We start from the raw sequence: 72,089 nt of genomic DNA, 5'->3' as shown, positions 1-72,089 counted from the left end.
AGCATACGTATTCATCTCGTTAAACTAATGAGAAGAGCTTGACTAAAAATTCGACAAATCCCTGTCTGTTTAGAAAAGGATGTAACACTGACCAAACCTGAAGAATTTCTTCACAAGGGTGGATGGGGTGTATGTATGTCTGTGGGTGGGGTGTATGTATGTCTGTGGGTGGGGTACCGTATGTATGTATGTGGGTGGGGAGTGTAGTGGGCAACCACCAGATTGTCTTCCAATGGAATTCAGATTGAGACTGCTTCATATTCTAATTAAAATTGATTTGCTGCACCTTTTGCACCAGTAAACTCATCATTTTCACCATTTTCTTATTTTAGATGACCATTTCCGGTTAACGAACACATATTTTTCATAAAACCTTCGTACCCAAAGCTATGTAAAGTCGGCGAACACCAGTTTTCGACTCGACCTTTTCGAGGAGATCGGTGAAGACATTTTTCTCGTGCAATTTAGCATCGATGCTTTCTTTCCAGGTTTTAACATTTTGCTGCATTGCGTTCGCCATTTTGCTGAAAGATGTGTGAAGCGTGACTAACGTGCGGAAACCCAAATATTTAGTGTAAACGCAAGCAGGTTAAAACGTCTCCAAGCAAACCGTTCCCCCAAAAAATCTCCTCTTTTGCAATAAGTTTCTTTTTAAATACTAGATGACGCCTACTTGTTAAACAACATCAACAGTCTTTCAACATCAAGCACAAAATTGTTTGACCTCTGGTCGCACAAAACTTGATTATGTCACTTAAATTTACTACCCTCTGTATCCAGAACTCACTCATTCTCCCTTGATTGCTTGACCGTGTATACATTATCACCAGTTTATTGTTTGTGCTTTATTGCTCTAAATTCAACTGTCAGCTTTCAGCGGTTGTCAGTGATGTAGATACATCAAATCAAGTCAAGTCAATTTTATTTACAAAGTCGGATTGTGTAACAGGACAACATAAACTCTAAAGAGCTTTTAGCACCGACTTAGTATACTAGTTTTCAAAGAGAGTGGACTATCTAGTATCATACAAATTAAGTCAATAACATTCAGATTGAGAAGTTATCCGTATTTATATAATACACCACAATTTATGTAACGTGTTATACCTAAATAAGCCAAACCTGTTCCAACCAATATTATGTTTAGAGTCTTTAAATGATATGTTTTCGGTTCCGTGTGAGTAAGGGGTACCAATTAAGTCTCATACGAACCAGACTTCAAATCCTTGGTTCGCCCCTCTGGTTAAATATTCAATAAATTATATTATTTAGGTATAAACAGCCATAGCAAAATAGATTGATGCGGGTTTTATGGTAAAGAAATTGTCATTTCATTAGTAAGTTTCATTCACTGTGTTGAAAATGTGCATTTGCAGACTAATTTGTCCACGTGAACTTTAACATGTTGTATGTCAATATCACAGAAACAGTATTGATAGAATACACCAAAACCGGTATTGGACGAAACAGGAATACATTTCTTAGTGAAATTCGTAAACTTAAATTGAATCAGTGAAATTCAATTGAAAAATTAAAAATCTTGGATGAACATAATTATTACCATTCTACAAAATGAGATCCAAACGCCAAATTCATGAACAACGCCTATGTATTTACCGCTCTTTAGTAATACATAGTAGTGGTTTTCTGCTCATATTTTCAACAGTGTCGATTGGACAGCGTGTCGAGAACCAACCTCCACGATCACACGAAATCTTAAAATAGATTCTATTTTTAGAAACCAATTAAGAATGCTAAGGTACATATATTTACAAATTCATAGCTAAGGAATTTAGAGAATCAAAATGGAGTAGTTTGGGTGAAGAATATATTGATATTGGTTTAAAGTCATGAATAATACGCCAAAAGTGTCCACTTCGTCTGCATCGGGTGGTAGAAGACCAAGAAATTACAAAGTTGTGATATTAGGAGAGGGAGGGGTGGGAAAAAGTGGTATGCAATTTTATCAGTTGGTTGTTTATAAAAATAATTTATACTTGGAATGGTTTGATGCGATATTTTAATTTTTTGTTCATACTTTGACTAGTTTCACACACTGATTTAAAACAAATTAAATGCGCTGGATGTGCAAAAAAGTAATGGTATGTTTCTAATTATATTTTAAATTTGTTTAAATAAATAACCATTTAAAAAGTTTAGTCTTTTTATAAAAGTTATAAAATCATGTTGTTGTTTTCAGCCTTGGTCATCCAGTTTGTGAGCCACAAATTTACTGATTACCATGACCCTACAATAGGTATAATATGATTGTTACTTTCTTAGGGTTCAAAATCTGGGAGTGGGATAAACAGATTTGATTTAGGTCCCAGTCAAAATTAGATGACTGGTAATCAATCTACAATTTTAGTAATTTATTTAACAGTGATACAATAATAGAATCTGACAAATGGATTAAGCCTTCTAATGTATGGGTTGTTTTTAAGTTAAAGCATTGATGTAAAGACTGCACTACTACTGCTCTGGTGCATCTGGTTGGTGATCGTGCCCACAGCCACAATCACAAGGGTCAATCACATAGCTTTGACACTAAAATATGGCCCTTCCGTCCTTTGATATTGTTTGAAAAGTAAAAACATGACATTTCAATAAAATTTTATGAATATTACATGAAAAAATATAAAATATTATATTTATAGAAGTATTTTTTTTTAATAAAACTTGAGAATAATTTTTTTTTTTCATAATTATTTCTATCTTAACAATATCAATAGAGGACTAAAGGAGTTGGTATGAAATGCAGCTCTTGTACGCAGCCAGTAAAGACATATAAAGAAAACACAGCAAATGTGTGACAAAGAGTTTCATATAACATAATAACATAACATTTATTTAGCATTAAACGTTTACAACATTCATAGCCAACATAAATTAAATCACTTTGTCGTAAAAATCAAAGACATGGTCAATAGAGAGATGTTGCATAATTTCTATCATATTTGTAACAATGGTTTTAGTTATCAAATCATGTTAATTTCGTGATCGTAATATAAATGCAAAGTACATAAATTTACTAATATTTCGTAAAGTTTTTTTTGAATCTGATGACATCAAAGTTATAAACTTTTGTTTTGTAGGCCAATGGCAAAAATAAGGTTTAAAGTATTCTTTCCTTAAATTATTATAATATGGACAAATTAGCAGAAAATGATATTCGTTTTCAATGACATTCATGTTGCAATAAGTACAAATTCTATCTGCCCTCGGTATATTATGATGTCTACCCGTTTCAATCAATAAATTGTTTGAGGAAACTCGTAATTTTGTAAGTGCTATTCTAAATTTGTTTGTTTGTATTGCATCTAGGTAATTTTCTTGCTTAAGTTCATTTTTAAATACCAACAGTATGTTTCTAATCTGTTTGATTTGTTAATATCTGTATTCCACAATTGTTTATATATATATATATATATATATATATATATATATATATATATATATATATATATATCAATGATTCTTATACAACGTAGCCAATTTAGATACCAGGGGTATATATAGGGAGAAGGTGTTAATGGCCCTATTGTGTGGTGTCAACTGTTGCAAGATAATCATCAATTAAATAACCAAACCAACTTTAGATTCATTTATTTATTAAATGTCATTGATAATAAATAAAAATCATAATGACAGAGATATTAAGAAATGTATAATGCAGCTTGTGCAAAAGACTGGACTGAAGGGTCATATTTAAGTGTCTAAGCTATGTGATGGACACCTTTGGGCACAAGTTATCAACCTATTGCTTAGTAAGCCAACAATATGGCATCAGTATAGAAGCTTGCTAGGTGTGATATATTTGTATATAATGTCACTTTACATAAATAGAACTGCTTGTATTACTCGTTAATTATTAGCTATTCAAGTTTTAAATTCATCATTTCAATAATTTAAGAAACTAAGGTTAGCCTACATTGACCAATATGCTTATTGTATACCAGGAGTCATTTGCAATGTACTTTGGAAGCCATATAACATCATTTGGCTCAATATTATAAACTTTCATTATTATTTTATCCAATTGCTGTTTTCACAGAGGACTCCTACCAACAGCAGGCAAGGATCGACGATGAGCCGGCGCAGCTTGATATACTCGATACAGCAGGCCAGGTCAGTTTCTCTAATCAAAAAGAGGGCAATGGTGAAACAGACTTCTGGCAGTTTCTGAAATTTAAAAGTTTATATGTTTTATTGTGATGTGTGGCTATTGTTGTGTGTCTTGTTGCATGTCTATTGCTGTGTGTCTGTTGTGTGGCTATTGTTGCTTGGCTATTGTTGCTTGGCTTTTGTTGTGTGGCTATTGTTGTGTGGCTATTGTTGTATGGCTATTGTTGCATGTCTATTGTTGTGTGGCTATTGTTGTATGTCTATTGTTGTGTGGCTATTGTTGTATTGGTATTGTTGTGTGGCTATTGTTTGGTGTATGTTTGGTGTTGAGTTTTTAAATGTTTATTTTTTGGCTACTTGTCCCTGTAGTTTCCATTATGTTAATTGTTTGATGGTTGTTATAGATCTGTGATGCCACAATCAACAGTTTACTGCATTTCATATTTCATATGACTTGTTACAACCTAGAGACGTAATATTTAGTCTGACAGAGCTTATAGTACATTCATTTTCACATTGTATATTACCCACTCTGATACTGCAACTACATGTATGTAAAACATGTGTATTTCAGATGGAGTTCACCACCGTGCGAGAGCAGTACATGCGGCACGGGGAAGGGTTTATCCTGAGTTACTCAATAACAGATAGACGGAGTTTCGAGGAAGTTCTCGCACACAAAACCTTGATTGATAGGGTGCGGTGTAACGAGAACATACCCATCATCATCACCGGTAACAAGTGTGACCTGGAACAAAAAAGAAAGGTCAGTTTACAATGTTTGAGGGGTTAAGCTTAACTGATTTAAGTGATTTTTTATTAACAAGAGACCTTCATTGCAGATTCCACCACATAAAATCATAATTATAGAAAGCATCCTATTCATTTGCAGGTCTGTAAAGATAGAAACTTGTACTTCTCATAGTTAATGGCATAGTTCTTGATATGGATCAGTGCTATTTTAATATAATTAAGCATTCTCTTTACTTAATTTAGATTTTGGAAATGTTTCACTATAATTACTGATAACCTACCCACACGATGATGCTAAAGATAAAATTTATTTGGCTAGGCCTTTCTAAGAACAGTTTGCTGTCTGTAATATCATTTATTAGTGAATACTAATACAATGAGGCTGCTTAAAAGTTCACACAGTGTGATTTAGGTTCTAGGAACTACGATATTGTACAAAATCTGTAGGGATATTCCTTTAATTTGTAATTGTCTAAATTTAGTAAATGAAACTTTGAGTGTATTATAGCTTTAATTAGAGCGAATACTTTCATTATCATAATGAAAAGATTTCCATTCTCTATTAGTAGATATTATGTTAATGCTAGATACATTGGATGCATATTGTGTCAAATGAATCAAAATGACTATATGTTTTTCTGGTATACATGATAACCAGTTGCTGCAATATGATTTCAAACTTAGTATTTAAAGTTAACATTTACCGGTATTTTGTTATTGATTGAAGGTATCAACAGAAGAAGGGAGAAGACTAGCGCACCAGCTGGGGGCGCCGTTCTTTGAGACGTCTGCTGTCCTTAGACAATGTGTTGATGATGTGTTTCATGGCATAGTTCGTGAAATACGAAACAAAGAACATGCTGAACTAATTGCTGCTGAAAAACTGGCCAAAAAAAGACTAAAGAAAAAGCGTGTGCATAATTTCTTAAACAGACTGAACTTGTTTCGACGGCGGTCACCTAGTTTAGATGCCTTGGATACTTGAAGTGTTTATGTGCATGCATGCTTCTTTACCTTTGTAATAGAGTGTAGAAACCAGTAGGTCGGTTATCTAAATCGGTTGTGAAGATCTAGCGTTACAACTGTGCTAGAATTTACTCTAGATCAATATACATGTAGTCATAAATTATCTGTTTGTGCGTAAGTCAGTGTAAATGGAAAATAGTATTTCTAATATTTTCAAAACAATCAGATTTACATTGATAAAGACCTGAATGAGAAATATTTATTTTGCCTTGTAGAACAATATAGGAAAAAGAACAAAATTGTGTTTTTTTTAATCAGATTTCTATCAGTGTTTAGTATTTCAAAGGGCCTGCATTAATTATGCATAATAAAAGAAACATTGAATCCAAACATGGTTTCATAATATATTTCTTTTAAGAATTGCTCCAATGAATAATAACCATAATGATTTTGTGCAAGAAAAAACCTTGTGTATTTTTTATAATGATGCATTATATGTTGAATCCAAATAGAAATTGCTTAATAAATGTACGTTGTTAGTTATACATGTATATTGTACATGGTTTTGGTCATAACATCATGACCATTATGTGTGACATATGACAACTACAGTTTTCCATTTTCACTTTTGAAACATATTTAAGTTATTGGCCAGTTTACATAGTACACTTTGTTTATTGAATTCAACTACATTTACTATGAGTCTGTAGATTGACATTATGTGTTCGCCAGCATGGGTTGCGGAATACAAAACAAGGAACATGCTTAACTTTATGCTGCAAAAATAGGTAAAAAAATACTAAAGATGTAAGCGAGTGCATGCATTCTTAAACAGACTAAACTATTCAAGTTATTTATATAAGTTTAAAATTACTAAAGTCACAAATTTTTATTGTGAACAGTACTTGACCCCAAAGGTTAGTTGTAATTAAACATGACAGATCACAACTTGATATGGCATTCTGAGACATACAATACTAAAGTGTTCATGTTAAACCATTGAACACATGTATTATAAATGGATATCATTTATATTAATCATACCTCATCATCTTTAAAATGCTGTTGATTTGTTGCCAGTACTCACCTCTTATTAATAACATGAATATTAGTATACCACAATAGATATAACATGCATACAGCGGCCATCTTATCAACAATTATTTCCTACAATCTATTTTTGTACCTTTTATTTTTGGATTGTAATAAGATTTATTTGGAAGCAAATAGTAAGTCTTGTAATGTTGCATCAAGTTTATTTAAATTTGTACTTAAATTTATTTCTGACTCACGTTAAGTACCCAACTGTAATTCTTCATCCTACCATTTAATTTTTGTTGTACGACTTTTGATAAAATTTTGTCATGAAAGTAGAACAATAGTTCATGACGTAATAATTTGTTTATTTAAAATGGCATACTTGCAATATTGTTTTCTATCTTGAAGTGCTCTATTCTAGTCGGTTCACTGTTCTCAGCAGTGTGTTCATATTTATGTATCTGTTATAATATCGTTTCTTGTTATCACTAATTAGAGATTACATTTTAATAAACTTCATTTTTGAAGTAATTGTAGTGTTTTGTTATCTTCCATCAAACAAAATGTATAATATAAATTGGACTGAATATTCCAGGCCCCAATATCACGAAAATACACAAGTTCAACTCAATCTCAAATCAATTTACCTCATAAAAGCATAGTATTATTCAAAATCTTGTATGCTTTCATACTTTTTGAAAATGTGTTTTCTCATAGAGTATGTTATTGAAAAATATTGACAATATTGCAAAGAAAACTAATTCTAGAGAATTATATAGTTGAGTAATTGTAAAAATGCAATGAATTGTACTCAAGTACATTTTTGGCTGTAGAATATTTTTCCCTTGGAATCTAGACCAGAGTATATTCAACATATTCAATGAAAGAATGCAGTTTTAAAATGTGTAAAATCATTTATATTTTTTCAATTAATTTTGTTGTTTTGTGGTAAAATGAGTTGAGATTGAGTTTGAGAGTGGACTTAAGTATTTTCGTGATATTGGGGCCAGGAATATCCAGAACACTAAGGAAACAATGTTGCACTCCCATCAGTCACATTGATTTGTCTCAACATGCAACTATAAAAAATAAGCAAAAGCTGTTATTATTCAAAAAGGCATTACCATATATCTGTGCACTTTTCCAATGAATACATTTTTTACTGCCTTAACAGCTTCGTGGAGTCAAAAATGTATACTCTAGAGCCTTAAAAATGTGTTTGACTTGACAGTTGTTTTCACAAGTTACCTATAGTGACTCAAAAATATTAAGCTCAGTCTTGCAGTCAACACTAGATAACGCTGGAGCAGATTCATACCCTCAGCCAGAACAGATTCATGCCATACCCCCCCCCCCCCCTGAACAGATTCATACCCCCACCTGAACAGATTCATACCCTCACCAGAGCTGATTCATACCCCCACCAGAGCGGATTCAAAACCCCACCTGAACAGAGTCATACCCCCAACAGAACAGATTCATACCCCCACCAGAACAGATTCATACCCCCATCAGAGCAGATTCATACCCCCATCAGAACAGATTCATATCCCCACTATGACAGATTCATACATCCACCAGATTAGTACCAGAACAGATTCATACCCCCACCAGAACAGTTTCATTCCCCCCACCAGAAGTGAGAACAGATTCTTACCCCACCAGAACAGTTTCATACCCCCACCAGAACTGATTCATACCCCCACCTGAACAGATTCGTACCTCCACCATGACAGATTCTTATCTCCACCAGAACAGATTCATACCTCCACCAGAACAGATTCATTCCCCCATCAGAACAGTTTCATACCCCACCAGAACAGATTCATACCCCCACCTAATCAGATTCATACCCCCCACCATGACAGATTCATACCCCCCACCAGAAAAGATTCATATCCCCACCAGAACAGATTCATACCCCCATCAGAAAAGATTCATATCCCCACCAGAACAGATTTATACCCCCATCAGAGCAGATTCATACCCCATCAGAACAGATTCATACCCCCCACTACAACAGATTCATACATCCACCAGATTAGTACCAGAACAGATTCATACCCCCACCAGAACAGTTTCATTCCCCCCACCAGAAGTGAGAACAGATTCTTACCCCACCAGAACAGTTTCATACCCCCACCAGAACTGATTCATACCCCCACCTGAACAGATTCGTACCCCCACCATGACAGATTCTTATCTCCACCAGAACAGATTCATACCTCCACCAGAACAGATTCATTCCCCCATCAGAACAGTTTCATACCCCACCAGAACAGATTCATACCCCCACCTAATCAGATTCATACCCCCACCATGACAGATTCATACCCCCCCACCAGAAAAGATTCATACCCCCACCAGAACAGATTCATACCCCCATCAGAAAAGATTCATATCCCCACCAGAACAGATTCATACCCCCATCAGAGCAGATTCATACACCATCAGAACAGATTCATACCCCCCACTACAACAGATTCATACATCCACCAGATTAGTACCAGAACAGATTCATACCCCCACCAGAACAGTTTCATACCTCCACCAGAACAGATATATTCCCACACCAGAACAGTTTCATTCCCCCCACCAGAAGTGAGAACAGATTCTTACCCCACCAGAACAGTTTCATACCCCCACCAGAACTGATTCATACCCACACCTGAACAGATTCGTACCTCCACCATGACAGATTCTTATCTCCACCAGAACAGATTCATAACTCCACCAGAACAGATTCATTCCCCCATCAGAACAGTTTCATACCCCACCAGAACAGATTCATACCCCCACCTAATCAGATTCATACCCCCACCATGACAGATTCTTACCCCCCACCAAAACAGATTCATATCCCCACCAGAACAGATTCATTCCCCCATCTGAAAAGATTCATATCCCCACCAGAACAGAGTCATACCCCCATCAGAGCAGATTCATACCCCATCAGAACAGATTCATACCCCCACTACAACAGATTCATACATCCACCAGATTAGTACCAGAACAGATTCATACCCCCACCAGAACAGTTTCATACCTCCACCAGAACAGATATATTCCCACTCCAGAACAGTTTCATTCCCCCCACCAGAAGTGAGAACAGATTCTTACCCCACCAGAACAGTTTCATACCCCCACCAGTACTGATTCATACCCACACCTGAACAGATTCGTACCTCCACCATGACAGATTCTTATCTCCACCAGAACAGATTCATACCTCTACCAGAACAGATTCATTCCCCCATCAGAACAGTTTCATACCCCACCAGAACAGATTCATACCCCCACCTAATCAGATTTATACCCCCACCATGACAGATTCATACCCCCCACCAAAACAGATTCATATCCCCACCAGAACATATTCATACTCCAACCAGAAAAGATTCATTCCCCACCAGAACAGATTCATACCCCACCACAACAGATTCAAAACCCCACCAGAACAGATTCCTACCCCACCAGAACAGTTTCATACCCAACCAGAACAGTTTCGTACCCAACCAGAACAGTTTCGTACCCCACCTGAACAGATCCATACTCCCTCCACCATGCAATGTTTGAGATTATGGCATTGTCCTAAAGTAATTGAGTGGACAAAGTTATTATACATTATAACAACAATTCAAATTTTTTTTTTTGTGGAAACAGTTATATAGCCGAAAGAAGTCAAAACATATTTCCAGTTAACAATGTGAAGTTAAATATATAAATGATTATTGCTAGCAATATTATTAGTAATAATAAAAATAGACACCAAATGGTGAGCCTTTTGAAAGAGACATAATGCTCTTTTATGCAATTGCATTAAGGAATAACATGGAGTTAAACAATATGTGGAACATGCGATACTATGCCTCATTATGGTGAACCACTATGAAAAGTTTTTTGAAAGTGTTATGGTTCAGTCCAGACCAGTCCTATCAACAGTACTCTTTTTTACCTTTATTCTTAGTGTGACACCTATCATTTCAACCTTTGACCAGTAAGTAAGACCTCAACCTTTAAGGTACCGTCTTAGGTCTTGTGCATGTCACACCAGTTCATCATGGTGAATCTTTATGGCAAATTATTTGAAAATCGTATAATGCATGGTCAAGATACAGGTTTTGGTACATTCTGCCATTGAATCCCATGTGTTATCACAACGATATCTTATGCTTAGTACTCTGAACAAGTTATAGTTTCTTTAAGTGTATACTCCCCGACAAGCATTATTTCAACCTTTGACCTGTAAGCACGACCTCAACCCTTGAGATTTAGACCTCGGTCTTGTGCCCAACACGCCACCTTAGGTCAAAGGTTGAAATGATCCTTGTCTGGGCTCTATCTCGACCATGCATTAAATAATTTTATATAAATAAAATATTTAATGCATGGTCGAGATAGAGCCCAGACAAGGATCATTTCAACCTTTGACCTCTAACCTTGACCAATAAGTGTGTCCTTGACCTTTGTCAGGTTATGGTGCCAAGACGCCGCCTCATCATGGTGAACCTTCATAGCAAGTTTTTTTTTGAAAATCCTATAATGCATATAAAGATACAGCCCGGACAAGAATCAATTCAACCTTTGATCTTGGCTGTGCAGACCATGGTCTTGTCCGGGACAAGCCATCTCATGGTGAATCTTCATGGCAAGTTTATTTAAAATCCTATAATGCATAGTCAAACTCGATCAAATTCAGTCCGGACGGTCTGATGCAGGGAACCACCATTGTGACTCACTCGCCGCAAGTGGGCTTGACAACGGTCAATAACCTATAGTCTTTGTGAAACAATATTCTCTGTCTGAGTCTAGACTAGTCTGGACTTGAGACTGTTTGTAACCATTGTCCCACGAGTTTACTAGCATCTACTAGATTGACAGTGAAGTGGTAACAAGCTGACCAAGATTTATATCACTTATAAAAATAAATAAACACATATTTGTTCAAACTTTAGTTGTTGTTTTTTATTACAAAAGCAAATAAAAAATGTTAGCACATTTTTCAGAGACATCTTTATGCAAATAAATAAAGTCCAAAGCACATCCACAGTACAAAATCAACAGCAAGTTCCAATGAACTCCTGAACACTGCAGTGGGAAATAATGAGTGTAGAATGAGGTGATAAAACATCTTCACTTTCAGCTTAAGTAATGTTTGTGTCTGTCTTTCACCAAACTTCTGGCAATGTAAATGTTGTACACTGATGTTTTATATAGTACCGTACATTCTAATTCCTGTATGAAAAGAATTGATATTTTTTTACGAGGAATTCTTTATCAAACCAGTTCCTGTATTTAATACTGATTTTCAAACTTCTTACATAATACATTGCAACTTTTTTCATTAAAAAAAACAAACAGTTTAAAGTTCTTTAAATAAATTCTTTAACCTATACATTTATGTAGTGATAACACAATTTGTTCAAACGTTTCCAAGGTAGGGAAATGTGTAAGTCTATAATTAGAAGACAGCTAACAGATTTCAGTGTTAGGCTTCTGGGCCCTCAGAGGCCTGTGGGGGTGGGGCCCCTCCTCCAGACTGGGGGTTGAGTGCATCCATCTGCTTCTTGGTACCAGACACAATGTCATCTATACGCAGCAGCAGAATGGCCGTCTGAAATTATAAAGAGGAGTATTTATAATCAAAAATCTAACTTAAAACACTTCTAGTATATGGAAACAAATGTAAATACCTGAACATCTTTATAAGCACACTAAACTATATGATTGTCTTACATTATTTTAATAGATAATTAAACATGTGTCAGGGTTTGTATTTTACCAGATCAAGGCAATTATTCCAATGCTTAAACATATTCTTTTCTCAATTTCCGTAATCAAAGTCTGCGATTGTTCGAAAAAAGAAAGTTTTGATATGGTAGAGTTGGAAAAATTTTAAGATTGTTTTTATCACATTCGTATATATTATATGTATATTTTTCAAGGGACTCGCTCATGCTTTTTGTACCAAAAATTACTATTTCATAACACAATTTTTTTTTCGTAAATAGTGCATTTTGCAAACCATGAGCGAGTCCCTTACAAGCATTCTTGATCATTTTCTAGGCAAAAGTAAAATGATAATTTTATCAATACCGACTCCGACACCCTTCCAAATATAGTGTTGTACAACACTGTGTGTATATAATTAAAATGAAAGCCGAGTACTTTAGTGCTTTCTTGCAATAACTAAATTATATATTATAAATTATAAGGGGAAGTTTTGATGAAATAACTATAGCAGCCAAAACTGGAGGGCAATTGGATGTGAATGCCTAAACACCAAACAATCAAAAAAAAAATATTTGCAAAATATCTGTTGTCACTGTATCTTGTCAGTGTTAGGATACAAAGAAAATTTGTCCAACATACAATACCTCAATTGCGGTTTTGTATGTCTGTGCCTTCACCATGTACGGCTCCCATACTCCGTATTCCTTCATGTCCACGATGTTCCCGGTCTCACCATCCACGCCCCATGTCTTACAGTCAGGCTGTGCATGCTTCGCCTACAACCAATCACATGCAATTTAATACAAAGAAAGTATCAAATGGGCTCTTAACCAATGATGACAATCAAAAGACTTATTTTATAGGTGGACTATAGAAAGAAAGTTCTAAATTTTAGGGGATTAATTTTTGTTCGAAAAAGCTACAATTATGCCTAAAAATAATAATGGAAACATGGAAAATGTATTAATTTGCTGTTAAATACATTCCCCCATGTCACTGAGAAGTCTTGGAAATAATATAATCCCAAAGAACTTCATGAAAAATGGTCAACATACTAAAATGTTTCACCAGCTACCCACAGTTGCAAATGAAAGAGGAAATACAAGTAGTTAACATGAGTATTGCATGTTCAACTCCATCTGTTAACTAGTGAGATTGAGAAGCCTGTTACCCTGAGAGCAGTGAGTGTTCTGATGGTTGAGGCACCACAGTTCTGGATGATGGTGCGTGGGATCACCTCCAGGGCCCTGGCCACAGCACGGTACGGCCACTGGTGAACTCCAGTGATGCTCTTTGCCTTCTCATTCAGCTCCTAATAAGCACAACATATCAAAACATAGATCAGTGTGTTTTGAACATATGGAAAATGTTGTTAATATTGTTCTTAAAAAGGCCCATTAGAAACAACATTAAATTTTTAAAGTTTCATGTACTGCATAGGGAATTATCTTGTTTTATAATCTAATAATTTCTTGACTGCTTTGTTATATACGAGTAGAAGATTTTTCATACAACCATAAGGCCATTTTGATCAGCATACAAAATTGATTTTCAATTGTTTTTTTAGATTCTCACTGGCTTGAGGTTTTGAGTTGAGTTTTGACCATCTTCACAGAGCTTTTCTACGAGAGCTTTTGCCAATCACACAAACCATATTTTGTATCTACCTGAGCGAGCGCCATCTCAGCTGCCCCACCCCCTGGCACAAGGAAGGGATCCTGCATCACGTTACGGGCGACATTCATCGCGTCCTGCAGGTTCCTCTCTACCTCACTCAGGATGTCCTTGCTGGCTCCTCGCAGTAAGATTGTACAGGCCTTGGGGTCCTTACAGTCAACCAGGTATGTGAAATACCTGCATTACAGGTGTATTTTATTAAAATGTAGGCATCATACTGTGAATAACAATCAGTAATCATCATATATATGCAAACCTACTTGTATCTTTGCTGTTGAAATGTTTGTGCAAATATCATTTTACTTAGCTATTTTAATATTTACATGGGCCAAATTTAAAAAATAGTCCAATAAATGACTGGATCAATCCTCTCTGTTTGACATGATGTATAGCTCATTTTAAGCAAATAATACTTCTAAGCTTACTATTCACTTACTCATCTCCAAACTTGCGAACCTCGAACAGCCCACACCCTGTGCCGATATCTTCCTCCCTCAGTTCATCTGTCCTATTGACCACTGTTGCTCCACAAGCTCTGAACATTTAAAGATAATTATAATTAATTCATCAAATCCATGTGTATTTTTTCAGAGACATAAATGAACAAAATGGCTTACTTTCATGCCTTTTTATGGAATACTTCAGGCATGCTTATTTATCCAAAATTGAAATATAGTGCCATTAAGCCCTGAATAAAAATTGGGTTTGTTTGCCCTTCACCAACTGACCAAAAAAAGTCCCTCTGACCCAATCAAATTTTATGCATAAATAGTAGGAAGATTTTTTGTTGCTCTGTTCTGTCCCTTTCTATGAGCAAATTAGACTTTCCATTTTGTTTTGTTTTTTACTTTAGGTTCCTTTCTATTCCTGATCACACAGGTGCTTGCAGTACATGCAAAATGATAAAAAGCAAGCTTCCTGTGAATTGGAGAGGCCTGTGTCGAAATGTCAGACATTTACAATTTTTTTAATGTTTTCATCAACAAGAATGATGGTAAAACACACATTGTTTGCAACAACATCAACAGCTTTAACCCAGAAGACAATTGGAGTGAATTGCTATATGATTTACTGTACGATTCAATTGAAATAAGGAACAAAGCTGACAATGTATCTGTCTCTGCAGTCAAGAATATTCCTCCCCTCCCAAAAAATAAAATATTTTCCTGCCTACTAGCCCACCTCTAAAATCTAGGGTCAGTTAAGGGCAAACTAACTATTTTTAAACGAAGGCCTTATACACAGTAACCATATGTAACCTAAATTTCGCAAAGTAAGCCTCAACATCATTCACCTGGCAATTCTGTTGTTATCGGACTTGCGAACACGTCTGATACACGAAATACCAGCCTTGATGAGATAGTGCTGTGCGAGGTCAGACACACCCTTCTCCGTAATTATCAGATCCGGCTTCACCTCGATAATCTCGTTACACATCTTCTCGATGAATTCTTCTTCCATACGCAATATCTTCCTGCAAGACCAAGGCTGATTTATAATAATTATAACTTGTGAAAAAATATTTATAAAATAAAATATAAAACACATTAATAACATCAAATAACAAAGTGATTAACCTTTTTCAGACATTTAAATTATATTTGTTACAATGATCACACACAAGGGTTCAATAAACTATCATAGTTGTTTATACACATTGTCAATAACAAAAAGTAAGGACAATTCATAATCACTGATCTAATTAACATGACACTCATCGTTTTCCCGAAATTCAATTTACATGACACCGACCTGAACCACTCTTGATATAAATACTCTGAACTAATGGAGAGATTTACTAGTCATGTCATTACAGATGGACTTGAGTTCAGTCTGCTCTTTTGTTAATCAAAGTAGGTAACTATCGAGGGCCTTCCTATCTGACCAAGCCTCATGTGAACTGACCAATACTGTACAGGGCTTTAAATTTGCAGGTATTTTTATTTCGTGATATCTTAGAATTGAATCAATTCCTTTGTTTTAAATTCAGGCAATATGTAAAAAGTGAAAGATTTGTGGGGAAAACAGCCCATAAATGCCAGTTTTAATCCCTTCAACTGAAGAAATTTACATTAGCACTGTACCAGGATTTCCAATCGCATCAACCTCAAACAATAGTAGATATTAATTGACAGGCATATAATAAAAAGCTAAATCGGATATCAACTTTCATGATAATTATTACTTCCATTGTTAAACCCAACTGTGTATTTGAAATTGATTGTCGAGGGTTATTACATAATGATACATGATCAGTAAATCTCTCCACTGGTTTAACAGTTATAATTATTTATATCAGACTGGTGCCGCGTCCAGTCAATTGTACACAGTGTGCAGTATTGATCAATACAAAAGGGCAGGGACACTTACGAGAAATCTTCTTCTTTGGAAATTTCAATGTTTGTCTGAAAAATAATCAACAGATATCAGAGTACAATTCATAAAGTATGAACTTCACAGTTTCTTAAATATATATATCTTTATATAATAAGACAATAGCACAGAAAATTTGCCTTTATAACACTTTAAGCCTTTCAAACCCAACTATTACGACCCTTCAAATTTTAAAAAAAACTGTCTTAACCCAGCAGCCCAGTACAATAGGTGGGCTGGTATGAAGATCAGACAGTTTTACAATAGACGTACATTGTTTATTTCAAGTTTAACAGAGTAGGAAAATAATCATCATCATTGGTAGATGCAAACCTGGCTTTCTCCCTTCTTGTACTCAAGATTACAATCTAGCAGCAAGATCCTCGGGTTTTCAAGACGCCTGAAATATATAATGGACCATTAATACTGCGGTAACATTTCAATTCAATCGAAGTCTTTGAAAGGCCATGCATGCTCTTTGGTAAATCATTACTTTATACTATATGGCAACTGATTAAGTTTCATGAAACTTCAAAAATTATCATTGTAAAGAAGCGTATACATGTAGTAGTAAATATTGGTAGACAGAAAAAATCCCACGACTAATTTTTGGGATTTGTTCTCCAATCCTTATGATCATTTATAGTGCCTTACCTCTTCATTTTAGGGTGTACAACATCCTTGTTAATCATGACACCTTTCAACACCTCGGAGTCTTCTATAGTATCACCTGGGATCTGGAAGACACAATTTCAACATACTTGTATATGTTATGTAGGCACTGATATAGTTTTGCAGACAAAGCCCATTACTTATTGTATATTGTAAGTCAGGTTTACAACATCGGCAACAACGGTACATTCTTCCGTTACACTTCAGCCACAGTTAATCACAAGATTACCATATCTTCAGCATTTGCATTTCAGTCAACAGTATGTTTGTATCAAACCAATTTTAACAAAGCTTTTATTAACTGAAGACACGATCAATCTCAAACCATCATTGTTATGAAGTGAAATTGTATGTTAATACAACGGTGTTTACCTTTTCAACTTTAGCGTAACGTTTGATGTCAATTTCTTTTCTGCCTCCCTCATCTAACGCAACGCAGGATGTCGCTTCAATAGCGATCTTGCAGGCTAGATCCGACCTTTGCAGAGGACAAATGCACATTTTAAAATTTTGCATATAGCTTCACATAGTGATTCATTTTCAAAACTGCTCAAATTTGTCCCCTGGACTCTCATATAGTTCATAACAATGGGTCCGGATCTAAATTCTGAGTCCCAAACCCAGCTTGGTGGACACGTATCAGGATCCTGAACCTCTTTGCTCACCCCATCAATAAAGTATACTATCTTACTATACTTTACTTAGTCTTAGAAAATCCTTAAATTTCATTATGTTTAACTCAATAATGTGGAATTATTCTGATAAAAGGTAAATCTGACAGTAGAACTTCCATGTGTCAGGATTATTTTAGTTTTAAAGACCCACATTAGTTTAAAATCCCCCTCCCCAATCCTGTCAAAGGGCTATGACCTCTTTCCCCTTAGGTAGAGTGAGGTCCCTTTATCAGTGGTCAAAATTAGCACAAGCCCGTAAGCCCTGCACTGGTAGTGTCTTCAGGGCTTGCTCAAATTCTGAATTTTATATAGCAGGGCTTGTTCAAAAATTTGATTCTAAGCAATATTATAAGAATTCGGGCTTGTTCATTCAAAAGTCTAATTTTGATGACTGCTTTATTACTATAAAATCAATGCATCGTAGGACCTACTGATCATTAACAAGTCCGAATGAATAACAATGAGAAAAGGAGTTGGAAAAAGATATCTATGACACTACAACATTTAAACTTTGCCTTAACTAAATACTCTTTAAATCTACTGTGTAAGTCCATTTTATTAAAGTTGATTTCTTTCAAGTTCAATATGCTATAGACATGCGCTTGTTTTGTTACAAAAATAAGTCAATCATTATCAAACATTATTTTTCATGAAACATTGATGGAATCAGAACATACCATTTACTCATGAACTTTGTCCCGACACAGCTCTTGATGATCTTCATCATTTCATCTCTGTTTGTGACATCAACCGGGGTTCTAAAATACACACAACACAGCTATCACAGATGGTGGTATCATCTCCATACTTCAACATGACATAAGGCAATATTAATCCAGCTTATAGTAGGATGCATCAGCTTAGCAGTAGTTTTCAACCCAAGCTGCCCAGTGGGACATACCACATGCACATCACCGCTGCAAACAGACCTGGGTGATAGCCCACATTGACTGGCTATATTCTGGACCCCTGCACTTTCATCATACTGCACCACTTTCGACATGAACTTGTTGAGCTTATCATCAAAGATTTTGTAGACCTCAGTCTTTCAGTGGAAGAAAAATATATAATTTTGAATTATAATTTGATAAATGTTCACACACGGAAGAAATGTTCTACCATGAAACTCAATAAATGAATGTCATTAATGTTGATTATGCAGAAAACATGAATAGATAAGTCACACTCCAGAGCACACAAGTTCCTTGCCTTTCTAAATGAGATTGGTATGATTAACATGTACCTTCGAACATATATTTTCTACAATAATTCTTCGCCTTGATTCCTAAAATATTGCAAGCTGCCAAAAGATAACATCTAATATATACCTGATGGATGCTTTGAGAGTGTCTAGCAGATCTTCCAGGGCTAGTCGGAAGGCACTGATGATCACGGTGGGGTGCATCTGTTGCTCCAGAAACGGCTCAGCCACTGACAACATCTCGCCACCTGTCAGCGCAACAATACTAATTCAAGCAATAGGCTAAAATGAGGCTGAAACAAGACCCCATTCACAATAAAAAAGACTACTGTTCAGAAAAGCAATAGAATGCTCAAAAATCTGAAAAGTATTAAACTTTACATAATTTCCTTCTATCATTTATCAATGAGCTGTTGCAATAGCTTCAATACAGGTGCATTTTAGCATAAAAGTTAATAAGCCCCCATTACTAGCATTTTTTCAAGAATAGTTGTTCTAACAATTAGGCTGTTTGCACTAAAACACAAGTGAATATTAAAAAAATTATATATATTGTACAATTATCTTCAGCACTCATGAAAATATGATCCAACACTGAAATCAACAAATATCCTTCCTATATTCTTCTTGTAAATATCAAACCTGTTCAAAGAATTATTTCAAATCAATCAAGTGAGAAAAAAACACTGTGCAACAACAAAATTAGTATCAAAGATTGAATTTAAATGAACATTTTTTGAAAACAGAGTAATACATGTTTTTTTCTTGAAACAAATGCTATTTAAAGCTTTTAGTCATTCAATGAAGATGATGATTTAAACCATGTAAGCATATAGTCAAGTTTGAACTGTGCTTATTTAAAGCATAGTGCTGCTAGTATATGACCTCCACATGCCAGACACAACCCCTAAGATTGAAGCATAATGCTGCTAGTATATGACATCCACATGCTGGACACAGCCCTTAGTATATGACCTCCACATGCCAGACACAGCCCCTAAGATTGAAGCATAGTGCTGCTAGTATATGACCTCCATCTGCTGGACACAGCCCTCAGTATATGACCTCCACATGCTGGACACAGCCCTCAGTATATGACCTCCACATGCTGGACACAGTCCTTAGTATATGACCTCCACATGCTGGACACAGCCTTTAGTATATGACCTGCCTCCACATTTTGGACACAGCCTCTAAGATTGAAGCATAGTGCTGCAGTATATGACCTCCACATGCTGGACTCAGCCCTCAGTATATGACCTCCACATGCTGGACACAGCCCTTAGTATATGACCTCCACATGCTGGACACAACCTTTACAGGGTTTCCGCCAGCCCTTTATGGCTTGTCGGGCCCGACGTGCCTTCCGCTGGCAAGGCCAATTACCGACACGCGTTAATTATGCCGACATGCTTTAATCCGCGTAGCGACAATCCTTATCAAAACAATCATCAGTTTTGACACTACACGATTTTGTTGCGATTGCAACGGTTGACTGACAGCCAGAAGGCGTGTCGGGACTATTACGACATTTGTATCAGCCATTCAGGATCGACGACAGCATGAAGGCGTGTCGGTGAGGTTCAACAGTGCCAATTAACCAAACTCCTCCTATTCTTTATAAGAATGGGAATGTGTGAAAAACACCACTGTCGTAATTGCGACCTTCATCCCTATAATCATCTATGAATGCAAAGTAAACAATAAGTGTTAATTGATTTCGGTAACATAAATCATGTGTCGTTTTATTTTGTTTCTTAATCCCGAGTCCGTTTGTTAACCAATTACTAAATTATAATTGAGAACCGTGTTAAGATATCTGTGTTATTAATAAGGGTTATGCTATGTCGTCGTAATTAATTGAGTCGCGTTCCCGTCTTTAGTTTAAAAGTTATATTTTGTGTTGCTTATTATTAACCTTTGATTATTTTTTGCTCCGGGCTCTTTTGTGTTCCAGCATGCAGCGTGCTTTACACGTTTTGCTGTGACGTCAACGGTGTCAACATAAATAATACCCGCACTAAACGAAACACGAGTCGATATTTTATTGTCGGAAAACTTGAGAAAGACCAATTATCAAGGAAGAGAAACCATTAAACCTTTTTACAAATAATTTTAATGCTAATCGGACTTTAGGTGGTAATTCTAAATCATGGGAACATAACTGTAAACTTGTTTAAAATGCAGGAAATTGCACCATTTTGGATACGAAAATATAAAAAAAATCGATGTCCGGAGGGGACACCCCTCCCAAACCCTCCCCTTCCGACATGCCTTATGAAATTCCTGGCGGAAACCCTGCTTTAGTATATGACCTCCTCATTTTGGACACAGCCCTAAGATTGAAGCATAGTGCTGCTAGTATATGACCTCCACATGCTGGACACAGCCCTTAGTATATGACCTCCACATGCTGGACACAGCCCTTAGTATATGACCTCCACATGCTGGACACAGCCCTTAGTATATGACCTCCACATGCCGGACACAGCCCCTAAGATTGAAGCATAGTGCTGCTAGTATATGACCTCCATATGCTGGACACAGCCCTTATGATTGAAGCATAGTGCTGCTACTACATGTATATGACCTCTATATGCCTGACACAGTCCTTATGATTGAAGCATAGTGTACCAAGAATGATGACGGATGTAGTGCCATCCCCAACTTCCTCATCTTGTGTTCTGGCCACCTCAATCATCGACTTGGCAGCTGGATGCTGGACATTGATCTGAAGGGAAAATATTTTGCCATTATATCAAAAATACAATACTTTAAATGAGAACTTGGTCGTAAAATCAGAAGAAAAGACAGCCCTGGCATGTAAATCGCAAATCTTATTCTGATAAGTTTACTTACCTCTCTGAGAATGGCATTTCCATCATTGGTCATAACAATGCCACCCATTGGGTCCATAAGCATCTTCAGCATTGAGCGTGGACCAAGACATGTTCGGATAACATCTGCGATTGCCTACAAAAGTAAATGACATCTTATAATTAGTACCTCTTAAATAAAACAATTTTTATATATAAAGTATAAAAAATATAATTTAACATTGCTTTAAGCATGATAATTTACTTAAATTATCAAGAAATAAATATTAATCTTCAATACTGTTAGTCCAATAATGAACTAATTTGATGCCTGGTAAAAGAGCGTTTTGACATAGAAGGCAAATAAGTTTTAGAGAGCAATGAAAGTAAAACAGCATTTTAGTTATTGTATGTGTGATATTTCAGCAGTCTTAAGACATTAATCTACAAATAAAAAAAATAACAAAAAAAATATCTACAGAAAATTCTGGAATCTCCAAGATGGCGACAACCATACAAAACATGCCCTACCTTGCCCGCATTTATGTTTCCATGCTGGACCTTTCTACCCGACTCCCGCTTGGTGTTTTGGTCTGAAATAAACATTTCAACATTTTTTTGTGTTTAATAGTCATTGTCAAAGCATTTACTTTTTCTAAATAATGCAAATAACTTACTTAAAACGATAATAGGTTGGCCGTACGACATGCTGCTTGTTTACTACGGTGCACTGAGAAGTTATTAGGCATTAGAATTGCTCATACGACTAGGTTACAAAACACTAACTCACATTATTGCCTGTTGTCGGGCCGCGAGAAGTTAAAAACACACATAAACTGTTATAATGCAAGATAGAAGATACAATAACCATTCTTTAGAGTCAGGTATATGTTAACAATAAAAATAGCCCAATGAGCTATTTTCCAACATAATTAGCAAACATACATAACAACACGGGGCCTACTAGTATAATACATGATATTATAGTATGCCTGGGACCAATAAAATGTAATCCTACTCCCAGAGTATGCTTATGATTAAAACATACATGAATTTATGTTTTTATGAAGACAAATCATTGGTATATATAACCAATTATTTGTTTAGTGAAGACAATGAAATGGACTTAAGATTTCACTTTCCTAGTCTCTAAACAGGGCTTATCGCGGCGCGGTTAGTAAACGGTTAGGTGCCCGTATATATGTTTATATGCGACCCCAATCATTCTGCAGCGTAAATAGTGAGATCCCGCGAAATGACATCAACTTGTTTCGAACAGTACAGGACATGATGTCTTTCTTTAAAATAAGCCATAATTTGCAATACTTGACAATATAATATTAAGCTTCAACTGAAGATGCACGGATGCCTGGGTCACTTGCTCGGACGACGTTAAATGTATACATATATGCATCAATCGAGTGGGGTTATTTTTTAATATAAAAATCCCACAAATGCCCCTCTCAACTCGAGATCGACGAGTTTGACCGTGGCTTACTGTAGTTGAGTGCGGGAAAAGCAATATTTTAAGATATAAATTCGTCGAATACTGACCGCATGATAGGTAACTTGTAACGCGAATCTTATTAAAGTTAGAGTATGTGATAGTGACTCGTTGTACATAATCGTATTGTTTCTGGCAACATCTGTACCGTGTTTCATTTTAATATCTTGGACATTTGGCGCCAGAGCTACGACGATACCTTAAAAAACAGACGAGCTATGAAATGTTTCAGTAGTCTATTCAACAAATCACACAGGAACTGTTTCTCTATCTACTAGACTCTTCCGTTGAAATTATTTATTGGAATTTGGGTTTAAAGGTGCTGTCTCACGTATGATAAAATAGCGGGGAAAAAAGAAAAATGTCGGAAACTGACATAAACTTGGCATCGATGTGTACAATGCATTTGAACTTACTAACTGAGTAACATATAGTTTACAATTTATTTAAGTTTAGCAGTTATTTCGTATGTTTCCATTAAAAAAGATTATTGGGTATGTCTACCACGTAGAATTCATTCCTTATGCGTGGCTAGTCGATGTTATTACGTGATATTACCGAGGTAGCTGTATAGCTTAATTATGTAACCCGATTAAAATAAGCTTTGTAGCACAGTGAGTAGGACGCTGGACTACAATTTTGGCGACGCGGGTTAGAACCCGGTCTCCGACACAATTTTTTTTACATTTTGGCCCTTTTTTAAGATCGATCACTGCTGAAAAACATATTGGCATGCTTTGTGCCTAAATTGAATGGTGCCTTTCGGTTTCCACCCCCCGCCAACACGCCCTTTCGTTTTCGGACCATGTCGGATTGAGGCGGCATTTACATGATTAAGAAAATCAGTTATATTATCACGGTCGTGTAATCGGGTTGACATAATTCGATAAATTAAAAAGAAATCTATTGTCGCATAGAAATTGAAAACCAACTTCAATTTTTATACATACTTGAGAAGTTGGTAATTTGGTCACTGTTGTGTATATTACTTTTTTTATTTGTGCACGACGTATTTCGTTTACCTTGGTCAAAACACTGATGAGAAATCTGCTGAGGCACATTGTTCATATGTTTTCTATTTCAATTTATTGGAATTAGTTCATTGTTCAAGTTGACCTGTTTGGAACATAATCTCTCGTGATATTTCTGCTCACACTGGTAGGCTCAACACAATTTTAGTATACATTTTGCGGTGGTTTATAGAGATTTATCAGTGAAATAAAAATGATCTTTTACTGTTTCAAACAGTGAAGATATCAAATTGATATTTTTCTGTTTTAAAATTTTAGCCCGCTCTCAGTTCCAAATCAAACGTCCGCGCGCACAGAGCTGGGGCACAATTTCAACGACATCATTTCGGAAATGACGTTACGTGCGCATATATATGGAGGCTATTCGTTGCCAAAAGTCCAGACGTGTTATTCCCACAATGTGCTTCTTAATCGTACTAAATATCTCTTACATTTGTCAATGTAGACGTGCTATGTGTTGTTTCTATTCGTCAGTTGTTCCGTATTGATTTGTCATTTGTCATTATAGTAGTCAAAATGTATATTTGTCAGATCGACCATGTATAAACTCACTAAAACATAGATCGTACCAGTATAACTTGCCTTTAAATAACAATATGATGATGTAATTTAGAAAGCCGAATCATGCATATGTAAAACTGCAATCCTACAGTCGACATTCGTATTCGTAAAATGAACATTTGCAGTCCAACAAGTCCAGGTTTACAAAAGTCAATTGACAAGTTCAGAATTACAAGGATATACGATTTCGCCTATACCTTATATGGTAAATGTCACCGAAAGAAACGAAGGTAAATGGGCGGAGCTAACGAATCAGATTTGCTTTCGTTTATTTCCGTCGAATCAAGCAAGGGAGATAACATCTTCGCCTACCTCCTATAAATTCCCGATTGTAAGTCCGAATACTCTCTCTTATTTCACAATAAAAACTAAAATTAACTTCATCTTTTATTTAATTTTGACGATCAACGTTCCTAAATGGGTTTTAAATCACCATATTATTTAGTCAATTGCAGTTGGGTGTATCTGAGCTGGGCTCACGGACCCAGATTTATACTGCCACTGTCAGTTTTTTTTTTACTTATATACCCAAGCAGGCAAAAATTGTTCATTTATTTGTTCATTTATTTTATTTACAAGTGGACCATGGGCGGGTCGTTCAGTGGGGGGGGGGGGGGGGCTGTAGAGCCTGTGTCCCCCCCAGTTGGCCCGCAAGTAAACTTAAAGGTTATTTTTTGTCAATATTTCTCAGAAAAAAGTACTTAATTACGCCATAATGCACCAATTCAGACTAAAAATATTTGATATATTCTAGGGGGAGTACCCCTTAACCCCACTTCCCACATTTTAAACATATTAATGTCATGCCCACTCGAGGGATCATGTCCAAAAAATTGTGCCCTTAAGTAACGCCCCTCTAACGCAAGTCCCTCTTCAAAACCTGCTCCAGCAAACCCACGAAACTTTTGATGGACATCATAATGATATCCACCTAGTTTTGTCCGATGGTATACATTTACTATCTTAATAAGCATGTATGGTGTAAACGTGTAATTTCAATACATCATCGAAACAAAATATCCAAGTGGATGGAAGAACAGCCCTCCAACCCACTTGTGTCCCCCAGTTATGAATTACGGGATCTGCCACTTTGAACCATAACAATCAAGTGGGGGATTTCAAGAACATGAAAAAATAGATATCGTGAGTCTTAGATTAGAAAAACAAACGCGCGATTTTTCCCCTCCAAAAGGGCTAGGTCCGCTTCACCTAAATGTGAAAAAGCCCTGACTGTTGAGTGTGGGTGGGGTATAAAAGCTAGCAGCAAGTAATAATTGTTTATTAGCAATAAATTGACTTCATCATTAAATACTTTATTAAATACCTATAAAATAATATTCGTTACAGTGTAATGTACGAGTTATATGAAGTTGTGATCTTAGTGTATTTTATCCATACAGTTCCAGCTACCAGGTAAGAAACCTCTGGGGCATCTTAGTGAATAATTTCCACTTAATGAAAATTTAGAGTTTTTTCTTCGTTAATTTTAAATTATCTAATATTACTTGCAATCTTAAACATTGCAAAAAGGCAAGAAAGCATCCTCTAATGGTTGAATTTAAAATAGTGTTTATAGTAATTTAAAGCTGCACTCTCACAGATTGACAGTTTTGACAACCTTTTTTGTCCCAGACTCGGCTGATTTTGGCAGCAATGCTTTCTATACAAATAATAAGATTACTCACAATAAAACAGATCTAAATTGTTTGGAAAACTGCCGACATTTTTCATTTTTCTTAAAACGTTACTGTAGTATCACTTTTAGCCATAAAACATCAATTTGCGAACGCAAAACTGAAAAACTGTATCTGATCTTTTGTCAGCAGTCTTATACCACTGGTATCCAGACATTTACGCAAAAATTGGCTAATTCCAAAACAAAAAATAAAAATAGTTGTCAACACGGCCAATCTGTGAGAGTGCAGCTTTAAAAGAAAAATATGACAATGGGACTTTTCATTTTTGAAGTATAATTTAATGCTATTAAATGGCTTACATTTTGTTGTGTTTGAGTCAAGTATCATTTTGCATACATCTCATTTCATGTCATATGTGCGTATTAATTACTATTATATAGACAAAAACATGTTGTAATATCATCTTTTATTTTATTCGACATGAAATAATTTATAATCCATCCTGTTTCCAAATCATAGTCCATAGTGTCATAATATAGATGATTCGTAATGTCCATAATAAGGTTCGCAATGTCCATGGTCCAAAGTATCCATTTAAATAGTTTAAATAGAGCCGAGTGATAGCGGAAATTTCCGAAAGACGTAAGGAGGAGTTAAGACATGGTTAAGGCGGAGTTAAGACATGGTTAAGGCGGAGCTATCTATAAATAAAATTAAATTCATCTCATGTTCAACTGCGAATAAAAAGTTACCACCATACAATGTATTTTGTAGAACTACGAACTGAAATCTGTCTTCTACACACCGCAATGTAAAACCCGGCATGTGACTTTCACAGAATGACGTGTGTTTTAACATACACAACTTTATAAACACGACTGAATCGTCTGATGCATAGATGCAACGAGAATAAAACTCCAATCGGTACAATGAAAATGTGCAGTGTAAAATGTAAACATACAACCGATGAGTTGACGGTTGTAAAATGTAAATTGGAAAATCATCAATGATACAAACCTAAAATACACACATACACGTCTGGACTTTTGGCCACGAATAGCCTCCATACGCATACAAACGACTTTCACTCAATTTTTAGGCAAACAATAAAAAGAAGAAAAAATGTTTGTTTCAGTGGAAGATAGCAATGCATTTCACCTCTGGAACACCAAACGTGCTTATTTCAGTCGTGGCTGTCACTCGTGAAATATGTCTTTTGGTGCTCATTTTGGTGACATATGTAATATTGCGATCTTACACTGAAACAAACAATTATCCTCTGTCATAGCAATCATTAAAGAGCAGATATCTCGTCTGACACTTTCGAGTACTCGGAATAATTATCTTTAGTTTCAGAGTACATTGGTTGACCTCTCCAGTACTACGAGTTTACTCTTTATTTTCTGATTTTCTCTTAATCAAGAATACTATGAAATTACCTTTAGTTTCAGATCACATTGGCTAACCGCAACGTGTTTTAGTTTTTGCTTTAATGACCTGTACAGCGTCCGCATGCTACCGTAACGTGACTTAACTAATTTACAAGTTCCGTCCATGTACTTTACGCTGATAGATTCAAATTGATTACCACGGAAATGAAAACACAACACGTGACTAATTCATCATCAATGGTAAACCACATTTTATTTTCATTTAAAACAAAAATCATACGCCAGTATTTTAGTTCAAATTTGTTTCCTTGAAAATAAAATACCACATAAATTGACAAAATCATACACATACTGCACTTTCAGTTATATTAGCACCATAGGACATGCTACATTAATACTCTGAACTTTATTAATCCCTATAAAATATGGCAAATAAATTCGTTCTTTTTTGTGCTTAGTGCTTACAATTGACATTATGTTAAGATAATGCCTACATAAAATCAAGTAAAACTATAATGTACTACTATAAGTTTCAACAATGCCATTTAAGTACAAAAATTCATTCGCAAAAAAAATCAGTACAAAATATATAATATTTACCAATCAATATAGTAAAATGTATTATTAATTTAAAATTACTTAACTTATTAAAATTAGAGCCATCATATTTTACAATGTCAAGTAATAAATGCAAACCAGTTTTCCAATTAGGCTAGATGTTAATCATTTAATTAATTAAATACCCGGTAATTAATTATATATAATGTTACAAAATACCTAAAAAGGAATGAAAAAAGAACAAATACACTTCAATTATAACTACTTACAATATCACACTTGATTTTAAACTTAAAATAAGGTGTATACAATATCTTGTAGTGAGACTTTAGCCAATTACAAGTGATTTCTGAGAACAAACACCAGATTGTTTTACAATCATACAAAAATGTTACCTATATCAGAACATATTCTTTTCAACTTAAATAATCAAAACACAGAGTGAGCACAAAAATACTAGTACATGTGAAAATGAAACTACAACAATAAACAAAGTGTTATGTCTTCATCAATGGGGTCGCCCATTGGATTCGGATTTAATCATTAAGAATACTCTAAACAAAATCGGCCAAAGTTCCATTTAGCTATAAATTGGTTTTGATAAGCGAGTTCTCAAGCGGTCTTGAATGCAAAGAGGCTATATATTGAAAATTCACACTTAACATTAATTTAGTCTTTATTTTGGTCTTCTTTACAATTATGTATTTTAAAAACAAATAACATTTAAGACTCTACATTCACAAACCTTTATAACAGACGAGTTTGCACAAGAAAACTTAACAGACTCTCATTGTAAAAGTTTAATCCTACATATTAGAGAAATCTGACAAGATGTCCTGAAGACAGAAACTAAAGGTAAAAAATGAACAAAGCGTGTGCTTAAAAATAACCCTAGAATTAAGAATAAAAGTTTGTTAAACATGTTAAACAAGGTCAAAATACATAATTAGTTTGTTTGGTGTGTCCCTACCAACATTTTACACGTTTCATGGTGTTGTTGTTGTTGATGATAGAAAATATCATCACCAGAAAAGTTAAACACTTTTTTGGTCACTGGTAGTTTTGTGATTTGGGTGGGAAATGCCAAACAAAGCATTCATTTATTGTGACCAGAAGGTCTTCTACTCATTATTGACCATCTTTGATTCATGACTTGATACACTCTTCCGAAGACAGAGCACATCACAATATTGCTTACTAACATTGCTATAAATTGAAACATCACCATTCTAGCACAATACATAAAAACATTTATACTGTGTGAACTTACTCAAGAACCCATAATAATAATTACAATCTCACTAGCTATCACAATTACATTTGGGCAATATTATTTATGCATTCAACAGTATGTACATAGACAAAACATCAATATCACACGTAATATTATAATAACAAGAACATGGCAGCCTGATGATAATGCTCAGCTGTTAATTTTCCCCTGTTGAAACGGCGCATGCCTCAAGTTAGAGTTATGGGCCTTGCTACACATGTGTCCATTGTTTCTCGCAATAGGTGTACCAAGATTCTTGTAAATATCTTGAATGGTTTTTGAGTTATGACGAAGGTTCAAATTTATGCAAGCCACCACAAGGACTTCAAAGCTATCACAATTTTTAACTCATGTTTTCTCTTAAAAATAAACTAGTCAAGCTTGTCATTTGTTATCACAATATCATTAAGTATTCTGCTAGTATATACATAAGCATTGAGAGTTTCTCCTACATCTATGGATAGAATTAAGCTGCTTCAAAATGATAATGTAATGTAATAACGAAACACAAAATAATTTACTTTAGTGAAGTATTGCGCAATAATAACGGTATCAGGCAGTGTATGGGCATCTTCAATATTAGCATACATACAGTAGCAACAAATTGGTATTACAAAGGCTAATGCCAATTTTCACAGGTCAAAATCAGACAGCTTTTCATGAAGCACACTCTGTACTCACTGAAATGTTTTCCCCTCAAATAATGATTCAAAATATATAATACGTAGCAAATTCATGTGGGAAAATCTGGTGGCTGTAAACTTATCATACATACATAATTAAATCTGAGCAAAGCAAATTACCTTACAACAGTAATGTATCAATCAACACATATTTATTAGGCAAAACAATAAGGCATTTTGTAGCAAAAGGAATGAAGAATAACATGGACAAACTTTGAATATCTGATCCTAAACTATATCTATTATGTGATAGCAGGCTTCGGTAATGGACATACTGAAACATTAGTTTTTAGAGAGTTGAAGACTTAATATGTTTGAAATGTTTTTGTTTTTTAAAAACGTATTAACTTAGGTCCAAGTGCATATTTAGCACACTGTCATTAAGTTTTGCACCTTGCATTCTTCAAAGAGCCCTACAGTGTACCCTACATCCCTGTAGTGAAACTTATTCAATCTCTCTATGCAAATTACTGAACCAGAATTTGAGGAGATATTTCAAAAGTTGCAACGATTAGACAGACAGTCATCAAACAAAGCAAAGCTACATTGTATTATACTATGGTATATTCAATACAGAAAATATACAGCTCAAATCTGCTCACAAATTATGTACACTGAATTTTACGCTGTATGTACATTTTAAAAACATCAAACAGCAAAAATCAGTGTTAACCAACATATGCCATATGACAGCTTTTATATGATATACCTATACTTTAATGAACATGGTAAATAACAATTCAAACAGGCAAGACGTTACATTGACATTAAACAATTCCTAGCACATTTACAAACAGTATATTAAAAACTGATGATGCCATTGAGGTTCAACAATGCCAATTCTACATAGCTTGAATTTCAACAAATAGCATTGAGCACAGTAATTGTTACTACGTCATGAAGCAAACAAGTATGCATGCAGAACATTGAGGCTTTTCTATTACTATTATCTGTCATTATTCTTCATTATTTTATCTGTATTGTACGTCATTTTGGAATGTTGAAAAGTGGTCAAAACTAACACCCTGAACACTTGAAACTACACACACAAACATAATGACCTAATTAACCACAACAGGAAAATTCAATGAAAAAACTACAACAATCATATGATTTATAATTCACTTAAACAGGAAAAAATGTAGCATTTTTTGAATGAATTTTTGATTTATTTTTTATATTTACCCTGTGTCTAGCACATTTCCTTCCTAGTCAGTCATTTATTTAGCAGTAAAAAAACAGTTAAAAATAATTTGTGGAGCATGTACAAAATAAAATATAAAATATGAACAGGGAAAAAAATCATTTTCAAACTTGTCTCGCATAAAATAAATCTGGAAGTGTTTCTATAATGCTGAAAAGTTCATAATTATTATGAGGACAATCCTGTTCCATTATATTGTTGACTAGAGAAAACATATCAATAAAAAGCACTTGGAAAATTGTCACTTTCACTCTGCATGTTTTGTTAAAGGTCCCTATGGCCCATTGAAATGAGGATAAAACTATAGCCATATTTAAGTTGATCGATATTGCAGTCTTAGAAAAATAGCCATAATTCGGCATCAAGACAATAGTTGCTAATCATTTTAGACATTTTGGGTAACAAAATTTGTATTCATTTAAAGCTGAAATAAGGACACTCCGGAATAAGCTGGCCATCAAACACAGTCATGTTCTCCCCACACCAAACAACCACATAACTTGTTGTTTGATGTATGTACCTGTTCAGTCTTTGATGAAGTTAGTAGCACTGAAGAAGGGCAATACAAATGATCAACTTTGATGTGTTAGTGGTCTTAGCATCATGTGAATATATCAATCTTAAATCTATCATAAATGGAAAGTTATCAAATATTCTATCAAAAATAAATATAATATCAGTTAATTGACTACATGTGCTTATGTGTCTCAGTAATTATGTTTACATTGCTACAAATATTACAAAACAGAACATAAAATGAATTTCAAATTAATTGCAAAATAATTTGAAATCTTTGGAAACTAACAGAAAGGATATGCACCAATCTTTCAATCAACTTATGATATGCTAATCATTTATAACATGAATATATCTTAATATAAACAAAAGTATAAACAAACCCAAATGACAACATTTTTACAGTGAAAGCAAAAATTACGACCTTTCAGAATGACTTTCTAAATAGTCTGTACACAATTTGTCAATTTCAATAAAAGTAACATTAAGTAAGACCTGACAAAAAATGCTTGATACATGTAGTAGGGTAGGTTGGGCCAAGTCAAGATTAGTTCAGCCACCAGACTTGAATAGTAAATAAATACACAACACTCTAGAATTTGTGGACAGAACTTTGAATGGGTGTATGTCGGTATATGATCACTACTTGGAAGAAAAATGTCGTCTCGAATACAAATCAATGTCTGGCTGCAAAATTTATTTTAGAAATCAAAAAATGAAACAAAAACCTAACATCAGCGGCGTTTAGAAGATGGAGATTGGCTTTTCTAGAAACAATTTTTTGTTAGGCCTTGCTATGTATTGTTATTCAGACATAAAACCAGAAGATAAACAGTAATTTAACAAACTAGCTTAAATCCCTTATACACATTAAACATCAGTTTTTAGTATCAAACACAAAAAGAATCCATATAGTCTAAGAAATAGTGCTAGCCCGTGGTTTGCCTCTTCCAAGGTGGAATCCTTTCGTGCCATCTGGGCCTTTAGGTTGTCTTATGACACAGCCAAGATCTGCAAGCCGGTGTGCACCATCTTTAGCACGTCGCCCCAGCAAGGGGCTTCCAGCTGGACTCATTGCAAGTGGACTTTTATTCATCTCCTGAGCTGCTTTTAAACGTCTCTGAACCCAAGGACTAGATGGTGTACTATCGCCACCAGAAGAGTTCTCATAACGCTTTCTGCTGGTTTCTGGACTGCTTCTTGGACTTGGTTTCGGACTGCCACCAGGGCTGTGTTCTGCAAGAGGTGATTTTCCATGGGGTCCCAAACGCCTCCGTTGACTCCTTGGGCTTGTCATGGGACTAGAGCGTGGACTAGTTCTAGGACTTGCATTCGGACTTAACTTGCTGCCATCGAAATTATTAGGGCTTAAGGAAGTATGATTAGGAGGATCATAGTCTGAACCACTGCTGTAACAAGCATCATCTAGATGTTTGTTCTTAGTGTGCTTTTTGCCTCCTCTCTTTTTCTTCTTTTTATCATCATCACCACTGCCTTCATGAGATTCACCATTTCTGTCTCCTGATTTGTCATTTTTCTTTTTTGTTTCAGCAAGTCTGACAACTCTCATACCACGTTTCCAATCTTCTTTATCAGTCATTTTTTCTATTGCTTTCTGTGCAAACTCATGCTTTTCAAACTCGATTACTGCACAAGTACTAGTCCCAATTTCTGGATGTTTATTGCAGTGTTTCTTTACATCTTGTGGAACAGACTTGCCTTGTTTTATAATACGTATTAACGCAATATCACCACACTTGGAAAACATTTCTGCGATATTTTCAATTGAAGGATTTTCCATTGGAAGATTTATGGCTACAACAGATCTTGATGGAGTAGTTTCATCATATTCTGGCAGAGGTTTTTTACGTCGGACTTTTTTACCCTCTTCATTAACCTCCAATTCATTTGACTGCCTGAGACTGTAAGCAACCACACGGTGATCTTTAGTCAAACTTTTCATTTTCTTGAATGAGGTAATCAATTTTATGCTGACATAACCCATTTTATTGCGTCTCACATGCTTCAGCAGAAATGCATCTTTCAGAATGTTGGCATCAGAAAAGTAAAATTCAACTTGATTTATTATTTTTTCTTTCAATTCATCTGTGGGAGCCACAAATTCAGGTTCATCTTCAGACCTGTGCTCCGGATCATCCGAACCCTGACGACTGTGATCTTCCTCACCACTTGTATAGGAAAAACTGCTATTCAGATCTTCCTTCAACTTTTCAACTCTAAGAACAGGAACTGACTTTGAGCCAATGGCAGTGGTGTCCCTCTGCTCTTTCATGCTGTTTGTGTTTTCGTCAGCTGGTAGGCTGTCGCTTACTTCTTGGACGTTGATCACGATTTCTGATTCAGCCATCTTAAACAGTCGGTGGATTTGAGGGAAATTTGGTAGGCAGCAGCTGGCTGTGTTGTCTGAGATCGGGTAAAATTGCAGGAAAGTCCCACAAAACTGCCACTCTTCCCACACAACGTTCGTCAAGCCTCGCTGTCACTCGTCATGATTTTTCGATATTTTTACCCGTTTGTGAAAATTGCAAATTTAAGGTTAAGTAAAACTATTAGTTCGTTTACGGACGCAGTGGTCTCCCCTGCACAAAAGGTGCACTTTCATATATGGGTGTTTGAGTTACGTTTTTTACTCATAAGTTTTTTTTCGAAATACACTGTTATAAAATATAATTAAAGTTCTATACGTAAGAATTACATAGCATAGGAGATATCAATTATGACTTACTGAAAAATATAAATGTAAACCTCTTTATAATATTTCTGATAACTTTAGTCTGAGATATATTATCACAGAACCTACATGCTTTATGAAAAACTACATACATTTAATGATGCCTCAACAAAGTGTAAAACTGTCAATTTAATTGCGATTTAGCGATTGCCACAACCTCAAAGCAAACAGTATTAGAGAACAATGTGAGCTATTAATGAAAAACTTTTAGGCCATAAAAGAACTTTGGCACCGACACTTTTGAACATCTACCCATCATTCCGTTCCATATTTTTCAGGACATGGATGATATATATTAGGCTCACAAACAAATTTTGAAACAAATCATTGACGAGCATTCCCCAGTAAAACAGAACACCCTAAACAGGAATCCCCACCTTACACACACTCTAGCTAGGTAACATAAACTTATTTACACGACTCGCCAAACAAGATACACATATAACAGAAGGCAGAACATGGCAAACTGGCTAGACGTTTCAGATTTCTGAAAACCAAGGTCAAAAGAGTATAATTACTGATTTTTTCCAAGAACGATGTAACGATGAAGGGCCCATTATCAAAAGACTTCAGGTCGACAATTAAACCTTTTCCCTCACAGAGATATACATATAAATTGGATGACCCTTTCATACTCACAGACAACATACAAAGTTTCGTTTTTGACATGAACACATTTTACATCAATATAGTGGACTCTACTGGAATGTCTGGAACTTTAAAGATCCCTAGTATCGAACAAAATACAGTAAAATTGTCAAATGTCGGCTTATGTTCATTTTACCCGGTCAGCGATTATGGCATTTGAAAACATATTGATATGTTGAATCCAAAAAAATCAACTGGAATATATCTGAATCCTCCCAAAATCACCATTGCTTGCAAAGATACTTTAGAAGTTCCCATCCAAAACATGGCCGCGTAACAAAATCATAATCCAAGGATCGTTTCCAAATAGTCATAAGGTACCACTTAACTTTCAAGAAAGGTGACCCCTTTACCTTTATAGTAGAGAACAATAGACTCGTCAGTATGTTACCATCAATGTCCAACTTATATGAACGGGTCATAAGTGAGAAACTGATCGGTCTTGAACCTTGAACAAATGTGTAGGTGCAGTTGGATGGACTTCTCAAAGCATTAGACTTCCTGCCCATGATCTCATCTTAGAAAAGCTTAATCCATATAGTCTCTCAGTCCAAACATGTAAACTAAAATCAATGCATAGCAATCTTACAAACAGAAAACAACGGGTGAAATTAGGTCACATTACCAGCGAGTGGGACTCCATCGTGGAAGGCGTGCCACAAGGATCAATATAATCTAGTCTTCAACATCTTTCTCAATGATATCTTCTACTTCACCAACAAGGCAGCCTTGAATAATTACGCAGATTGCAATACTCCTTCAGTGTGAGATAAGGACAGTGACAGTGCAGATATTTGGATGTATACCTGAAGGTATGGATTGGCCCAATCATATGAGCAACCATGTCCTTTTACGCTTCTGTTTCTGATAATGACGGCAAAATCCAATAGTATTTAAATAACATGATAAATTCAGTACCACCTCTTAGCTCTAATATTTTTTTCTAGCAAACTAAAGTAAAACCCAACAACTCTCTATTTTACTTACTAAACATGACTGTACTATGCTGTATTTCTTATGTTTATAATGCTACTTACAACTTTGCTGAAACAAAAGGTTTTCTGGTAAACAATAATCTTTTATTGAAATTAAAATCACTTAAAGTTTCCGAGGATACGGCCGCTCTCTTCAGTTTTATTTAAATTGTTAAAAACCAACCGGGCCACAATATCACGAATATACTTAAGTCAAAACTCAAACTCAGTCTCAACTAATTTTACCGTACAGCATCAAAAGTTGTTAAATCTTATATATGTTTTAACACATTTTAAAGGCGAAATCTATAATAGAATATCTTGAATGACGCCATTGGTCAAGATTCCAAGGGGAAAATATTTGACAGCCAAGAACGCATTTGAGTTTTTTTAACAATAACTCAAGAATATTTTGCTCTATTTTTTTTCTAAAGATTGCTGAGTTGTTTTCATCAACATAATCTATAAAAAATACTATATATCTTATATCTGTATAGGGATATTTTTTCTAAAGGATTTGAACACCGTCATAACTTTGTAAATATTGTTTCATGATCTTTATTAAAGGCTTACATTTTAGCTTTTTTACATACCATAATATATCTTAAAAAAAATAAAGTTTTCGTCATGACAAATATGATATGAATATTTACTAATTAGTTGTTAGTCCAACCTCACTGTGAAGTGTAAGTGAAATGTTAGTGTAATGTAAAAGCATCTAATACAAAGTTAGTGTAATGTAAAAGTATCTAATACACAGTTATGTTAAAAATATTGATTATCAGTTCTTTTTTCATGACTGAGATTTCAAACCTATCATGTTATCGTTGTATATATATTTTATTGAATGTATTATATCTATCATGTAATGAGGAACACTTTGTGTTCAAGTTACTTAATAAAGAAGTTTAATCTTGACTCTTGATCATTAATAAGAATGGCCGAAATCAGGAGAGGGGCACGGACGTTAGATCAAATCAGACGCGGCAACATTTTTAGTTAAGTGTTATCATAAACACCTATTGTTTACAGTCACGTGACATTGCTGTTAACACTCACTTAAATAATCGCTTAAGGAGCTTCCGTTTTGTCATTTCCTGAAGCGCTAAAGAGTGTTAAGTGCAACAGTCACTATTATACAGACATGTACTAGTAATTAAATTAGTTCTCAATTATCTGGCAGGGTTATATAAAACGCGCTGAATCAAATTCCAAGTTAACAAACGATGTGATGACCTTTTGGAATAGATGATAATATGGATGTTCGATATAAGTTTTTGGTAAGAATATTTAAGTTTGTTATGTGTATACATGTAACATTGCAACGAGTTTTTTTTTAAATAGCAACAGGTCACTGAGCCTTCATTTCCGCCCTTCTGTTATTTACGAAGACTGAACTGGAAAAGAAACATACACGTGCCCCGGAAAATAATTCCAACTGTTTTCGCTTTTCAAACTTTTTGAACATTCATTCATTTGTTGTTAATCCGTAGACTAGTTTGTTTTTCCAATGGTCCCCGTTTATTACCGTGTTTATTTCATTATAACAACTTCGGTTATTTCCCACAACAAAGTTAAATACTCCATTAATAAAGTCATGATTTATTTAATTATTCATGATATGACACACCATTTAAAAAAAATAAAGAAATACAAATCGCGAAAAGCAATATAATGTTGATATTGACATACATTCATCATGTATACTTTTCGAGAAAATTCTAAAATCAGACATTTGTTGTTTGTTTTTTATTTTGATTCTTGAAACAAAAGCTTTCAATCAAGTTTCGAATTAAATGCTTATATTACTTGTATGTCTTGCAGGTGGACCAGGCTGCTCCCCACGGGCGGAAGTGGCGGAAGGATCGTCTGTCGGGGAAGGAACTCGGCCAGATTCGGTTAGGCGATAGGCTGGCAAAGGGTGGCACTTCAGTCGTCTACAGGGCGCAGTGCGGCAAAGCCATCATCACGTGTAAGGTCACCGACGGAAAGTACTCCGAGGGGCTTATGAAAGAATGTGAAATACTACGTAAGCTTGACCACACGAATATTCTTAAAGTTTACGATGGTATTGCATGCAACAGAATCGTTGCCATGGCAATGGAATTTGTGCCATGCGGTGATCTTCATGATTTTGTCACGCACCATTTTCCCGTGCACTCGGAAACTCGACAAAAATTCGGGACTGAAATTTTATCTGCCGTTAGTTACATGCATGACAATGGCATAGCTCACTGTGATCTAAAACTAGAAAATATCCTCGTTGACACACAGGGCTCCACCAAGATAATAGACTTTGGATCAGCCCTTAAGGTGGCAGATGCAACATATGAAGATTTTGCTTACATTGCTACGACACCGGAATACTTGCCGCCGGAAATATTCTGTACGACCACGCGCGATGGATACGACATCCGGGCAATTGATGAATGGAGCGTCGGTGTCGTCTTGTTCATCCTGTTAACTGGACGCTTCCCGTTCGGTGAGGTGGATGCCTCACGGATCGCCAAGTACATCCAGAAGATGCGGGCCGCTCATTCCTTTAACCTGAGGCAGAATGAGGAAATGCTGCTTTACTTTGAAAAGGAATACCTCGAGGTGGCGCGGGGGCTCCTCGCGTTTGATCCCGAGGAGCGCTTTTCGGTCAGTAAAGCGCTGCAAATGGGGTTTACGAAAAAGAAAAGTGTGTTTAGTCTTGATGACATCGAGAGTGAAATTGACAAGGAATTTGGATCAATTTTTGACGATATCTAGCTGGAGTGTTCTGGAATGCATTCTGCGTGATTTAAATAACATTTCGATGGACGCTGCAAATGTAATCGAATAACCAGTGACAATTGAAACACTCGGCAACGTCGGATGTTTAGAGTTTAGCTAGAGAACCAATGTACACGTTTTGTCATGTTTGAAAAAAAGTTCCATACTGGAGTTTGAATTTGGCAACTCTAATTTGATACATAAATGAAATTGTGATTTTTTTCACTTTTTATCTATCATTGAGTGTGGATGACACTTTAAAAATGTCCTTTAACACACTTAAAACTTTGAAACAAATGTTACAGTACATACACTTTTATTTATGGAAACAACGCTGAATCATATTGGTAACATGTTTGACCGCTACGCAATTGTACGACATGGCGATGGGTACACGTTTGATTCATGAACATTAAAGTCTGTTGATAACGAAACTTACAAGGCGACATTTAAATCAGCGATTGACAAACAGACTTTAACTGTCAGGAATGGCCATTAACATGGTAGCCATTGTCAGAATGCAACAATATTATGGAATACGTCTATTTTTGTATAAAGGTGACTTCACTTATTGATTGTGTGTTTAATGATTCTTTTAATTGTTTTGTTAATATATTCGAATTGCTATGCTACCAGTGTTTGTTTTTAAATCAATTAGATAGGAATGGAACGAACGCACGAGGCAGAGTCAAAACAAAGAGTCTACGTCCATTACCCACTCACACTTTGCCAAGCACTGAATAGTTGTTCGCATATGAACGACCACCCGACTAGTTTCAGGAAGGAATCAAAGGTCAACCAGTCGTGGTAGTCGTAGGACTGGTCTTGTGACGACACTTACTCAGGAAGACTGGTCGATGGTGTTTATCTATGTGAACGAGTCCGTATTTCGAGAGCCAAACATTTGACCAACAAGTCACACAATTTGGTTCGTCTGGGGCTTTATATAACAATTTACCTCTAGCTAATCATTTTGGTAGATAGTTTTGTCTACAGCACAAAATGTGGGCATAGGAAGTTTTTATAAGCCGGCCCAGTAGAAGTTGTGGTTGATTTAATTAATTGTGGTGGAAGTGAATCTATTTTGCTTCCATGTGAGGGAAATTCCTGTGATTCCGAGCAGTGTAATGCTGCACAATACACCGGAATCATATGCAGAAGCGTGTGTGCCAACACTGTAGAAATACATTAATAAAGCGGAGCAATCGCGCAATGACATTGTGAGCGTCATGCATGTTCGAGTTATTGGGTATAATGTGCACGGATATTTTGGTAAACTACTGAAGTATCTTTTACGTGTATGCGAGCGGATCAAAATTTCCCCCAAGAAGCGGCATGTCGAGGTTTGCCGAGGTACCGGCTACACAGCGTGGCCTATGGTGGGAGGTTTAAAACCACCCCGCGTAAACGTGAATGACATACGTCAACGTCATGTTGCGCATTAATTTGAAATAAAGTGCGCCTGTCGTGGGGCTCAAACTGACGATCATTGGTATATGGGTTAGGTGCGCTACCAACTGAGCTAACGTCTTATCGCAAACTACAATGTTTAAGTTATACCTTGTCATTTAAATCATCGTAGTATACGACGTACAAAACGATGAAAATATATAGCGATTTTTGATCAGCACATTACCTAAATCAACATACCGCTGTCTCCGTTAAATTGTTAAATGCCTTAGACTTAGTCACTACATCAATGTACCATTCGACGTATTGTTTAAGACTACTGTGAAATCATTAATGTTCGTTGGGCATTAATGTTCGTGGTTTTCGTGGGTTGGGTGATCCACGAATTCAAGATCCCACGAAATATAAACCCTTTATTCACTTTTTCAATTGCCTTGTTACGTACATACTCTAGTATATGATTTACAGAGGTCGCAGTATACAATGTTAAAACCTGTCTCACTGTATAACTTACGATCATTATTCTGTTAATATATTATAACTGCCGTTAACAAATAATGAACCAAATCAATTAAATGTGTTTTATGCAGCAAATGACAGTTATAAGCACGTGTTTAAACGTGTACTGTTAATGAAAATCTCCAAGTTTACAAGATGTGCCATTCGGAGCTCCTCGGCCATTTTTTCAAAAACAACCTCGGATGTATATGGACGGTTTACATACTTAAAAAGTGGTACGTTTAAGTCCGCTGCAAATAGATCGCGTAGTAATCTTATTTAGTAGTTAAATTTTATGACTTAACTCTTGGGAATCGTAACTATGTTTGCAATAATACACTTCACTTGCAATCAATTTAAGCTGAGAGCAATGAATACAACTCTTAAACACTACATTTAATTAATGCTTTTATTAAAAAAAATACGGACTACTTCAACAGATGTACCGGCATACATCCGAGGTTGTTTTTGAAAAAATGGCCGAGGAGTTCCGAATGCAAGATGTGCGTGATGAGTGTAGACTGGTACCCTTCGTTACTTTTTGATAAAAATCTAACGACAGGTATGCGCCAATCCGGATCAGCAGGTGCTCGTCAGTTGTCAATGTCAACAAAATGGCGGCACTTGCACCAAAGTAATTAATGAGACGACAGGATTTTCGAGAAATATCTCTTGTTGACTGATTTATTTAACAAGATAACCGCCTTGATTCATTTATCTCAGTCAAGGTCCTTGAAATGAATTCATTAGCCCAACTGAGTGGTCGTCGTGGCTCGCAACTGATATATCATAAAGATTTCTTTATTGAAGTCTAAAAACTCTCATTAAGTGATTAACGTAAACATGAAAACAAATTTTAATAAAACAAAAATAATATAGCTTGATCCAGTTGTAAGAGATTTATGAATTTTCGAGAAATTGGGGCCGGAATTTGGCTGAACTCACACCTGAAGGACCGCATATCAAGTTGGAGATGCTTTGGAATCATTTAAAAGTGTCACAATAATATCTGTGCAGATGTAGTCAATTCTATCAACCCATATCTATTAGCTGGATTATATTCCAACTATATTTATGGCATTACACCTGCACTGATAATCAAACAAAATGAGTGGATTGATGTCTGTAAGGTAAGATTATAACCAATAAGCAATTATTTAATAAGTAAATTTATCTCATATATATATATATTAATGATACAGTACTGGTATTCATTAAAATAAAGCAAAATATTTTCATTCGTCTAGCGCCCAAAAGTCACATGGTCTCAGTTTCAGATTTTGGTTCAAGCATTAAGCTAAGGTAAAGAATATTTAAAACATGTATACAGGTATATAGGGTCACGGACCATAGGGACATTATGGACCATGATATATAATTTTTCTAACAGTTTGTTTTAACTTTACCAGTATAACATACCATATTTGCAGACAATGATATATAATTTAACTCATAGTTTGTTTTTACTTTATAATGTACCATATTTCGGGACATTATGAACTATACATCACCACGGACCTATAAACCATATACATGACATTACTCACTGTTTTAGAACAAAATTTATCATAATTTGGTATTTAAAGGGGCCTTAACTGTATCGTACACACAGTATGCCACAAAATAATATATACAATTTTATAAACAGGTTGAAATTCAAAAAAATCTTCATGTAAATTCACTTACAGCTGGCTTTATACTATTTCTAGGCATAATTGTAAATGTATCTTAATGTTAATTGCTTGGCATGAAATTTTCTAACAAGTCCTGCTATATAAATTACAGAATTTAAGCAAGCCTGGAAGACATCTTACCACTGCAGGGCTTACGGGCTTGTGTTAATTTCAACTGCTGGCACATTAGCCATTTTTAGCACTGATAAAATTTAAGACATTCTTAAATTGGAATGAAACTTTAAACAAACCTCAATGTTTGTAATATTCACTGATATATATATATTAGTGTTGGGAATCGGTTCTAATTTTACTATCGATAATCGGTTCCACTCATGTAACCGATTATCGATAGTACAATCGGTTTTTTTAAATACTAGATAGAACCTAAAGTGAAGTTTTATTCAGACACAGTATTAAACTCTTAATCATCATATGCATATACATTATGTCTATGATTGAAGTTATGAAGTTACTAAGTGTTGTTGTAAAAAAACCAGTTATTTTCTTGCTCATTGTGGCTTTCATCATCAATTTTGTTAAAGATAACATCTGAACACTTATTAATATTTTTTTTCAATTTTTTGTTCGATGATCGATTATAACCAAAAACAATCGATTGTCGCCGATTTCAGGCCCAACCAATCGATTTTCGATTATAATCGATCATCGGAACATCACTAATATATAAATATATATGATCAATATTATAATAGATAATGTGTTTATGAAATTTCAAAAGATAAAATAAATTACCAGTATATCAATATAATATTGATTTGCATGTAATTCAAACTCAAGACCAGTCAGTCGAAACAATATATTTATTGTAAAAATAGAATTACAATGGGCTGTATAATATTGACAAGAATGTTCCAATTTTCGCAAAGAAAGGTTTGATACTTTTCTGGTTTGTAAAAAAATGACAAGAATTTAAAAGCCCCTGAATGCTTTTCTAGTTGGCCACCGCTGGGATTTGAACCCAGAACTCTTTCTACATGGTAAGAAGTGTTTTTCTTAAAACTACAGTGGCTGAGTAAAGAGCAGCATGGAGCATTATGTCGTAAATATATAATTTCTTACCAGAATAAGTACAAAAATCATTAATAATAGTACAGTAACGAGGGCATACAGTCATTTTATTAACCAACTTTGTAGGTAATTTCAATGTCAAGTTTATTTTGGCTAAAAAAAGGATATATGGTAATCCATCAATGTATAAGTAAGTTATGGTGCAGACACGAGCATGTGAACTCTTGTGTGACCTTGACCTTTGAGGTATGGAACCGGGTCAAGGTCACTGCACATCGTCTCAATGAGGAAAACATTTGTACAAAGTAATATGGTAATCCATCAATGCATAAGTAAGTTATAGTGTGAACACAAAATGTTACAGACAGACAGACAGATGGACAGACTGACAGACGAACGAAGTGCATTCCTATAACCCCTCCCCACTCTATTCTCGACTTTCCAATAGACCATAATCCTTTGCGGCATGGTGACTTCCGGTTTATTTCCGGGTTATGACGAAGTACAATAACAGCGATAAATACGGACAAATTATCATTCCAGGTTTGTTATAATTTATTTATTTTTATTAGATTTGTCATTTTAATGAGTTTATATTACATTATTGTGATATTATTTGAATGTCATGAGCTATAAATCGCTTGACTGTTTACTTGGACAGTTAGTTCTGGTGGGTGGGGTAGATGGTTCAGAAAAGACTGCAGTTACTATTCTTATTGGAGTATTATAAACAACAAATTCTCATCTATTCTAAAACATTTGTTTTGAAAATTAACACAAATAATACATTAGTCTGTTTTACTATCTGACAGTCATAATCTAATGAGGAATCTGTATGTACATTACCAGGTATAACTAATAGTCTTATGAATGAACATAAATAAATCATCATCAATATAAATTATGATATTTATACTGCTGTGTGTATTTTATTACTATGTAATAAACATTTTACATAGAGTAATTATGTCATGCTGTCACCTGTGTAGTCTCCTGAATGATTTGTTATTTTCAAATATTATGATGGCCACCGGACTAGTCGCATACCCCAGGCCTGGAATTAAATCGGTTTCCAGATTGTCTTAAAACCCATTCATAAATAAGTCGGAGAGTAACTTACTTTTTTATAAAAATATGCTTTTTATGTTCCATTCCTTTCTTTACAGATATGATTCAAATATGCTGATGTTACCTTCTGAGATCATTACTTTCAATGAAGAACATCACTACAATTGGTTGGGCTGCTAGATTGGTAGCAACGTGATGGACAGCTAGTACCTGACATGCTATTGTTGGTTTGGCATCTATTGCTTACTGGGCCGCTATATTGGATGGACCATACGTGTTGGTTGAACAATTATAAATGGTTGGACTGGAAGTGTTGGTTGGACCACCAGTGTTGTTTGGACTGCTTGTTGGACAGAATGTGTGATAGACAACTAGTGTTATTTGAATCACTGTTGGGTCATATTGGTTTGATTCCCATTGCTAGTACTTGTTGGATCTCTTTTGTTGGTTGAACTGTTGTTTTTTTACTGCTGTTATTGATATTCATACATGTATAATATGTTAAGTGCTTAGTATTCAACACTTATTATTATTATTGTTATCATAAGAAATAGTATTATTCAAAAATCATATAAATATATAAAATTAAATATTTTTTTATGTCCTTGTACTTTAGTTATGTTTTACATTTACAATGTGCATCATAATGTTTTATTATATGAACAACTCTTTTTATAGATATTTAAATAAACATTAATTCTGTACAACCATTTTTTGTTTCTTTTGCTACAATTTGTATGATAGTGTCAGACATTTTCTACAGAAATGATAAATTTGTCATAAAAAAAAAACACAGCAAAAAAATCAGAGCTCATGGTAACTTCTTTAAATGCTGATTTTCATCAAAATGAATAAGTTGAATTGCATCATTGAATGTATGATTCTTCATTAAATTTGATGAGATCTCCTGCCAATTGACCTTTAGGGACATGCACCTTTAAAACTGCAATCTTACAGATTAACCGATTTTGATATCATTGCCTTCAATTCAGTCAGTCATATAAGATGATTCACAAAATAACAGATCTCAGTTGTTTGAAACACTGTCAAAAGACTCCATTTTCTTAAAGCGTTAGAAACGCTTTTTAACCATAAATATATCCATTTTCAAACAAAGATACGTACAAATGTTATCTGATCTTCTATCAGCAATCTTTTATCACTGGTTTTCAGACTTTTTTTGTCAAAACGGTCAAGATAATTCTGTAAAAATGTTTTATGATCTTCCATCAGCAATCTTATATCACTGGTTTTCAGACATTTTTTGTCAAAATGGTCAGTCTGAGAATGCAGCTTTAAACTTGAGCACTGTATTTACAATGATGAACAATTTTAGTTATGAAAATTAAAATACATAGGAGCAGATGTATTGAATCATTCAAGTCTTGAAATATTATGTATGATCTTGCTGGACATGAGCCTATTGTTTCTGGAAATTTGCATGTGTACCAAGTTTCATTTAAATCTCAAGGCTGTTTGAATTTGGGCCAAGAAAATATTCGGCCTACAGTACTGCGCTAACGACACCTAGGCTTATTGACTATAACAATACTAAAGTAACATGATAGGAAAAAGCTCGAAGCAAGGGCTGCCAGAAAAAGCACGGTGTTCCTACAAACTAAGCTAACCGGGTGGCTAGTTATTGCCCACAAACGTTGACTCGATTTTATGTCTTTTTAATATTAACCATGGGAGTTTACACAGTCATTGGAATAAAAAGATCATAGACAATCATATTAATAACAACGGTATTTTTTACAATTTAATAATAACATTAAACATGATATAATTCAAAAACAATAAATTGTCCTTGGTATGCAATAATCCCTTTAAAGGTTCATTTGCCAAGGGTTCAAAAACCAAATCTTGCTTCTTTTTGAAAAATCTCTTGTTGGACTGTTATCGGCTATAGTGTTGTTTCACATCCTGTGTCATAATTTTAAGTTCTACATGTCTACTTTTTGTACCAAACATTTAAATTTATGTCACTTGTGTGCATTTCTTTAGTCCTTGCAGTCAGGGAAAGTTTTCATTCATATTGACACACTTAATTTATTTTATCTCTGTTCTTGAACCGATTCCGTCTCTTGTGTTTTGCACAAATTTTTCTTGTAAAACCACTGATATAGCAGGTGCTATCAGATCAATGGTATCAACTGCCTACTCCTGTTGAGCATCAACTTGGCGGAATCAAACATCCAGAATGGACATCTCTGAAATAAAATAAATAGTTTTATCATCATCCAACTTAGCCAGAAAAAATAAAAATACAAAAAGACTCTTAACTGTTAAAGATGCACTCTCACAGATATACCGTTTTGACAACTTTTTTTATTTGTTGTCTTGGAAAGAGGCAATTTCTGCGTAAATATCTGCAAACCAGTGATATAAGCCTGCTGACAAAAAAATCAGATCACCGATTTTCATATCTCCATTTAAAAATTATTATTTTATGGCTAATTTTAAAAGCGTTTCTAACGGTTTAAGAAAAATGCATTAAAAATTATTTTATTTACTTAAAAATGAAAATCTGCGATCCAATGTTTTGTCAGCAGTCTTATATCACTGGTTTTCTTGCACGTTTGCATAAATTGGCAGTCGAAGACAAAAAAACAACAGTTGTCAAAATGTTTAATATGTGAGAGTGCAGCTTTAATATCAGTCAGATATTTAAATAGTTACAATTTATTAGTACAATATTAATAAGCTGTTATTTTAAGACCTGCATATTTGTTTACATACAGCACAGCAGTCAGTATTTAAATGCCCTTCTTAATCACATTTAAGCTTCATTTACTTGACTGTTTTGAAGTTGCAGATTTTAACAATTTCACACTAATTGCAACATATCATTCATTTAATTTAATAACAAACTCAACAAACCACAATTGAATGCATACTTTATAACAACCAATATGTATTTGAAGTCTTTGAGAACTACTATGAAAGTCTTTACCATAATATTTGTTATTTTACCCCACCCACTTAAATGTGTATTGAAGTTGGGTATAAACGTCAAAAACTTCATTGACATTTACAAAAAGCGGTAGATATTTATAGAAGAATGTATAACCTGATGTTCCTAACATGTTTTACTCACCTATCGATCTATTTTGCCAAGTATGCTCTTCCTTTCACTCGTATCGATAACTAGGAAATTGAATGCGGAAATAAACCGGAAGTCACCTTTGTCGCAAAGCATTATGGGCTTCTGGAATAAGGCGAATGGCGGGGGATTAAAAACCCATCAATAAGAATAGGATTCAATCCAAAAAAATCCCCTTATTGTCAAAACTATTAAAAATGTCAAGAATAGTCATATATAATCAAAGAAAAAAGTATAATAAATCTAAAAAATGCTATGTGCCATGCAATGAATAGTTAAAAATAACACATTTTATCCAAAAAACGTATCAAGGTGGCATGCAAATTTTGTCCCAAAAAAGACGGTACCGACTTCTGAAGTATAATTATTCAACTAAGTTTGTCATTTTGGTAAATAAAGAAATAAGATTTCGATTATGTATATTCGTCGGAAATGGAGTGAATAACACCAATATACCAACATTTTATACAAAGGAAAACAAAAACGTTTTTTACATCGGCTCTCCTGATTGTTTACTACTTACACCGCCATTTTGATTTGGTTCCCGTATTCCTAATACTTTTCGATTGCACGACGGGCACCTGGTTTAGCTGATACCGGTCTCTTTTTGTAGAAAAGAGAAAAAGGGTACCAGTCTAGATGAGTGTCTGTACTCGATTTTTTTATTTAATGAAATAATTAATCGATTACTAGTACATTGAAGGTTACTATGCACCGAACGTGACAATATACGCACCTTTTCGGTGTTTTCACAGTTTGCAAAATTCTTGATTGGCATTCAATGGCTTCCCCTATCTGTATTTATGTTCAGGGTACATCTTCTTTTATTACCTTTATTCCCAATTAAATCAATAAGTGACATGGGTATATGCACTAATTGGCATGTCGTGCAACATTAGCGAGTGTCATAAACCAATGACGTAGAAGACGGAAATCACGGGCCAGCGCGTGGATATTATGCAGACGATCTAGGACGATCGCATCTTCGATTATTTTATTTTTTTCAAAAATGAAAATCCACGAATTCAAGTACCCACGAAATTTTTTTTTTTTTTGGCAAACCACGAAATTTCATGCCCACGAACATTAATGATTTCACAGTACTTTAATCTTCAAGGCATTTAAAACAAACTTCAATTAATCGTCACCATGTATATTTTTTTATTCCTGGTTATTAGTCCAACTTGTTTGAGTTCTTACACAAAGGTGACTTGACATATTCTTTCATGCTATGGCATAATTGTGCTGAGTCTAGCAAGAAAAGCTCACGCAATTCGGTTCTCTTTGTAACAGGGTGAGGAATCACGTGACTTCAACGGGATTCTCATATGTGTCACCACGGTTCAAAACCGATGTAAACAAGCAAGGAAGTGACAGTAATTTCTTTAACTTTAACTTTTTGAGAAAAAAAAATAGGAAACATGATCTGATTTTATGTTGCTGACGTTGACATTGAGTTTGGAAAAAAGCCTCATTATCAAAGCCTGTCTGCGGATTTATTTATTTTTAATTTCAGTTGACTTTGGTTTAATTGTTTACACACGTTTCCTTTTCCATAATATGCTTTCAATTGATGCAATTAGTACACACTTGCGAAGCATAAAGCACACACATATTGGTCGAATACCTTAAAGACACAATGTGACCTTTTTGACGCGTTTGTTGGTTCGATATTAAGTTATGGGTGTGAAATATGGGAATATTCCAACGCTAAAGAATTCGAAAGAGTACATCTGAAGTTTTGCAAGCGTATGCTAGTTGTAAAGCTTTCAACAAGTAATGTAGGTGTTATGGTGAATAAGGACGCTACCCATTACATATTATAAGACAGACTCGAATGGTGAAATATTGGTTTAAAGTCATCAATACAAACAACTGTGTAATTAAGGCACTTTATGACGAATTAGTTGCTGACAACAATATTAGACATTTAGACAACTGGTCGTCAAAGATAAAGGACCTACTCTACAAATATGGTTTCGGGGATGTATGGGAAACTCCATCCACTATAAATCCTGACTGTTTTGCTCAATTGTTTAAGCAGCGGCTTGTTGATCACTTCAGCCAAGAATGGCACACTTCCCTCCAAAATAATAACGTACTTACTCTATATAAATATGTAAAACCAAATATTGAATATGAACAGTATCTTGACGTTATGAACTCAAAGCGTTATCGACATGTGTTAAGTCAACTACGACTATCATCACATAAACTCAGAATTGAGACTGGTCGTTACGGTAGAAACCGAGAAGAGAGACATGATCGAATATGTGTATTTTGTGATAGCAGGGACATTGAAGATGAGTTTCACTTCATGTTCAAGTGTGATATATATATATATATATATATATATATATATATATATATATATATATATATATATATATATATATATATATATATATATATATATATATAAAACATAAGAAAAAGATACATTAGTCATTATTACTGGCAGAATCCAAGTATGTTTAAGCTTATAGGACTGTTACAAAGTAAAAATAAGAATGTATTAAACAACCTTTCTTGTTATATAGATTGTGCGATTAAAATTAGAAATAATTTAAACAATACATAAAGTAAAATACGGTTTCTGTTTATGTTTATTTATACATATATGCTATAAAAATATAATAAATAATAATAAAAGGTTTTCTGAACTTTTGATTACTACCCTCCACATTGTTTTCTTTGTATCATTTTATGTTTTTTTTTAAAGAATTAGTTGTATGTGTATGTTTTGTTTTTGAGTGTATGTACACTTCTGCGATTGTTTGTATGATGAAAGACTATGAAGTCTAAATCAAAATAAAATTCTGTTCTGCTCTGTTCTGTGCTTAAAAGGGATTTCTTCTTTCTCACAAATTGATTTTATTATCTTTCTTACGAACCATGGAGCGCGATACATGTAAAGTTACAAGTATTGTCGCTTGGACGTGTACTTATTACATGAAGGTGTCTTTTGGAGTTGGTACATGTCAGCAGACACCCACGGTGGACTCCATTCCATCACGGAGTATATCACACATGCGTATTCAACGATAATTTGTAGAGATTCTTGCATAACAGATATGCTTTTCAGTATTTTGACCGCTCCTGGAAATCTCTGTATTTCCCTCCCTGTGTAAGACAACTGACGTCCCACAACGCACCATTCCAATATGTTAATGTAGGACACAGTCACATTAAAATATAATTAATTATAGCAACAATTTTCAAACCCTAAAACTGCAACTTTAACGGGAACTATTTATTCAGCGTTTAATTCAGGGTCTTCCTCAGTGCAAAAGTAGGTTTGAAGGACCAAAATATAAATGTTTTTTTTTACTCAGTTTTGAGGTTCAATATTTAGCAAGCATAATATATACATCCGTTGCAACATGTTGTAGGAAGGAATTGAGCACATTTATGGGAAATGATTTTATCAGAAATTTCATCATAAAGCATTCACATTTTTATGGAAATGTCTTTATACAGAATTACTGTATATTACTGTGTGGTGATTGCAGCTATTTTAAGAAAGATATTAACGTTTTAGTAACTAGGAAATGAATTTAATTTACTTATTTTGCATTATTTCTTGAATATCTGTCTTATTTGCAAAGATATCATCAATAATCCACAAGACATTATTGATTGGGTAGTCTGTCCGTAGTATTTGATACAAAAATATATTTACAGTGTCGACAGACTTTTCAGAAAAAATGCAAATCCTTTTTTATCAAAATCTAATAAAATATTTTTTTTCTAGCACTTACGGCGCAATTTGTAATGCATAGGCATTTCAATTAACATCTCTGTGATGAATATTTGGCAAAACAATTATAGAAAATTTGCTTTATCTGTGATTATAAATACGTATATATGTGTTGTTGTTTTTAAATGACCGAAAGTGACGTTGATCAAAAGTGATCGAAAAAAATGGAATTAGATTTGGTGGTGGTGTGAAAGCTTATGTATACTCGCACTCGGGCCTTGTCCATTCGGCTCAGATAAGATTGTTAGTAATTTAGGTTTTTGTAGCATAGTGCACAGAGAGAATGTAACCCTTGTTAGAGCTACCCTGGTTCTTTAACGTGTACAGGTGTATAGCTCTGTCACACTGGACCCCCATTTAATGTTCCTCCCGAAAGACGATTAGTATTTATCGTGGTGCGGCGGGGAATCGAACCTGCGACCACTAGATTGACAGTCTAGTATGTTGTGTGTGACTCAGATTCGGAAATTGCGCCGATTATGTACCCGATAATCGATTAGGAGTGAAGGAATTATAATCAATACCAAACGATTTAGGAATTGGTCAGCCAATGGCAATGGTTCTTAGAATTCCCATTCTAGAAAACGGTACTTCGGTCGAGTGAATAACACATCATAATTAACATAAACATCAGATAGCATACCTGTACTCATAACAACAAAGGGTAGAAACTGTTTTCATGGTAATGTTTTTTTTTTCCATTTTACCTTGATGCATTTGTAAATGTCACAAACAGGAAGAAAACTATGACTAACGATGACTTTCAAGTGAGATTTTTTCATGACCATTTTGCGAAGCTTAATCATTCTACTTCAAATGGATCCAATATGGATTTCGATAAAGAATTTTGCTCTTTTGATGATAATATTTTGTATGCCAATTTTAATATTGACGAAGTAAAAAAAATCATGAAAGGATTGGAGAATAATAAGAGTGCTTCTTCCTCTGACAATATCCCGAAAGATCATATACTAGAAATATGCAAATAATGAAACGCTTTTTACATATTGTTTGCATTTTTTCAATGTTGTTTTGGATTCGGGAAAATTTCCATATGTGTGGAGAAGAGTAATCTTGATGACCTATACAAATAAAGGTGATGAGTTAGATACCAACAATTACCGAGACATAAGTATCCTTAGCAGCTTTGTATATTGTTCACTTATGCTTTAAACGACAGGCTAAACACTTATTTAGAAAAACATAACTGACTTTGTGAAGAACAAGTTTGATTTTGAAAGACTTATAGCACACTTGATAATATGTTTTCTCTTAAAATGCTCGTTGATTTCTACTCGATGTTGAGAAAAAATGTATTGTACTTTTGTAGATTATAAAAAAGCTTTCGACTCAATTGAATGTGTTATGCTCTTCAATCAAAGAGTTAATAACATTAACATTGTATAATTTAAGAAAAGTGTGTATTATAAATTTATTGATTTTGCAGCAATGGCAAAGTGCTGTAGACAATTCTCCAATAAGAGTGTTCCTTAGTTTAACTTTCTTAAGTTCATTGGTTTTGTTACCGCGATCTCCATAAGCAGTGATAGGCTCTTAGGCAGGCTCGTAGGCCTTTTTTAGTTTTATTATAACAATACTATTTTCATTTGGTAATTATCACTCAAGTAAAGGAATAAACATAGCCTGATGTCATTGTAATTGTTTTAATTGTTATATTCAATTTGATCTCATTTCTAGGGGTATTTCCCTGTGTTCGATATAAAGTAATTATTCATATATGTTTACTTCTGTTCCGTCTAAACTTGTTTCTTTGTCATCATCTCATGCAAATTACGTGACAAAGATCTTGTCAAAACTTGAAACAAAAATTGGAACACGCGGCTATTGCAAAATAGTGCAATGACATAGCAGCTAAATGAAGCAAGCTATTTAATGGAGTGTTTGCATTCAGCAATGAACATCATTAGTAATTATAAAATGTCAATTAAAGCAGGAAATAACACTTGGTTTTTTTCAAATTCAATAATGAATTACTGCACACAACTTCCAGATAGATAAACAACATGGCAAATATGACAGTTCCTGAATACATGTTATACTGTTAACAAGCATTACTTTTTTCAGGTAGATTGCTTATGATTACTTACATGCATGTATATGTAATGACTGGAAATAAATATTTTGAGCTGCAGCACATTCAGCATCAAACCAGTCAGCATGTTTTACACTTGTTTCTGTATAAAATATGGTTTATTATTTAAATTATAAAATCTTAAAAACAAAGGGTCAGCAATAAATCGTGTAACATTCGTTAACAGCATAATTTATAGACTGTCTATTATTGCAATCAATAGCATTAACAATATTATTAAAACATGGAAAACGGCCAATAATACTGAGCAAAATTGCTCTCTGTATTCAGAACTTTATCTCTGATCTGTTCTGTTTTGTTCTTTGAAAAAAGAAAATCCCACAGTTTCAAATTCAATATTTGGCATGTGAAGGAAAAGTCAGAATAAAACCTTTCAACATAATGTTATGATTGATTTTTAATTTGTCTCGTAAATGAATCACTTTTGGTGGAAGCGTTTAATTTGTCGATAGAAACGTGTTTTTTTCGTGTGTTTTTTGCAAAACCATTTCCTCGGTGTGCAGTTTCAATAGAACATTGATTGATGCCACAGACCATGTTTATTTTACAGATTATGGGTGTATTCGAAATATAAAATTTACAGATTTTTTCACAGGCTATATGCATTATCAACATTGCAGGAAATGTGGTGATGTGAATCAATTTAATGATAAGTGTTGATTTCCTGATTTGGTATGTGTTTATATTCCTGTTTCTGATGTTTTAATTTGTTCAGCCTCGACATAGTTTCAATTTCCTGAAATCTTCGAATTAGATATGCGTGCGGTAATAATAACATTATAATAATAATAATAAGAAGAAGAAGAAGAAGAAGAAGAAGAAGAAGAAGAAGAAGAAGAAGAAGAAACAGAAGAATGAAGAACGAAGAAGAAGCTGAAGTCACCAAAGCATGTCGAGCAACCTGTGTAGATTGTTCGGCGATGTTTTCTGTTTACATTTGTTTTATTGACATATTTCAATCCATCTGATGTAATTATTTATTTACAATTTATTATGCCTGCATTGGTAAAGTAATGACTTGATTGACAACTGGCGACCCGTACAACCCTTTTTGGGAAAATGTCCCTCTTGCAACACCCTGTTCTCTTTGTTTACGATAGCACATGTTTGAGCATTGCTTTTACAGGCACTGGCAATGGAAGTGTACAGAAATCGTCCCTTGTAAAGAGGCGCTTAAACCTTATGAGTGTATATGGCTGAAATAAAATAAACATCTAAAATATTGCTTTGATAGTTCATGTGTTGCAATGAAAGTGTCCAATTCTAAAATGTATAAAAAGTCGTGATCTCCCTTATTTATTTTACATTCGAGAAGGATCTCAAAACGACAAGTTAAGGCAAACAGGTGAGCGTTTATTTTTCCATGTGTCCAACAGATAGTGTTTTATAGACACATTAACTTTCGGAAGCTCTCGTCTAATAACCGCTCATGTATCAACACCTACTTTAATGTCCGTGGTGCCGTTAAACAAGACATTATTAAGTTCTCAAGTTCGCAACTGGTATGTCCCAGTAGTGTTTTAGCTCCTGTAGTTTGTATGGTATTATTGACCCTGTATTTTTCAACGTGTTTTTGCCCCTGTAGTTTTCATTGTATTATTGCATTGTTTTATTGCCCCTATATGTTTCATTGCTTTATTGTCCCTATAGTTTTAACTGTCTTATGGCTCTGTAGTGCAATTTGATGTTTAAAAAAGGCAAAAAAATCCTTGATATTTTACTTATCTACACCGCCATGTGTTTGCAGGAAGTTTTTTCAAGTGTTGTGGTTGTAAACAACAAGCATGTATAAAAACAGTTATTTTTATAATGCGGATATAAACGTTTCTTTCTTGCTTTGCGATTAAATATGGAGTTTTATCAGTGAAATAACAACACCGAGAATATCTTCACTGCAAACTTAGGTGTGAAAATATCAACTTAACTTATAAACTACTTTTAAAATCAACTGTAGTTACTTCTCTGTGTTCAAAACTGATTACATTACCTTTGAACCAATAACTTATGACAAAATAATAATTTGATCTTAAACAAAGATTGAATTTGTAAACACAACTTACTTTATATACCGTTTTTTAGGGAAATTAGGGTGAGAATCACGTGATTTTAAGGGGTTCTCAAATGGGTCACCACGGGTCACAGCCGATGTAAACAATTCAGTCAAAGAGTTGATAACATTAACATTGTATAATTTAAGAAAAGTGTGTATTATAAATTAATTGATTTTGCAGCAATGGCAAGGTGCTGTAGACAATTCTCCAATAAGATTATTCCTTAGTTTAACTTTCTTAAGTTCATTGGTTTTGTTACCGCGATCTCCATAATCAATGGTAGACTCTTAGGCAGGCTCGTAGGCCTTTTTTTAGTTTTATTATAACAATACTATTTTCATTTGGTAATTATCACTCAAGTAAAGGAATAAACATAGCCTGATGTCATTGTAATTGTTTTAATTGTTATTTAAGGTATGAAATAAAAGAAATATTATGTCGGTCGATTGATCTATAGGATTGAATCACTTCTCGTTTCTTGACACATCGCACCCGAACTTTGGTCTCGTACGTTTTGGACTTTTTCGCAAGCAGCTCAAAAACCCACAAATCAACTGACTTGCATCATTTTCCATTTTTACCACCTGCCCGTGTAAAATAATTTGTCGGACATAATGAAATATAGATTCACAACAGTGTAATTTGAACAGCAGCTCGATGGTACCGATAATTCACAGAGTGGTGTAATGGAATACATTGGCAATAGGTTCGAAGAAACTTGGTGGTCAACTTAGAGGCAATACTTCTATGAATGGCTCATAGAAACATTATGTCTTATTTGTAGGCATAATGTTTAATGTGTTTGTAGACTGTTTAATTTTAAGGATCCATTAATAAATTATTGTTTTGCTCTCTTTCCAAGCACTCTTATTTTCCAAACCTCCAAACTTCCGATCGTTTATAAAATATAGACACAACAATTTGCATCGAACTGATTAAACATAATATGAACTGGAGCAATTATATCTTTTTAATAGAAAGTAAACGATTCATTACCAGTTAAAGTTTTAGATGCTTGAGAAAAGGAACCCCCAGACATGAGTACTACTCCAAGGTAATTAAAAGAGTTAACTATTTGAACGTCGACACTGTTTATTTCCATTTATCAGTTCGCGACATTGTATCACCTGTTTTGAAGACCACATTTTGGGGGTTCTTGACATTTTCTATGAGTTTTCAGCGATCACAATATCGTTGCGAGTTATCTCATGATTCCTGGAGGTCTTCATTCTGCTCGGATATCAGAGAAGCATCATTTGCAAACAACAGTAGGTAAGTGCTAAGTTTATGGTGAGCCCTGTGTTAGTTTCTTGCTGCATATGTAACTCGATTTCTTTCAAAAATAGAACAAACAGATCGGAAGAGTAATCTCTCCTTGAAATAATCCGATATTACTGTGAAGGAAATAATATTTGTGTGTAACCTTGTTCATTGATAGATATTCGCTATATTATTATCCAAAGAAATCAGAAAATGCCCCTATATGTTTCACACGCAGCTTCATTCTGTAACAGATCCAAAATTTACCATCATTACCAGATATTTTTAATTGAAACCACATCCTATTCCTATCATATGTTTTTTTAAAATCAGCAAAACAACAGAATATTTTCTGCTTCGAATATAACTAAAACAGGCATAACGGTACTATAATTAGTTTTGACGCCTATATGGGCATAATTGAGAACATCAGACTCCGTAAACCATTCCTTAAAGCTGCACTCTTACAGATTAAACGTTTTGACAACTTTTTTATTTTTTGTCTTGGGACGAGCCAATTTTTGCGACAGTCCATGGAAACCAGTTATATAAGACTGCTGACAAAAAAATAGATCGCATATTTTTATGTTTAAGTTAAAAAAAATGATGTTTATGCATTTTTCTTCAACCGTTAGTAACGGTTTAAGCTATAAAACATTAATTTCCGAATGGAAATATGAAAAATCTACGATCTGGTTTTTTGTCGACAATCTTACATCATTGGGTTGCAGTTTTTTACGCAAAAATTTGCTCTTTCCAAGACAAAAAATAAAAAAAGGTGTAGAAATGGTAAATCTGTGAGAGTGCAGCTTTAAGCCTACCGTTTAAAACAACTTAACAAAGCAGTTGATCAATGATTACTACACTCATTATTTGGTACCATTTTTCCCGGCAATGCAAGTATACAAAAAGACTAGTTGTAGTGAAAAGCGAACCCAGGCTGGAACAGTAAAGAAAAAAAATGGAAAACCGACACCCTAACCACTCGCCCACAATGACTTGTACTAAGTGAATAAATGTTTTAACCATTTATTGAAAACTTGGGTAGCATCACGAGATAGTGTCAATCAACCTTTAACGCCTCAATCGCGAGAGTAACGCATTTCCAAATCATGGACTTCAAAGACAATATTTGAGCATATGTTAACATTTGTTAAAGGATTCCAGCCGTCAGTATCTTAGTTTTAACACTCCTGATGGTTTACCACACTTAATTTCGTGATTAAAAATCCGCATTTTACAAACAAACGATTCTTATTTGTATGCCATTTTGCTTGTAACAAGGAAAAGATCTGCGAATAAAAAAACCTAATAATTTCCTAGATATGTGAAGATACTTTCGTTTTAAACATAACATCAGATGTGTTGAAATTATTATATACCTGTAATAAAAGAGCTGATGAAAGTCTGTAGCAGTTCTGATGCCAACGATTGGCTTAAATAGAAAATGATTATATCTTATTAATTATCAGGTGCAATTAACAATAACCATTCCCACAGTTGCAATATCTATTTGACGTAGGCATATCACAGAAATGCTTCTATTTAAAAAAAGTTCATGAGGTCAGATTCTTAACCTAAACGATGATGCTGATCATACTGCTGTTACTGTCATGGTCCGCATCTATGGCTCATTTACCTACATCTTATCTTATCTTATCTTAACAATTCACTCCAAAACAATATGGTTGTCAAACTGGTCACTATATCTGCTTGGACCTAGGTCTGTTATGATACACATGACATTTTTCACGAAAGGGACCTGTATCCTATCTAAAACAGTGGGTAAAAACAATGAATTTCTCGCAAATATTTCAATATTTGCTAACATGTTTTTCTCAGAAGTTTCTGCGCACCAAAGCTCTTTTAGGCAACTGCACGTACGTGCCATTTTATTTTTGAGTTTTAATTGAAAACTTCAGGATTATATATAATATTTGACACCATCTCTAAACCAAGCTCTTTAAGGCAAGTATGTGCCCTATTATCTTGTGTTTTTTAATTGAAAACGGTTTAGGTTTATAGACAATATCTGACTGAAACTGCCATCTTTGTATTGGATGCTCTAGCGAAAAATATGAAATAGGTTTCATGGTCAGTTCTGATTTGTCTTGCTAGATAATCGGTATATTTTGGCAAATATCAACAGTGTTAAATAGCAGTAAAATGACCACTTTACTTAACGGTTGAATGTTAATTTTATGGATAATACATTTGGTGTTAATCTTTAACAGTCCGTTTAAAGCTGAACTCTCACAGATTCACCATTTTTATAACATTTTTATTTTTTGTCTTGAAAAGAGCAGTTTCTTTTGTAAATATCTGCAAATCAATGATGTAAGATTGTTGACAAAAATTCAGATCGTAGATTTTTCATATTTCCATTCGAAAATTAATGTTTTATAGCTTAAACCGTTACTATCGGTTTTAGAAAAAAGCATAAAACATCATTTTTATTTAACTTAAATATAAAAATCTGCGATTCATTTTTTGTCAGCAATCTTATTTAACAGGTATCCATGGATTTTCGCAAAAAATGGCTCGTTCCAAGACAAAAAATAAAAAAGTTGCCAAAACGTTCAATCTGTGAGAGTGCAGCTTTAAATGGTTTAAATAAACTATATATTTTTCTAGTCTACAGGAAAATTTAAGCATTTCGAGTGATTCTAAGACTATTTTAAAGTCTAACAACGAAATCATTTTGCAATTCCTATGCATGTTTAGATGGCAACTTAATCCATTCATGTTCCCGTTTATTTGTTCTAGGAGTGTGTGCAGTAAACAAGCAGGAAATTTGTCTACAGACACAAGGAATTTCGGAAGCCCTTGCCCAATTACCGCTCATGCATCAACACCTACTCCACAGTTTTATTGGCGTGTAATGCGATTAGGTACAGAGTGAACCAACGTCAGCTTTAACTGTCATGAAGTTATTTCATGAGAATGAAATAAAACAGATGCGTTGGTATACACGTATGTGCGTTGTCTTATATGTTTATAATTGTTTGTTTTAGGACACAAATAATTTTGGTGCCATATGTGAATGTAATGTTTTAACCATTTGTTTTTCCGTTTATGGCTTTATTTTTAAAATGGCATTAAAGAGAGTAGACACCAGATGGTCCCAAAATGATGAAATACAGTATTTCCTTAAAACAAGCCTTGAATTATCAATAAGAGTTAGTAGGAGCTAGATAATACATGATTTAAAGAATAAACTCAACAATTCAAATATACCGACGCTTCAATTTTTGAACTTACTGGGATTAACATGGTAGACAACGCCAGTAGATTTCGATTTTGAAAACTGCTGAATAACTGCGAAAGATGCATGTGTCGTAAGCGGTGCGATACATCCCTAAGTAAGATTCAATGCATTGTACGCAACGATGTCAATTTTATGAAAGTTGTTGACATTTTTATTTTTTTCTTGCAAATGTATCATCTGGTGTCTAGTCCCTTTAAGTTATACATGAGCACGTTCTCCTCAACTTGGGCCGATTATTCAGAACTTTGTTTATATAAACAACATTTTTAACTTTATTGTTGTTAAATTTGCAATCTGTAATCCTCTGGTAGTTGAAATGTTACATTTGTGATATCCAGTATATCTTGCAAAATTTAAAGCACTTTTAAAAACGGTACTTTTTTAATAAAATCATATGACCAAATTATATAATATCTTACATTTTAATGTTAACAACGATGTCATTTATCACGTTATTAACTTTAACATTTAGTTCTTGTAGTGCATTTCGGTTTTAAAAAGCGTACTAGGTCATATTTGATAGTGTACTTATCTACATAACTACGTATCTGCAGAAGATAAAACCATATTAAACTTTAATGGTCTTTGGTTGTTAACAAAAGTCCAATCAGAAAACTTAAAAATATGAAAATTTCATTCTCCTCGGAAAACATAAAGGAATTTTCATCCCCAGCCGGTGTCAAATCAGTTGACAATCATAATGGAAAACACACTAATTGGCTGAGTAGTGGGCTGGCCGATGTTTCGCAGAGGGGTATAATGGCAACAATGGAAATACACCTTGATAATCTTCATTACAGGTAATGCAGCTATAATTATTATATGACTATTTTTGAAAACCATTATCTCTTATTACATTTTAAGTAAGTGTGTAAATCAGAATAATGTGTATAGTTTATTGCATTTATACTTACAGTAAATTATTTATTTTGCTATAATTCGTTGCAAGTTTTATATAGATAAATGAGGTATAAATGCGAAGCATGACATTAACAGCAGAATACTCATTATTTTGACATTCTCTGAAAAGACAGCCAGTATACTGGTAATAAACGGGATGTAAAGAATTAAAAGAACATAACTATTAATTTAACAACCTGAACTTCCCGAACTTTTCTTTATTGCAACTCGATGATAGGCCTAAACAAAATGTATGCATCTGCTGCAGCTGTTGTAATTGTTATGGTTATTGTTCTTTGCACTTAATAAAAAGTATATTTTTCAGCCCATCTTTTCTATCAGCAATGCAGCATTAATTATTGCATCATTTTTTACCTCAGGAATATTCTATCAACTGATAAAATGTTATATTCTAATCAATTTATTTATTCTTGCTGAGGGTTTGATAGAATCTGCGGTGTATCTGTTGGTTATAAATACATCTTTGGACTAGAGTTGGATATCGTAAATTGGTTACATCCTAAGTAAACTAATATTAAACTGACCGTTCTAATTAAGTTTGTTACCCCAATATTTGAAAACGATATAGAAATATTGTTTTGTAATCCATGCCTATTATCTTGTGACGGTGTGTGTCTGTTGTTTTGTGACTGTGTTTGTGTATTTTGTCTTGTGACGGTGTGTGTCTGTTCTATTCTAGTGTTGTCTGACTCGTTGTGTGTCTGTTCTCTTGTGGCGCTGTATGTCTTGTTGTGTGTCTGTTCTCATGTGGCGTTGTATGTCTCGTTGTGTGTCTGTTCTCTTCTGGCGTTGTTTTTCTCGTTGTATGTCTGTTCTCTTGTGGCGGTGTTTGTCTCGTTGCGAGTCTGTTCTCTTGTTGCGTTGTTTGTCTCGTTGCGAGTCTGTTCTCTTGTGGCGTTGGTTTTCTCGTTGTGTGTCTGTTCTCTTGTGGCGGTGTTTGTCTCGTTGCGAGTCTGTTCTCTTGTTGCGTTGTTTGTCTCGTTGCGAGTCTGTTCTCTTGTGGCGGTGTTTGTCTCGTTGCGAGTATGTTCTCTTGTGGCGTTGGTTTTCTCGTTGTGTGTCTGTTCTCTTGTGGCGGTGTTTGTCTCGTTGCGAGTATGTTCTCTTGTGGCGTTGGTTTTCTCGTTGTGTGTCTGTTCTCTTGTGGCGGTGTTTGTCTCGTTGCGAGTCTGTTCTCTTGTGGCGTTGGTTTTCTCGTTGTGTGTCTGTTCTCTTGTGGCGGTGTTTGTCTCGTTGCGAGTATGTTCTCTTGTGGCGTTGGTTTTCTCGTTGTGTGTCTGTTCTCTTGTGGCGGTCTTTGTCTCGTTGCGAGTATGTTCTCTTGTGGCGTTGGTTTTCTCGTTGTGTGTCTGTTCTCTTGTGGCGGTGTTTGTCTCGTTGCGAGTCTGTTCTCTTGTGGCGATGGTTTTCTCGTTGTGTGTCTGTGCTCTTGTGGCGGTGTTTGTCTCGTTGCGAGTCTGTTCTCTTGTGGCGTTGTTTGTCTCGTTGCGAGTCTGTTCTCTTGTGGTGTTGTTTGCCTCGTTGCGTTTTGTTCCCTTAAGGTGTTGTCTGTCTCGTTGTGTGTCTGTTCGCTAGTGGCGTTTTTGTCTCGTTGCGTGTCTATTCTCTTGAAATGTTGTTTGTTTCTTTGCGAGTCTGTTCACTTCTAGCGTTGTCTATCGCAGTCGGTGTGTTTTCCCTTTATCGTTGTCTGACTCGTTGGTTACCTGTTCCCTTATATCGTTATCTGTCTCGTTGGGTGTATGTTCTCTTCTAGCACTGTCTGTCTCGTTGGTTGTCAGTTCTCTTCTAGCATTGTCTTTCTCGTTGGGTGTCTGTTCTCTTCTAACATTGTCTGTTTCGTTGGGTGTCTGTTCTCTTCTAGCATTGTCTGTCTAGTTTGGTGTCTGTTCTCTTCTCTCTATACTCAATGGTATTTAAAAGAGTGAACTATTTACTTTACTTTAACCATTATATATTTTACAACGATTGTGAAGGAAGCTATGATAGCTTATACAAAGTCACTCTCGTTAGCATGATGTTGCGCGAGAGTGTGGTCTTGTGTTGTGGGGGGAAACCGGAGTACCCGGAGAAAACCCACCTGTCCGCCTTGGTGACCACTAACCAAACTCACATGCGCCCAGGCCGGGAATCGAATCCGGGTCGCCTTGGTGAGAAGCGAGTGCGCTGACCACTGCGCTAACCGGACACGTTAACTATATGAACGTCAACACTGTTATATATCCATTTATCAGTTTGCGACAATCTACCGCCTGTTTTGAAGACCACATTTTGGGGGTTCTTGACATTTTCTATGACTTTCCACTTTCCAGCGATCACAATATCGTTGCTAGTTATCTTATGATTCCTGGAGGTCTTCATTCTGCTCGGATATCAGAGAAGCATCATTTGCAAACAACAGTAGGTAAGTGCTAAGTTTATGGTGAGCCCTGTGTTAGTTTCTTGCTGCATATGTAATTCGATTTCTTTCAAAAATAGAACAAACAGATCGGAAGAGTAATCTCTCCTTGAAATAATCCGATATTACTATGAAGGAAATAATATTTGTGTGCAACCTTGTTCATTGATAGAAAAATTCGCTATATTATTATCAAAGAAATCAGAAAATGCCCCTATATGTTTCACACACAGCTTCATTCTGTAACAGACCCAAAATTTACCATCAATAGCTGATATTATTAACTGAAACCACATCCTATTCCTATCAATGCAGTCATATGTTTTTTTAAAGTCAGCAAAACAACAGAATATCTTCTGCTTCGAATTTAACTAAGACAGACATAACGGTACTATAATTAGTTTTGACGCCTATATGGGCATAATTGAGAACATCAGAATCCGTAAATCCATTTCTTAAAGCTGCACTCTCACATATTAAACGTTTTGACAACTTTTTTAATTTTTGTCTTGGGACGAGCCAATTTTTGCGACAATCAATGGAAACCAGTTGTATAAGACTGCTGACAAAAAATTAGATCGCAGATTTTTAGTTGAAAAATTGATGTTTTATGCATTTTTCTTCAACCGTTAGTAACGGTTTAAGCTATAAAACATTAATTTCCGAATGGAAATATGAAAAATCTACGATCTGTTTTTTTGTCAACAATCTTACATCATTGGGTTGCAGATATTTACGCAAAAATTTGCTCTTTCCAAGACAAAAAATAAACAAGTTGTAAAAATGGTAAATCTGTGAGAGTGCAGCTTTAAGCCTACCGTTTAAAACAACTTAACAAAGCAGTTGATCAATGATTACTACACTCATGTTTTTGTACCATTTTTTCCCGGCAATGCAAGTATACAAAAAAGACTGGTTGTAGTGAAAAGCGAACCCAGGCTGGGACAGTAAAGAAAACAAAAATGAAAACCGACACCCTAACCACTCGCCCACAATGACTTGTACTAAGTTAATAGATGTTTAAACCATTTATTGAAAACTTGGGTAGCATCACGAGATAGTGTCAATCAACCTTTAACGCCTCAATCGCGAGAGTAACGCGTTTCCAAATCATGGACTTCAAAGACAATATTTGAGCATATATTGACATTTGTTAAAGGATTCCAGCCGCCAGTATCTTAGTTTTAACACTCCTGATGGTTTACCACACATATTTTCGTGATTAAAAATCCGCATTTTACAAACAAACGATTCTTGTTAGTATGCCATTTGCTTGTAACAAGGAAAAGATCTGCGAATAATAAAACCTAATAATTCCCTAGATATGTGAAGATACTATCGTTTTAAACATAACATCAGATGTGTTGAAATTATTATATACCTGTAATAAAAGAGCTGATGAAAGTCTGTAGCAGTTATGATGCCAACGATTGGCTTAAATAGAAAATGATTATATCTTATTAATCATCAGGTGCAATTAACAATAACCATTCCCACAGTTGCAATATCTATTTGACGTAGGCATATCACAGAGATGCTTCTTTATTTAAAAAAAAAGTTCATGAGGTCAGATTCTTAATCTAAACGATGATGCTGATCATACTGCTGTTACTGTCATGGTCCGCATCTATGGCTCATTTACCTACATCTTATCTTATCTTATCTTAACAATTCACTCCAAAACAATATGGTTGTCAAACTGGTCACTATATCTGCTTGGACCTAGGTCTGTTATGATACACATGACATTTTTCACGAAAAGGACCTTTATCCTATCTAAAACAGTGGGTTAAAACAATGAATTTCTCGCAAATATTTCAATATTTGCTAACATGTTTTTCTCAGAAGTTTCTGCGCACCAAAGCTCTTTTAGGCAACTGCACGTACGTGCCATTTTATTTTTGAGTTTTAATTGAAAACTTCAGGATTATATATAATATTTGACACCATCTCTAAACCAAGCTCTTTAAGGCAAGTATGTGCCCTATTATCTTGTATTTTTTAATTGAAAACGATTTAGGTTTATAGACAATATCTGACTGAAACTGCCATCTTTGTATTGGATGCTCTAGCGAAAAATATGAAATAGTTTTCATGGTCAGTTCTGATTTGTCTTGCTGGATAATTGGTATATTTTGGCAAATATCAACAGTGTTAAATAGCAGTAAAATGACCACTTTACTTAACGGTTGAATGTTAATTTTGTGGATAATACATTTGGTGTTAATCTTTAACAGTCCGTTTAAAGCTGAACTCTCACAGATTCACCATTTTTATAACATTTTTATGTTTTGTCTTGGAAAGAGCATTTTTTGTCGTAAATATCTGCAAATCAATGATGTAAGATTGTTGACAAAAAATCAGATCGTAGAGTTTCATATTTCCATTCGAAAATTAATGTTTTTGAGCTTAAACCGTTACTATCGGTTTTAGAAAAAAGCATAAAACATCATTTTTTTAACTTAAATATAAAAATCTGCGATTCATTTTTTGTCAGCAATCTTATTTAACAGTTATCCATGGATTTTCGCAAAAATTGGCTGGTTCCAAGACAAAAAATAAAATAGTTGCCGAAACGTTCAATCTGTGATAGTGCAGCTTTAAATGGTTTAAATAAACTAAATATGTTTCTAGTCTGCAGGGAAATTTAAGCATTTCGAGTGATTCTAAGACTATTTTAAAGTATAACAACGAAATCATTTTGCAATTCCTATGCATGTTTAGATGGCAACTTAATCCATGTTCCCGTTTATTTGTTCTAGGAGTGTGTGCAGTAAACAAGCAGGAAATTTGTCTACAGACACAAGGAATTTCGGAAGCCCTTGCCCAATTACCGCTCATGCATCAACACCTACTCCACAGTTTTATTGGCGTGTAATGCGATTAGGTACAGAGTGAACCAACGTCAGCTTTAACTGTCATGAAGTATTCCATGAGATATGTGAAATTCAAGTTTTAACCATTTGTTTTTCCGTTTATGGCTTTATTTTTAAAATTGTATAAAAGAGAGTAGACACCAGATGGTCCCAAAATGACGAAATACAGTATTTCCTTAAAACAAGCCTTGAATTATCAATAAGAGTTAGTAGGAGACAAGTTTCAAGTTTCAAGTTTTAAGTTTTTATTTACAGATAATTCATGAATAAAAGAATAAACGCAACAATTCAAATATACCGACGCTTCAATTTTGGAACTTACTGGGATTAACATGGTAGACAACGCCAGTAGATTTCGATTTTGAAAACTGCTGAAGAACTGCGAAAGATGCATGTGTCGTAAGCGGTGCGATACATCCCTAGTAAGATTCAATGTATTGTACGCAGCAATGTCAATTTTATGAAAGTTGTTGACATTTTTCTTTCCTTCTTGCAAATGTATCATCTGGTGTCTAGTCCCTTTAAGCTGTACATGAGTACGTTCTGCTCAACTTGGGGCGATTGTTCAGCACTTTGTTTATATAAACAACATTTTTAACATTATTGTTGCTAACTTTCCAATCTGTATTCCTCTGGAAGTTGAATGGTTACATTTGTGATATCCAATATATCTTGAAATGAAATCATATGACCAAATTATATAATATCTTACATTGTAATGTTAACAACGATGTCATTTATCACGTTATTAACTTTAACAAAGTTCTTGTAGTGCAATACGGTTTTAAAAAGCGTACTAGGTCATATTTGCTAGTTTACTTATCTACATAACTACGTATCTGCAGAAGATAAAACCATAACTTTAATGGTCTTTGGTCGTTAACAAAAGTCCAATCAGAAAACTTAAAAATATGAAAAAAAGTTTATTCTCCTCGGAAAGCATAAAGGAATTTTCATTCCCAGCACCAGCCGGTGTCAAATCAGCTGACAATCACAATGTAAAACACGCTAATTGGCTGAGAAGTTGGATGCGCCGATGTTTCGCAGAGGGGTATAATGGCAACAATGGCAATACACCTTGATAATCTTCATTACAGGTAATGCAGCTATAATTATTATATGACTATTTTTGAAAACCATTATCTCTTATTACATTTTAAGTATGTGTGTAAATCAGAATAATGCGTATAGTTTATTGCATTTATACTTACAGTAAATTATTTATTTTGCTATAATTCGTTGCAAGTTTTAAATAGATAAATGAGGTATAAACGCGAAGCATGACATTAACAGCAGAATACTCATTATTTTGACATTCTCTGAAAAGACAGCCAGTATACTAGTAATAAACGGGATGTAAAGAATTAAAAGAACATAACTATTAATTTAACAACCTGAACTTCCCGAACTTTTCTTTATTGCAACTCGATGATAGGCCTAAACAAAATGTATGCATCTGCTGCAGCTGTTGTTATTGTTATGGTAATTGTTATTTGCACTTAATAAAAAGTATGTTTTTCAGCCCATCTTTTCTATCAGCAATGCAGCATTATTGCATCATTTTTTTACTTCAGGAATATTCTATCAACTGATAACATGTTATATTCTAATCAAATTATTTATTACTCTTGCTGAGGGTTTGATAGAATCTGCAGTGTATCTATTGGTTATAAAATATAAATACATCTTTGGACTAGAGTTGGATCTCGTAAATCGGTTAAATCCTTAGTAAACTAATATTAAACTGACCGTTCTAATTAAGTTTGTTACCCCAATATTTGATAACGACATAGAAATATTGTTTTATAATCCATGTCTATTATCTTGTGACGGTGTGTGTCTGTTGTCTTGTGACTGTGTGTTTGTGTATCTTGTCTTGTGACGGTGTGTGTCTCTTCTATTCTATCGTTGTCTGACTCGTTGGTTGTCTGTTCTCATGTGGCGTTGTATGTCTCGTTGTGTGTCTGTTCTCTTGTGGCGTTGTTTGTCTCGTTGCGAGTCTGTTCTCTTGTGGCGTTGTTTGTCTCGTTGCGAGTCTGTTCTCTTGTGACGTTGTTTGTCTTGTTGCGAGTCTGTTCTCTTGTGGCGTTGTTTGTCTCGTTGCGAGTCTGTTCTCTTGTGGAGTTGTTTGTCTCTTTGCGAATCTGTTCTCTTGTGGCGTTGTTTGTCTCGTTGCGAGTCTGTTCTCTTGTGGAGTTGTTTGTCTCGTTGCGAGTCTGTTCTCTTGTGGCGTTGTTTGTCTTGTTGCGAGTCTGTTCTCTTGTGGCGTTGTTTGTCTTGTTGGGTGTCTGTTCTCTTGTGGCGTTGTTTGTCTCGTTGCGATTCTGTTCTCTTGTGGCGTTGTTTGTCTCGTTGCGAGTATGTTCTCTTGTGACGTTGTTTGTCTTGTTGCGAGTCTGTTCTCTTGTGGCGTTGTTTGTCTCGTTGGGTGTCTGTTCTCTTGTGGCGTTGTTTGTCTCGTTGCGAGTCTGTTCTCTTGTGGCGTTGTTTGTCTCGTTGCGAGTCTGTTCTCTTGTGGCGTTGTTTGTCTCGTTGCGAGTCTGTTCTCTTGTGGCGTTGTTTGTCTAGTTGCGAGTCTTTTCTCTTGTGGCATTGTTTGTCTCGTTGCGAGTATGTTCTCTCGTGGCATTGTTTGTCTCGTTGCGAGTATGTTCTCTCGTTGCGTTGTTTGTCTCGTTGTGTGTCTGTTCTCTCGTTGCGTTGTTTGTATCGTTGTGTGTCTGTTCTCTTGTGGCATTGTTTGTCTCGTTGCGAATCTGCTCTCTTGTGGCGTTGTTTTTCTCGTTGTGTGTCTTTTCTCTTGTGTCTGTTTTTTCTTTCATTGTCTGTATCGTTCGATGTATGTTCTCTTCTATCGTTGTCTGTCTCGTCTGTTCTGTTCTAGCGTTGTCTGTCTCGTTGAGTGCCTTTATTCTTTAGCTTTGGCTGCCTTGTTGTTGTTTTTCTTCTTCTAGGGTTTGCTGTCTGTTCTCTTCTATCGTTGTCTCTCTCGTTGTGTGTCTGTTCTCTTCTAGCGTTGTCTGTCTCGTCGAGTGCCTTTATTCTTGAGGCTTTGTCTGCCTTGTTGGGTGTTTTTCTTCTATGGTTTGTGCTTGTTCTCTACTAGCGTTGTCTGTCTCGTTGGTTGGCCATTGAGCTTTGATCTTTGTGCCTATAAACAAGATTGCAGTTGATTATTTGATTGCTTAGCTCGTTCCACTTTAATATTAATGTTATATTTCGTTTGAAGCTTAACGTAAGTTTATGTTTTTGTTAAATTTTGATCACTTGGTGGTCTTGTGAGTAATGCAGAGAATGTCGTTGGCAATGATATCAAATACTGTTCGTAAGTTATTAGGCTACATAAGAGGAATAACTTAGAAATCACACAGTGCAACATATCAGATCATGTTCAACAGTTTCCGAAGCAGAACCATCAGATGAGATAACCTTACGGATCTTTATGATTGAAGTTCTAGTCATCGAAAACAATGGTCTTCATAAGCTTCTTTGTAAATACAGCTTTGTACTTTAAAAATCACCTTAAGATATTGGCCTCACGAAATTAGCACAGCAATTCATCAACACGGGCACTGCTGCTCCTTCACGACAACCGCCAAGGCGACTTTCCCTTGGGAAGCAGGCTGTAGGGTGTGCATTAATCACTAAGATACCCGGAACGGGTATGATTATGACCTCAGCAAGCGCCTGGACGTACCTAGTTGTTGTAAATACTTAGAAGGCGGTCGCACTGGCTTTTGCCTTGATTTTCGGTGTCTGAATTATGTTTCAGCAAGGACGCATACCTGCTGTTTTGTTGTTGTTGTTGTTGTTATTTAAACTAAACAGCGGTCGGCTACAAGCAAGTCGGCATGAGTGAAACTGATGAGGAAAATACCTTAGCTTCTACCTTGGGCCTCTTACTGTTATGAGCTTTGGACTAGCCATTCCCTTTCAACCTTTGACAGGCAAATGGATAACATTCTCCGTTGTCTTCAATGAAGAGTGCCTGCTATACGTTGGTGCGATATTTGTTCCATGGTGTACGCCAGGGATGGCTTTAGCATAGATTCAAGATTCAAGATTTATTTACAGAATATCCAGAAGGCCATAGCCCATGTGGACAAATATATATACAATATAGTGTTTTCAGGTGATTCCATGCATACAAATAACAAAACTAGACAACCAAAAAACAACAAAGAACACATAAATATCAAATACGCAAATACACCAACTTCATATGTTCAGTAAATCAAAATATGTTATAATGCAATCTATTAATTTAATTAACGTGTCAATAACGTTATATGTTTATTCACAGATAAGTTGAAATAAATACATGTACATATATACAATAGTTGTTCTATAAAGCGAGTTGTGTTTGCAAAATATCTGCAACTCCCTATATCGGACAACCTAACGAAACTATAGGAAGCCTAAGGGAAATCACTTACACTTTAAAATTCACTTTTGTAATAGTCATATCTGAATCAGGTATGATTAGATGATGACTGTAAATGTAACAAAATTTAGAGAATCATTGTACATGAACACTGTGTGCAAATATTCAGTCTAGTAACAATACAGACAGAGAGTGTGTGTCGAAGTGAAAAGTTATATTTAATAAATACTTATACGGATTTAAGCAATCATGCGTACTTATTTTGTTTCAGGTAGAGATACTTCACCAGAAGTATTTGCATACATCATTTATGCAACTATCACTTTCGAATTTGTTTTACAAAATAATAAAAGCTGAACACTCACTTATGTAACAGTACTTCTATGTAAAAGTATATCATACATGTTTGTTAAACTAGTAAATATTTATAACTAACTACACAATACAAAACGTTACATGATAAACGGATAGATCACAATACACGTGCAATAATTAGGACGCATACATGTCAACTGATCTAACTAAAATGCATTGTAAACATATATACTAAGATTTCTTAATATGTCTTCTTTATCAGATGTAATTAATTGGATAAACTTTTGCATGTTTGGTCTACGTCTATAAAATATTGGTATATATTTACATCTTATATCAGAGTATAGGCCACATTCCAGAACAAAGTGGTATTCGTCTTCTAAGACTTGACATGTATTACATTTTCTCTCATCAACGGGTATTGGATTGGGTTTCGCCC

The 72,089-nt window shown here is 34.9% G+C and overlaps 6 protein-coding genes and 1 long non-coding RNA gene across 7 annotated transcripts in view; 2 read left to right on the top strand and 5 right to left on the bottom strand.

Moving 5' to 3' along the window:
* The window catches only part of LOC128228018 (receptor expression-enhancing protein 5-like), a 9,890-nt gene extending 9,335 nt beyond the window's left edge, over window positions 1-555 (bottom strand). The window contains exon 1 of the mRNA XM_052939029.1: window positions 382-555. Coding sequence (XP_052794989.1) covers window positions 382-520 — 139 coding nt within the window. The 5' untranslated portion in view covers window positions 521-555. The remainder of the gene's footprint in view (window positions 1-381) is intronic.
* Window positions 556-1,753: 1,198 nt separating this feature from the next.
* On the top strand, window positions 1,754-7,409 carry LOC128226491 (GTP-binding protein Rit2-like). The gene is made up of 5 exons (XM_052936384.1): window positions 1,754-1,953; window positions 2,201-2,257; window positions 4,055-4,128; window positions 4,700-4,891; window positions 5,606-7,409. The coding sequence occupies exons 1-5, from the start codon at window positions 1,851-1,853 to the stop codon at window positions 5,861-5,863; spliced, it is 684 nt and encodes a 227-aa protein (XP_052792344.1). The 5' UTR covers window positions 1,754-1,850; the 3' UTR covers window positions 5,864-7,409.
* Window positions 7,410-11,821: 4,412 nt separating this feature from the next.
* Window positions 11,822-22,780, bottom strand: LOC128228606 (T-complex protein 1 subunit gamma-like). The gene is made up of 16 exons (XM_052940011.1): window positions 22,706-22,780; window positions 22,560-22,621; window positions 22,072-22,185; window positions 21,847-21,943; window positions 19,340-19,460; window positions 18,689-18,769; window positions 17,710-17,815; window positions 17,320-17,402; window positions 16,999-17,065; window positions 16,663-16,697; window positions 15,587-15,766; window positions 14,729-14,827; window positions 14,283-14,469; window positions 13,787-13,927; window positions 13,260-13,391; window positions 11,822-12,496 (listed from the first exon to the last, which is right to left on the bottom strand). The coding sequence occupies exons 1-16, from the start codon at window positions 22,734-22,736 to the stop codon at window positions 12,371-12,373; spliced, it is 1,662 nt and encodes a 553-aa protein (XP_052795971.1). The 5' UTR covers window positions 22,737-22,780; the 3' UTR covers window positions 11,822-12,370.
* A 5,596-nt stretch (window positions 22,781-28,376) lies between these two features.
* Window positions 28,377-34,906, bottom strand: LOC128227696 (la-related protein 6-like). Its single transcript, XM_052938464.1, has one exon. The coding sequence runs from the start codon at window positions 34,752-34,754 to the stop codon at window positions 33,303-33,305; it is 1,452 nt and encodes a 483-aa protein (XP_052794424.1). The 5' UTR covers window positions 34,755-34,906; the 3' UTR covers window positions 28,377-33,302.
* Window positions 34,907-37,869: 2,963 nt separating this feature from the next.
* On the top strand, window positions 37,870-40,149 carry LOC128226541 (uncharacterized). Its single transcript, XM_052936472.1, has 2 exons — window positions 37,870-38,040; window positions 38,585-40,149. Exons 1-2 carry the CDS (start codon window positions 38,017-38,019, stop codon window positions 39,512-39,514), a joined length of 954 nt encoding a protein of 317 aa, XP_052792432.1. The 5' UTR covers window positions 37,870-38,016; the 3' UTR covers window positions 39,515-40,149.
* A 6,798-nt stretch (window positions 40,150-46,947) lies between these two features.
* On the bottom strand, window positions 46,948-48,409 carry LOC128226908 (uncharacterized). Its single transcript, XR_008259738.1, has 2 exons — window positions 48,299-48,409; window positions 46,948-47,411 (listed from the first exon to the last, which is right to left on the bottom strand). It is a non-coding gene; the product is annotated as an uncharacterized LOC128226908 (long non-coding RNA).
* A 14,011-nt stretch (window positions 48,410-62,420) lies between these two features.
* Window positions 62,421-63,947, bottom strand: LOC128228035 (GATA zinc finger domain-containing protein 14-like). Its single transcript, XM_052939068.1, has 3 exons — window positions 63,927-63,947; window positions 63,384-63,551; window positions 62,421-63,248 (listed from the first exon to the last, which is right to left on the bottom strand). The coding sequence occupies exons 1-3, from the start codon at window positions 63,945-63,947 to the stop codon at window positions 62,421-62,423; spliced, it is 1,017 nt and encodes a 338-aa protein (XP_052795028.1).
* Between the last annotated feature and the right edge of the window lie 8,142 nt (window positions 63,948-72,089).

The sequence above is a fragment of the Mya arenaria genome, chromosome 3 (genome assembly GCF_026914265.1).
Source record: "Mya arenaria isolate MELC-2E11 chromosome 3, ASM2691426v1".
Classification (NCBI taxonomy): domain Eukaryota; kingdom Metazoa; phylum Mollusca; class Bivalvia; order Myida; family Myidae; genus Mya; species Mya arenaria.
The sequence above is the reverse complement of the archived record's forward strand: the minus strand, read 5'-3'. Positions and strand labels throughout refer to the sequence as shown.

Coding starts and splice junctions, on each gene's coding strand:
- LOC128227696 (XM_052938464.1), bottom strand. CDS start 34,754: ATGGCTGAATCAGAAATCGTGATCAACGTCCAAGAAGTAAGCGACAGC.
- LOC128228606 (XM_052940011.1), bottom strand. CDS start 22,736: ATGTCGTACGGCCAACCTATTATCGTTTTAA. Junction 15,767..16,662: donor TCCAAAGAAGAAGATTTCTC/GTAAGTGTCCCT, acceptor TTGGTCTTGCAG/GAAGATATTGCGTATGGAAG. Junction 12,497..13,259: donor CATACAAAACCGCAATTGAG/GTATTGTATGTT, acceptor TTATAATTTCAG/ACGGCCATTCTGCTGCTGCG.
- LOC128226541 (XM_052936472.1), top strand. CDS start 38,017: ATGGATGTTCGATATAAGTTTTTG. Junction 38,041..38,584: donor ATGTTCGATATAAGTTTTTG/GTAAGAATATTT, acceptor TATGTCTTGCAG/GTGGACCAGGCTGCTCCCCA.
- LOC128226491 (XM_052936384.1), top strand. CDS start 1,851: ATGAATAATACGCCAAAAGTGTCCACTTCGTCTGCATCGGGTGGTAGA. Junction 1,954..2,200: donor GGGAGGGGTGGGAAAAAGTG/GTATGCAATTTT, acceptor TGTTGTTTTCAG/CCTTGGTCATCCAGTTTGTG. Junction 2,258..4,054: donor TTACCATGACCCTACAATAG/GTATAATATGAT, acceptor CTGTTTTCACAG/AGGACTCCTACCAACAGCAG.
- LOC128228035 (XM_052939068.1), bottom strand. CDS start 63,947: ATGTGGTCTTCAAAACAGGCG. Junction 63,552..63,926: donor TGTGGTCTTCAAAACAGGCG/GTAGATTGTCGC, acceptor ACACCAAACTAG/ACAGACAATGCTAGAAGAGA. Junction 63,249..63,383: donor ATAACGATATAAGGGAACAG/GTAACCAACGAG, acceptor AAACGCCACTAG/CGAACAGACACACAACGAGA.